Source organism: Ambystoma mexicanum, chromosome 2q (assembly GCF_040938575.1).
Source record: "Ambystoma mexicanum isolate Mex_15411 chromosome 2q, UKY_AmexF1_1, whole genome shotgun sequence".
Taxonomy (NCBI): Eukaryota; Metazoa; Chordata; class Amphibia; order Caudata; family Ambystomatidae; genus Ambystoma; species Ambystoma mexicanum.
The window spans coordinates 722378244-722450332 of NC_090924.1; positions in this window are offsets into that span (position 1 = coordinate 722378244).

Below are 72089 nucleotides of genomic sequence, written 5' to 3' on the forward strand. Positions count from 1 at the left end.
ATAGTGACCCCCAAACATAGACACCATACCTTGGGACTGACTCCTGTCTCCCAGGGCATGTAAAGTCACCCTTGGCTTTACTAGTCTTAAGTACTGGTAGGGGTAATTCGATTGCCCCTGGGTCTGCTTTCCAAGGGGGCACTGTCCCGTTCCCCCTTGTTGAGTTTCTGGCTGGTGGCAGTGTATACCACGCGAAATATTCCACCGGAATATTTCCTATGGGATTTTCCCATTGATTTTAAACGCACCACTTTTTGGTGCAATGTTAAAGATACCGCTGGGTTATTTATTTAATATTAATTCCCCGGTTGGGTCTTTTTGCCAGGATTCGGTTTTAAAATGGCATTTGTGTTCGCCTCCGAAACTCTAACCCAAGTTGAGCCCTTTGTTCCACTTTTTGGCAGGCTTGTGCACAGAAGCCTCCAAAAGTGGTGCCACTCTGTCTGGGGTCTACAGGATATGTGGGAGGGGGAATAGGCACACTGGACTGAGTTGCCTCGGCAACTCAAGTCGCACACTTGTGTGATTGGCCCAGTGGTGAGCCGCCCAGCTCACCACTTAGTATGTTTGGGTGAAAGCTAGGCAGTTGAATGGGGGGTTTCCTGCATAAAAGCAGGGCTTTGGGGACTGGAACTTCAGAAGTCGCCACAGGACCTATAGAATCCGAAGAGGGGAGAAGCTGAGCCATCTACAATGACGACACCACCGGTGGAGCCCTGCTGTACGACCTCACCACTTCCCCGACGACAGAGGAGATCTTCCAGGAGAGTCTTCTTCCCTTTGAACTGGTGGGACCAACCAGTTCACCTTTTTTCGCCTTCCTGGACATCTCGTGGACGAAACGCCCGTGCCAAGCACCCCGGCGGCAAGATAACCACACTTCACCACTACCGCAAATAAAAGGGTTGCACCTTTTAATCAGGAACTTTGCGGCTGGTTTCATCCCTGGCAGAGCAACGACCTCCAGCTTTCTTCCTCGTCGAGATCATCTCTTCCTCTGGTCGAAGCTACGACCTGCACCCGCTGCCAGGAACAACTGCCCCCGCTGGAACGTTCTCTCCATTTAAGGTACTGTGTCCTGCCTGGCCTCCCTTTCAATAGACTGTTCAAGGTGTCCCGTAAATCCTTGCCTTTCCTACTGGGTTGGCCCTCGACTTGCTTAACTGTACCTTTCTGAACTGATCCATCCTCTTTTGAAATTTTTCTGCAAAGACTTTGAGTGCATTTCCACTGTGTGACCTTGAGCACATTCTGCCTTGCTCTCTCCAAGAGTGGGCCTGGCCTATGCACTTTTGGCCCTACAGAAGACCCTGGCTTTCTTGACTTGCTGTGGTTTCTTAAAAGTTTTGGTACTGTATTATTTTCCGTAATCTGCCTTTCACTCCCTTTTTAAACAAATTATTGGAGTGCCATCTAAGGTTACGCGCTCACCTCTGTTTTGCAAATAAGCGGTGTCTTAACTTAGACTTGCCTAATAATTAACTAGGGAGGTGTATTTACTTATAGTGACTGTGTTTCAACTTACTTGACATATTAGTGCCAGTGTATTATTATAAAGTGTGTTTTAAATAAATCATTATATACTTTTATACCAAAGCTCTGGTCAGTGTTTGCTTGTGCTACTGTCTTTTTGTACCTAATGTGTATACTCTATATAGAGCCTAACTCTTCTTGAGAGAAGTCTGACAGCTCAGCCACATCTACCAGTCTGGGTGGTGCAGACTGCTACCAATTGGGTTTACTGCTTACTCCTGTAGTTTTAAACTTTTTGCAGTGGTCCCAAAGGGAACTGCACAGGTTTCTGCCTAACAGGGGCCAGCTAACCATGAACTGGAGGTCGGGCCATCCAAAACCATGGAACTGGAGCCGGGGCCAGCTGTAACCATTGAACACCTTGTAACCATGGAACTGGAGGCAGGGCCAACCAAAACCATGGAACTGGAGGCGGGGCCAGACAAAACCATGGAACTGGAGGCGGGGCCAGTCAATACCATGTAATTGGAGGCAGGGCCAGCCAAAACCATGGAAGTGGAGGCAGGGTGTTAGGGAGAATTCTCATTGATGGCTAATTTCCCTCACCTAGTGTGTCCCCCAGCAGCTTTGCTGGACTTCTGGAGTTTATCTTTTTTCACTTGGTAAGAGTGTGAGCTTTTCCCCCACTCTTACCTGTGTTTTGCCATGTGTATTTCTCTGTTTTTGTGATTGTGGACTCTGGAGTACTTGTCACACTCAATCACGGTCTATAGAGGAAGTGGTTTTACAAAACATAGTTTAATATGCACAAACATTTCATCTGGCTATTGAAGCAGTAAAGACAATTCTTCAGTGTATAAATGATTCTTTTCAACATCAAAAAAAGTGTCCATTAAATCATTTCTAAAAGTTAAAATACAGTACCAAGTGTATAAATCACAAACGAGTGAATACATAAGGCATTTTACATTAGATAATGCCTTTTCAGTGGATTGTTCTAGTGCTGTATCTGTACACCAGTGTATAAGTATTTTAATGGCCACTATAGTGCCAGCATATAGAAAAAAAACCCAAACACTTGTACTATTATCACACAATATTAAAGTACCACAGGCGCCTCACAAGAGGGGTCCTGTTTAACACCTAAAACCTATTATATAGACAACATACACAATATGATGTCAACTATGTATAAACACAGTCTATGTCAGCAATTTATTGCATAGATCTAAAAAACATGAGACCTGCTCATGCTAAATCAGGGTCGACCGGTTTCATAACCGTAACTTATTGTGGTCATCTTCATCAGGACTTTTAATTGAGAAGGTCTTGACTGCCTGTCTAGGGTCGCTGTCTTGCACCCCTCCGTGTGTGTTTCTATTCCTATAGATTATAGTTCAAAGGAAACAAAAAAAGGGGGATGGTCTTAATATGTGCCATTCAAACTTCTACGAGTCTATACTGCTATGCATATATTGCTTTTAAATTGTATTCAAGAATATCATTAGGCTTTCTTACTACTGGACAAATGATTGTGTCCAAGACATGTGCCTATTATTACATTTAACATCAAAGGGAGGGGGGGGAGGGGGGAGGGGGGGAAGGGGAAGGGGTAGGTGGGGGTTGGTTGTGTACAAACATGCACGGGAACATCTCCACATTCTAATCATTTGATTGTGAATGGAGGTGAGAAAAGGAGGGGGGGGCAGGGGGGGGGGCGCCCCGTGGTGAAATGACCTTATAGCCCATATCAATCTGTGCGTTAACTTACCGCACTTAGCTGAAGAGCGTCACTGCTCTTGGGTGTCTAGGGACTAAACGCTTCCTGACGTGGAAGTACTCGATGTCATGCTCTAAGGTTATAGAGTAGACTCATGTACACCCTATAAAAATACATGATGCTTTTATTTACAAAATTTCCACTCAAAAAACGGCCGTTTTTTTAAAAAAACGGCCGTTTTTTTAAAAAGACAATGCAAGACTTATAAAATGCTGTCTCTTACCTTGCTAGCTCTGTTGAGTGTCTGTATCAATGCTTTAATGCAACTGCACCAAAAATCGTGGGCTGGAAATTGCTTTTACACTCTGCACCTGCCAAGCTAGTACCTACATAGGAAAACAACGCTCTTCGGGCCATGGAAAACTCTATGCCCGGTCGGCCATTTTAGTGCAGGAAAAACGAAGAGGCCATATTGAGTCGGGCTTCAGAGATATATGTGTCCGAGGGCCTCCCAGTATAAGAGGTTCCTTCTAATGGCAATCGCTATGATTTTTACAAGTGAAACAAATGGATACAAGTCCATTGTTGTAAAACAATGAATTAATGTATTAATATATTACTATATGAATAAACATTTTTTTAGTAAAAATTTAACTTTTTGAATTTAAGCGCTCTCACCGCTGGTGGCATAAGGGGGGGGGGGAGAAAAAAGAAGGAGAGGCATCTGAATATGGCCCGTGATCTCTCTGCTCATATTTTCAATGTCCTAAAGTGGTGTCTAATGTACTATTTATTCATATTGGTACTGTATCTTTCAAAAGAAGTCCAGCATTGTGCAATCATATTATTTTCCTTCCCATAAATAAGACTGTTCAAACATGAAGACAAAAAGGAAAAAAAGCACTTTTTCAATTTCAATCTCAAGTATAAACACAAAACTCCAATAATCTACAGACTGCTGATACCTATTGATGGACACTGGCAATACATGTGATACATTGTTTTTTCATGACTAGCAGACACATTTATATTTTCTAAAACAGGATACCCAGGATACCCAGGCTCAATGACATAGTCAGACTCAACAGTGTGGCATGTTCCTAAATACAAATGTATGTTCAAAATATTATTTTCTACATCATACATTAATTGAGATCATGTCTCACAGGTTTCCTATATTTTTGACTTCCAGATAGTTATGGGTGCTGTCTACAAGGTGGATAGAACTAAATGCATTCAATCCTTAGTTTTGCCGTAATAAGGGCTCTGTGATGTATAATGCTTTTAGGTGGGAAGGACAGCTAGCTCATTCCACTGGATGAATTCATTGAGTCCTTTCTTATGGGTATTGAGCCTAAATATCCAGTTTTGCTCTCTCCTAAAGAGTATATTCTGGAAATTACCACCCCGTTTGGGAATATTGATTTTTTCAATTATTGTCCATTTAAATGATTCCGGGCTATGTCCTTTTGTGATAAAATGATTTACCATGGGCGCTGTCAACTTTTTAGTCCTTAGGCACGAGCGATGTTCAATCATGCGCTTCTTAATGGGTCTCATAGTCATCCCTACATATTTAAGATTGCAGGGGCATTTGATGAGGTAGATCACTCCCGCGGTGTTACAATTGGTAAGTTGTCGTTGTATCCAAGGAGTGCGGAGCCCCACATCTATTTCTTTTGTGCGCTCGGTTTGTGAGCACATTGAACAAGAGCCACATGGGGAGTGTCCTGTAGGAGCTGTACTTTGCCATATTGTTACAGGGTTGTTATCTCTTTTGTCTCTGAAGGTCTTAACTAACTTATCCCGGATATTACTCCTCCTTTTAATGGCAAATTTAGGCTCTTCCAGATGGTGTTGGCCTGTGTTCAAAATTGGCCATAGGTTCTTGATTTCCTTTTTTAGTCTGTTCAGCATAGGGGAGTAGCTCATGACTGCCATGATGTTATTTTTAGCCAGTGGTTTTGGATGTTGTTGAAGAGTGACACTCCTTGGAATGTTTCGGGCTCTCTTGTATGTAGAGTCAATAATCCTCTTGGGATACCCTCTATGGGCCAGTTGTTTTTTGAGGCCTTTTCCTTGTTCTTCATAGTCTGAAATCTGAGTACAGATTCTTCTATGTCGGAGAAATTGTCCAAATGGAAGGTTATCTTTTAATGCCTGTGGGTGATAGCTTGAGTAGGTCAAGAGTGAATTCCTGTCTGTGGCCTTCTTATATACTCTTGAGCATAGTTTGTCTTGTACCACCATAATATCAAGATCCAAAAAATGTATAGTGTTTTTATCAAATTCTATAGTGAACTTGAGAAACGGATTAAGTGAATTAAGCCACGTGTGAAATCTGTGTAGTTCCGCTTCTGTGCCTCTGAAGATCATAAACACGTCATCTATATACCTCTTCCATAGGATTATTTGATCCAAGTAGGGATTAGTGGGAGGATAGATGACATCACATTCAAAGGCATTAACAAAGAGATTAGCCAGGCTTGGCGCAAAAGTGGCCCCCATAGCAGTTCCAGAAATCTGCTGGTAAAAAGTTTCATTGCAGATGAAATAATTTCTGGTAAGAGCTATTTCAGCAAGTTGTATTATCAACCCTGGAGGAGTATTATGTAGGTCGATGCGAGATTCCAGTAGGCGTTGTACCATGGAAAGTGTAGCTTGTTGTGGTATTTTCGTATACAACGACTCTATGTCCATGGTAACTAGCCATTCTGTCTCTTGGTTGTAAGTAATGGAATCCAGGAGATGTAGCATTGCTGTAGAGTCCTTCACATATGCACGCATTTTTTGAACTTCGTCTTTGATGAAAAAGTCAACGAATTGAGAAAGAGGTTCTAGAACTGACTGGATGCCCGATACTATAGGTCTACCGGGAGGTGGAATTATTCCTTTGTGAATTTTTGGAGTAGCGTAAAAGGCTGGTATACGAGGGTGAGGCGGTGTAAGAAAAGCTGCTTCTTTTGCGCTTATATATCCCTCTGCTTCTGCTTCTTCAATTACGATGTTAATTTGACTTTGCAGTTGCTTGGTCGGATTGCTCGGAAGTATGCGATAACTAGTGCGATCTTGTAAGAGCGTCTGGACCATATTATCATAGTCAGCCTTATCCATCACAACAGTTGCTCCCCCTTTGTCCGCTGGCTTAATCACAATTGATTCATTATCTGCCAAGGTTTTTAATGCAGCTGTTTGTTGTTTTGTGCAGTTGGAGTGTATGAAAGGGATGTTTTCTTCTAATTCGCTAATTCTCTTGAGCAAAGCTTGCTCAAAGGTCGTAGATTCAACTGTGTTGGAAGAATGAGGGGGGTAAAATTGAGACGGTGGTTTCAAGCCGGTGGCGTCTTGTATGCCCGGCGTATTATCATCAAAAAATTGTTTTAACCTGATTTTTCTCATCAACTGACTGACTTCTATTCTTGTTTGAAAAGGATCATAGTATGCTGTTGGCACAAAAGACAAACCTTTTTGTAACACCTCATCCTCTGCTTTTGTGAGTATGTATGTAGATAAATTCACCACTAGCGAGTCATCGGTTGTTGGAGGCCTCTCCCTCTGCTGCGAGTGACTATCGTGGGGTGTCCTTGCCACCGCTGGTTGCCTCTGTTGCCTCCTCGTTGTCCTAAAAAAGGGGCATTAGTGGGAGCTCCCAAGGCCTGATTGGAGTTAAATCTTACTCTTGAGATGCCAGAACCATTGGATGATCCAGATGAAGAGCCTGATCTATTCCTGTTGTTTCCTCTCTGCATATTCTGAAATCTAAGTTGTGCTGCATCACGTCTAGCCTGTATTGCGTCATCTGAGAAGTAATCAACTCCCACATATGGATATATTTTTTCATGGGAAAAAGCTGCCAGGTCTTTTTTCAATTTGGTCAATTTTTTATTCAGATTCAGGTCTTTGAATTCTTTCAAAGATGTTTCTAACGTCAGTAATTTGGCATTATAAATGTCCAGTGAGATCTTGAGTTTCAAAGCGTCACTTTTATCGTTAAGTTCTTTCATCAGTTGTTCTGTGACTTTTTTGGCCGTATTGATTATAAGAATTAGCCAGTCTCTGGTACATTTGTTCGCTATATATGACCAATCTTTTCTGAATGCTATATTGTCCAAGAAAATCCTGGGTTCTATGTGTATTATAAGACCATTCGGGGCTGCGTGTGCTCTGAGATATTCAATCATCATAGCCCCATGTAGTTCTGTGCGGATGATTTTCTTTCTGATGATTTCCATTTCGTTCCATTCATCTGAATTAGGAATGACATGACTGGCTAGATCGGCACTCAATAGGGAAGGGTTAGATAAAATACCTTCAACTAGTTCTTCCGCATAGGCAAGGTAGTTGTTTTCAGCCATTCTTATGTATATGATTAGGGCTCAACCTAATAACTTGTCTGTCCAGTGACAGCAGAAAAAGACTACCAGTTTTGGTAGATAAATGGAGTGTTCCCCACATGTAGTACGGACAAACAAAGGACAATGAAGCAATTTCTTTTTATGCTTCCTACAATTATGGACTCCCAGGTGTGTATCACCTGGGTCCTAGGAATGAATCAATCAAACCCAACAACCCTGAGGTTGTGCGAAAAATACTAGAACACCAAGGGTTAATTTTACTTCTACCTTAATCAAGGTTAAATTTCAATTCTTACCGAGAATTACAAGATTATTGTCACACTCAATCACGGTCTATAGAGGAAGTGGTTTTACAAAACATAGTTTAATATGCACAAACATTTCATCTGGCTATTGAAGCAGTAAAGACAATTCTTCAGTGTATAAATGATTCTTTTCAACATCAAAAAAAGTGTCCATTAAATCATTTCTAAAAGTTAAAATACAGTACCAAGTGTATAAATCACAAACGAGTGAATACATAAGGCATTTTACATTAGATAATGCCTTTTCAGTGGATTGTTCTAGTGCTGTATCTGTACACCAGTGTATAAGTATTTTAATGGCCACTATAGTGCCAGCATATAGAAAAAAAACCCAAACACTTGTACTATTATCACACAATATTAAAGTACCACAGGCGCCTCACAAGAGGGGTCCTGTTTAACACCTAAAACCTATTATATAGACAACATACACAATATGATGTCAACTATGTATAACACAGTCTATGTCAGCAATTTATTGCATAGATCTAAAAAACATGAGACCTGCTCATGCTAAATCAGGGTCGACCGGTTTCATAACCGTAACTTATTGTGGTCATCTTCATCAGGACTTTTAATTGAGAAGGTCTTGACTGCCTGTCTAGGGTCGCTGTCTTGCACCCCTCCGTGTGTGTTTCTATTCCTATAGATTATAGTTCAAAGGAAACAAAAAAAGGGGGATGGTCTTAATATGTGCCATTCAAACTTCTACGAGTCTATACTGCTATGCATATATTGCTTTTAAATTGTATTCAAGAATATCATTAGGCTTTCTTACTACTGGACAAATGATTGTGTCCAAGACATGTGCCTATTATTACATTTAACATCAAAGGGAGGGGGGGGGAGGGGGGGGAAAGGGAAGGGGTAGGTGGGGGTTGGTTGTGTACAAACATGCACGGGAACATCTCCACATTCTAATCATTTGATTGTGAATGGAGGTGAGAAAAGGAGGGGGGGGGGCGCCCCGTGGTGAAATGACCTTATAGCCCATATCAATCTGTGCGTTAACTTACCGCACTTAGCTGAAGAGCGTCACTGCTCTTGGGTGTCTAGGGACTAAACGCTTCCTGACGTGGAAGTACTCGATGTCATGCTCTAAGGTTATAGAGTAGACTCATGTACACCCTATAAAAATACATGATGCTTTTATTTACAAAATTTCCACTCAAAAAATGGCCGTTTTTTTAAAAAAACGGCCGTTTTTTTAAAAAGACAATGCAAGACTTATAAAATGCTGTCTCTTACCTTGCTAGCTCTGTTGAGTGTCTGTATCAATGCTTTAATGCAACTGCACCAAAAATCGTGGGCTGGAAATTGCTTTTACACTCTGCACCTGCCAAGCTAGTACCTACATAGGAAAACAACGCTCTTCGGGCCATGGAAAACTCTATGCCCGGTCGGCCATTTTAGTGCAGGAAAAACGAAGAGGCCATATTGAGTCGGGCTTCAGAGATATATGTGTCCGAGGGCCTCCCAGTATAAGAGGTTCCTTCTAATGGCAATCGCTATGATTTTTACAAGTGAAACAAATGGATACAAGTCCATTGTTGTAAAACAATGAATTAATGTATTAATATATTACTATATGAATAAACATTTTTTTAGTAAAAATTTAACTTTTTGAATTTAAGCGCTCTCACCGCTGGTGGCATATCGTGCTGAAAAACTACTACATCAGCATGATGTTATATGCGCCGTTATTACTAAAGCAGGGGGGGGGAGAGGAAAGAAGGGGGGGGCGAGGGAAGGGAGGGGAAGGGGGGGGAAATGGGGGGGGGAGAAAAAAGAAGGAGAGGCATCTGAATATGGCCCGTGATCTCTCTGCTCATATTTTCAATGTCCTAAAGTGGTGTCTAATGTACTATTTATTCATATTGGTACTGTATCTTTCAAAAGAAGTCCAGCATTGTGCAATCATATTATTTTCCTTCCCATAAATAAGACTGTTCAAACATGAAGACAAAAAGGAAAAAAAGGAAAAAAAGCACTTTTTCAATTTCAATCTCAAGTATAAACACAAAACTCCAATAATCTACAGACTGCTGATACCTATTGATGGACACTGGCAATACATGTGATACATTGTTTTTTCATGACTAGCAGACACATTTATACTTTCTAAAACAGGATACCCAGGCTCAATGACATAGTCAGACTCAACAGTGTGGCATGTTCCTAAATACAAATGTATGTTCAAAATATTATTTTCTACATCATACATTAATTGAGATCATGTCTCACAGGTTTCCTATATTTTTGACTTCCAGATAGTTATGGGTGCTGTCTACAAGGTGGATAGAACTAAATGCATTCAATCCTTAGTTTTGCCGTAATAAGGGCTCTGTGATGTATAATGCTTTTAGGTGGGAAGGACAGCTAGCTCATTCCACTGGATGAATTCATTGAGTCCTTTCTTATGGGTATTGAGCCTAAATATCCAGTTTTGCTCTCTCCTAAAGAGTATATTCTGGAAATTACCACCCCGTTTGGGAATATTGATTTTTTCAATTATTGTCCATTTAAATGATTCCGGGCTATGTCCTTTTGTGATAAAATGATTTACCATGGGCGCTGTCAACTTTTTAGTCCTTAGGCACGAGCGATGTTCAATCATGCGCTTCTTAATGGGTCTCATAGTCATCTCTACATATTTAAGATTGCAGGGGCATTTGATGAGGTAGATCACTCCCGCGGTGTTACAATTGGTAAGTTGTCGTTGTATCCAAGGAGTGCGGAGCCCCACATCTATTTCTTTTGTGCGCTCGGTTTGTGAGCACATTGAACAAGAGCCACATGGGGAGTGTCCTGTAGGAGCTGTACTTTGCCATATTGTTACAGGGTTGTTATCTCTTTTGTCTCTGAAGGTCTTAACTAACTTATCCCGGATATTACTCCTCCTTTTAATGGCAAATTTAGGCTCTTCCAGATGGTGTTGGCCTGTGTTCAAAATTGGCCATAGGTTCTTGATTTCCTTTTTTAGTCTGTTCAGCATAGGGGAGTAGCTCATGACTGCCATGATGTTATTTTTAGCCAGTGGTTTTGGATGTTGTTGAAGAGTGACACTCCTTGGAATGTTTCGGGCTCTCTTGTATGTAGAGTCAATAATCCTCTTGGGATACCCTCTATGGGCCAGTTGTTTTTTGAGGCCTTTTCCTTGTTCTTCATAGTCTGAAATCTGAGTAAAGATTCTTCTATGTCGGAGAAATTGTCCGGAGTACACCACTTCAGTAGCCCCCTTCTTTCGTGTGTCACACAGCACCTTCAGTGCAGTGGCACAGGGTTGTCTTTGAGACTTCCCCCTTACTTCATTTCTGAGGCTGACTACAGTCCCCCAGAAAAGGGTAAAGTTATCATTAACTTTACTTAGTCAATCTACCACAGATCCAATACCCCCCATCTTCCATGGAGTACTGGAAAGGGTCACTTCGTATCTCTTTTTAGCTGTACCTCCTAGAGCATTGTTTGGCTCTTTTAAGATTTAGACATGGCTGGTAGCAGTGTATCTACCCTAACTTTTCTACCGCGATTATGTTAGATAGACGTGATATTGTTTTAGGCTATTATATTAGCCTCGATCATAAACCCACTTGACCAAATTGTCTTTCTTTTGGCTCCGGTTGGGTTTATTCGACATTTCTTTTTGTTAAAGTCCTTCTTGTGTTTTACTTTATGCGGCAAACTAGGTCCGCCTTCTTTGTTCACAGTCTTTTGGCAGGCTTCTGCCCAGAAGCCCTCCACCAGGTGCCTGGGTGTCTACGTGGGCTGAATGTGAGGGAGGGGTGCAGTCACCTCCTGCACAGGGTATCCTAGGAAACCCAAATCGCACTTTGCCATGATTGGCTGAGGTGAGTGTCCAGGCTGGACAACCCCCCTGCTGGGTGATTGACAGCCAGGTTGTGCGAATGGGGGTTTTGCGCATAAAAGGCAGGTCTCTTGGGCTAGAAGTCAGAGTCACCATTGGAACTACCAGGAACCGAAGAGAAGCAGAGAGAGCAACGACTGCTGCAACTATCCCGCCCCGGTGAAGCCCTGCTGCAGTCCTGAGCTATCTACGCTTCGTCGACCAGAGAAGATCCAGTCCGGAGTCTTCTTCCATTGAGCTTGGTGGTGATAACCAGCTCATCTTCTTCAGCCAGAGGTCACCTTTGTGGTCGAAATCCCTGCACACTGCTGTAGTGGTCCGGATAGCCACCTGAAGAACCTCGCCTGTTTTTAAGGAGCGCACTTTTTATTCATTGTCGCTGCTACCGGCCACATCCCTGTGTGGTGCAGACCCCCTTCAGACGTCCTCCTTCTGTCATGATCTCTGCTTCCAAAAGGTCAGGGTTTTCCCAACTCCCTTGGAAGCAGATCCATAACCCAGGTTCCGAGTGCCAACCAGTCCCAATTGGGACCTTTTGGACCCAGTCCTGGCGCCAGTGGCACCAGGCTCATAAATATGCCCAGTCCCAGCGCTGGAAGCGCCGGGCTCATAATGCTTGGGTGGACTTACCTGCAGCAGACCATGCTGCTTAGTTGCCTGCCAGTTGAGCCTCTGATCCTCTTCTATTTGGAACTACTTTTCCTGTTGGGTGGGGCAGGAGCCACTCCCTAGATTCAGAACACTGGAACTCTTCTGGAAAGCAGGAACTCTTTTCTTACCTAGGCGTGGCTGTGGAAGGAGACACCTAAGCACTACAGGAGGCTATTTAAACCACACCCGATGGATGAATCTTGCTTTGCGTTATTCTGCATCCTCTGCAGCAGAACGCTCATCGTGTCTTCTGCATCTGATCCTGGGCCTAAGGAAAAAGGCTTACCATCCTGAATCCAGTCTTCAGCAACACCTATAAAGACAAGAAAGAACAGGTTAGCATTACGGTCTTCAGTGACAGCTCTTCACTTACCTGGTCCATCGGCTGTCACCAACGCCTCGCGCTGCATTCCGGCATCTGAAAGACAAAGGCTTACCTACTCTTCGTGCGCTCCGGAGGTCTTCACCCTGCATTCCGGCATCTGAAAGACAAAAGCTTACCAACTCTTCGCACGCTCCGGAGGCCTTCGGCGCTGCATCCCGCATCCGAAAGACAAAACAAGGTGCGTTTAAAGACATTGGGGAACTTTAATACTCACGTGCCATTACTCCTTTCCACATCTAACCCAGTGGGCATTCCGGCACCCTGCAGCCGCTCCGAACTTGTACCTGCAAAATAAAAAGACAGTTAGAGCGCATCGTGAAGCAGGCAACAAGCGCTTACTTACGTGCTTCCAGGCGCTTCTATGCATCACACGGGCTCCATCTTCAACTCACTTGAGCCCGTCATCCGCCATCGCCGGAACCCTGCAAAACAAGAGACATCATTACTACAGACTTTAAAGACATTAGAATTACTCGAAACTTACCGTTCGTGCAGTAAACGACAGACAGCAGTCCTCTGAAGTCAAGAGGCCTGCTCCCCTTATCCAGTGAAGAAACTGGTTACAGCACCCTGCCCCGAGGCAGATGGAGAGCACGGCGTTCACTTACCTAAGGTGAGAGCGTTAACCTTTGGGGTTCTACAGGAGAAGAGAAAGGGAAGAAGAGAGAGACATTCAATAACCCAGTTCCTTAATCCCTTATTTTTTATCTGCAGCCATCTTACCCTTCGAGTCAGACATACAGTGCACAGAGGTCCAGCCCAAAGAGCCAGCCGTGTGTTACACATCACCTTTGAAGATACGGTATACGCCCAGTCAAGACCGGCGCCTCTACGGGAATCAGGTGAGCGTTACAGAACGCAAAGCCTACCACAAAACTCCCGTCCAGGCGCTATGGAAACCTCGGATACCGACCAGCTAGCCCAGTTACTTGGGGAACTAAGGGCAGAAGTGCATGCAGCCCGTCAGGAAATGAACGCTCTAAGAAGTGAACTGATTATTTCCAAGGAGCGAACAGATGATCTCGCTAGACAATTGCTACAGTCACAAGCCGGACAGACCCCGTTACCCGCATCTGGGGGAAATCTTCCTTCTACATCCTCTATGAATCCAGTGCAGATCAACCTACCTGGGAATGTACCTCTGGCTCCGCCCGAACGATTTTCTGGTGACCCAAAGAGGTTTGCAGTATTTATCAATCAGTGCCGGTTGCATTTCTTATGCCGGCCAGCAGCCTTTCCAACTGATCAAGCTAAAGTAGCTTTTGTGCTTTCGTACCTTAGTGGCAATGCGGCAGACTGGTCGATCCCTCTAGTAAATCAAGATGATCCGGTCCTCCATGATTTTCAAGCTTTTCAGCTCAGTATGGAAAAACTGTTCGCAAGACATTCACAGGGGCAGGCCTTGGACAATGAGCTTCTTTCGTTGCGACAAGGTAATCAAGACCTTTTGGCTTATATTGCGTCTTTCAACAGACTGATAGTGGAAACTCAATGGCCTGAGGACAAAAGGATTACGCTGTTTTATAGAGGTCTACGTGGAGAGCTCAAAGATGTGTTAGCCCAAGTAGTGAATCCCCCACAAGATTGTTCGGACTATATAGACTTAGTCGTTCAAATAGATCACAGACTGCAGAACAGGAAGGCCGATCGTTCCAAGTTTGATGCTCGAGTATTTTCCAAACCGCCAACTCCTTCCAAAGGAGTAGGCTCCGGGGAACCCATGCAAATAGGGGGTCTGAAAGGTCCTCTAACACAAAAGGAGCGGGAAAGGAGAAAACAGTTGCAATTATGCCTCTATTGCGGAAACTCAGGGCACTTTCTTCGAGACTGTCCGGTGAAACCTGCCAAGAAGGCAGTAGGAGCTGCAGTTACCAAAGTTACAAACTCTGAGCAGGGAAACGACCTCGCCCGACAAGAATAGAGGTCCTCTTGCCGAGCGTGAAAACCAGTTCCGTGACCTCGCATTTCGTGATACCTATGGTCCTCATTAGCCCTGATAATCCGGATCGATTACATGCAATTGAAGCTTACGTCGACAGCGGTGCCATCGGCAATTATGTGGATCATGAAATGGTTTTGAGGATGAATCTAACTCTTTGTCCCAAGGCTGTAAAGGACGTCATTACTACGGTGGATGGTACGGAGATAGCCTCCGGGCCAGTAACGCATACCACTCAAGAGGTGACGCTAGTAAGTCAAGATGGACACCATGAGAAGATCGTGTTCGATGTGATCAAGGCCCCTCAGTTTCAGATTATTCTAGGAATACCTTGGTTAGAGAAACACAATCCTCTGATCGATTGGCGAGCAAGAACGGTCCAGTTTCCAGAATGTGTCTCTACTTGTCACCCTCCACCTGGTGTTGCACTGGCAGCAATTTCTTCAGAGACTCCCCAGTTACCTCCCGAATACCTAGAATACCAAGATGTTTTCCGGAAGGATCAGGCTAACTCTCTACCTCCTCATAGGTCTTATGACTGCCAGATAGACCTGATACCTGGATCTACTCCTTCTTGTAGTAGAATTTATGCCCTCACCGAGCCTGAGAACCTTCACCTTCGACAATACCTGGATCAATACCTGGCAAATGGGTTTATTCGTCCTTCCAAGTCCCCTGCTTCTTCAGCTTTGTTCTTCATTCCAAAAAAGGAAGGAGACCTTAGAACTTGTATAGATTATTGCTCCCTGAACCAGATCACCGTTAAGAATAGATATCCGTTACCTTTGATCCCTGAACTCCTGGACCAAGTCAGAAAAGCATGCATATATACAAAGCTGGATCTTAGAGGAGCTTACCACTTGGTACGAGTAAAAGAGGGCGATGAATGGAAGACGGCCTTCCGCACCAAGTATGGGCTATTTGAATATCAGGTCATGCCCTTCGGACTTTGCAATGCCCCGGCCGCCTTTCAATATTTTATGAACGATGTCCTCAGAGAGCTCATAGATGTGTGTGTTGTTGTTTACATTGACGACATCCTCGTTTATTCTTCATCGGAATCTGAACATCAGAAACACGTGAAAATGGTCCTCGAAAGATTGCGTCAACACAAACTTTTCGCTAAGTTGGAAAAATGTGTTTTCAACGTGACTGAAGTTGAATTCTTGGGATTCATATTATCACCTGGCGGAGTGCGTATGGATTCAAAGAAGGTCGATGCATTTCTCAAATGGCCATCACCATCCTCCGTAAAAGGTGTGCAAAGCATGTTAGGCTTTGCTAACTTTTACCGCAGGTTTATCCCCGAATTCTCTCGAATAGTCCAGCCCATCACTGCCTTGTTAAAGAAAAACAAACGTTTTGAATGGTCTACCGAGGCGGAACAAGCTTTCCAGGATTTGAAGACTAAATTTATATCTGCACCAATCTTAAAGCGCCCTCGCCCCGAACTCCCCTACATCGTGGAAACTGATGCTTCAAGCCTTGCCATGGGGGCAGTTCTATCACAAAAGGACCCGGTAACCAATCAGTTGCATCCCGTGGCATTTTGGTCCCGCAAATTCTCGCCTCCTGAAATCAATTACACGATTACTGACAAGGAACTTCTGGCTATCAAGTCTGCCTTTAAGGCTTGGCGGCATTATCTGCTGGGGGCCCGACACACCGTTACTGTGATTACGGATCACCGAAACCTGCAATATTTGAAAACCGCAAAAGCCCAATCCTCTAGACAACTCCGTTGGGCATTATTCTTTGCCGAGTTTGACTTCATAATTACCTATAGACTTGGTACAAAGAACGGTAAAGCTGATGCCCTTTCTCGGATGGGAGTGGAAGAACACTTGATCAACCCTAAACCTGTACCAATCATTCCCGAACAAAGAATTCTGGGTGTAATCGCCACAGAATCCATAGAGGAAGTTAAGGATAAAGCCAGGCAACTTGTAACTCCAGCAGACATACAGAATTGGCATCTGCAGGGAAAGAACTTTGCAGTAAAGGACAACTTATTGTATTTCCAAGAACGATTATACCTACCCAGCACAGATTTACAGAAAAAAGTAATCTCTTGTTATCACGATTCTTTAATGGAAGGACATCCCGGTATGGCCAAGACCTCAGAAAAGATCAAGCGCTACTTCTGGTGGCCGTCTTGGAAAAAAGATATCAGAGACTTTATAATGTCCTGTGGAGTATGCGCCCAAAACAAGAGTCAAAAGGAAAGACCAGCAGGCCTCTTACGCCCTATTGACATCCCACCTCGCCCTTGGCATACGCTTTCTATGGACTTCATCACCGATCTACCTCCATGCTCCGGATACAATACGATTCTAGTAATCGTGGACTTATTCTCCAAAATGGCGCATTTCATTCCGCTCAAAGGCTTGCCAACAGCAGCAACTCTGGCCCGAGAATTTCTCGAAAACATCGTCCGACTGCACGGTTTTCCTTTGGTTCTAATTTCGGATCGAGGTAGTCAATTTATTTCTCATTTTTGGCGAAGTTGCTGTCGGTCGGCTCAAATTGATGTGACACTATCGACCAGTCACCACCCTCAGACCGACGGACAAACCGAGAGGACCAATCAAACTCTGGAACAGTATTTACGCTGCATGCTGCAACAAACTGAAAAAACTTGGAAAGACATCCTTTGGATAGCCGAATATGCCTACAATAACTCTGTCCATTCGGGAACTGGGAAAACCCCGTTTTTTCTTTTGTACGGCAGTCACCCTCGAACCTCGGAGTTGGATCCCCTCCAAGATCTTGAAACACCAGCAGTAGACTACCTGCATTCTACAATCACCCAAGCCTTTAAGGAAGCTGTTTCTCACCTTCAAAGGGCTAAAGAACAATACAAGAAAGGAGCAGATCAACATCGGAAGGAAGCCCCTCAATATCAAGTAGGGGATCAAGTCTGGTTATCCACCAAATATCTACCTCTAAAAGGGCCACGCACATTCAACCCAAGATACCTTGGTCCCTATTCCATCACTACCATAGTAAACCCAGTAGCGGTCAAGTTGGACTTGCCCCCGCACATGAAGATACATCCGGTCTTCCACGTCTCTCTATTAAAACCCGTGCAACCTCAAACCCGACTAACTAAATCTCCAAAACCTATCCTAGTTGATGGAGAACTCGAGTTTGAAGTCAAAAGCATTCTGGACTCCAAGATCTCCAAATCTAAACTATTTTACCTAATTGACTGGAAAGGCTACGGCCCCCAAGAGAGATCCTGGGAACCTGCTGAATATGTCCACGCTCCTCGCCTAATCAAAAGATTTCACCGAACATTTCCCGACAAGCCAAAACCCCCGGAGAAGCCCGGTTTGGGAGGGGCCTTGAGGGGGGGTACTGTCATGATCTCTGCTTCCAAAAGGTCAGGGTTTTCCCAACTCCCTTGGAAGCAGATCCATAACCCAGGTTCCGAGTGCCAACCAGTCCCAATTGGGACCTTTTGGACCCAGTCCTGGCGCCAGTGGCACCAGGCTCATAAATATGCCCAGTCCCAGCGCTGGAAGCGCCGGGCTCATAATGCTTGGGTGGACTTACCTGCAGCAGACCATGCTGCTTACTTGCCTGCCAGTTGAGCCTCTGATCCTCTTCTATTTGGAACTACTTTTCCTGTTGGGTGGGGCAGGAGCCACTCCCTAGATTCAGAACACTGGAACTCTTCTGGAAAGCAGGAACTCTTTTCTTACCTAGGCGTGGCTGTGGAAGGAGACACCTAAGCACTACAGGAGGCTATTTAAACCACACCCGATGAATGAATCTTGCTTTGCGTTATTCTGCATCCTCTGCAGCAGAACGCTCATCGTGTCTTCTGCATCTGATCCTGGGCCTAAGGAAAAAGGCTTACCATCCTGAATCCAGTCTTAAGCAGCACTTATAAAGACAAGAAAGAACAGGTTAGCATTACGGTCTTCAGTGACAGCTCTTCACTTACCTGGTCCATCGGCTGTCACCAACGCCTCGCGCTGCATTCCGGCATCTGAAAGACAAAGGCTTACCTACTCTTCGTGCGCTCCGGAGGTCTTCACCCTGCATTCCGGCATCTGAAAGACAAAAGCTTACCAACTCTTTGCACGCTCCGGAGGCCTTCGGCGCTGCATCCCGCATCCGAAAGACAAAACAAGGTGCGTTTAAAGACATTGGGGAACTTTAATACTCACGTGCCATTACTCCTTTCCACATCTAACCCAGTGGGTATTCCGGCACCCTGCAGCCGCTCCGAACTTGTACCTGCAAAATAAAAAGACAGTTAGAGCGCATCGTGAAGCAGGCAACAAGCGCTTACTTACGTGCTTCCAGGCGCTTCTATTCATCTCACGGGCTCCATCTTCAACTCACTTCAGCCCGTCATCCGCCATCGCCGGAACCCTGCAAAACAAGAGACATCATTACTAAAGACTTTAAAGACATTAGAATTACTCGAAACTTACCGTTCGTGCAGTAAACGACGGACAGCAGTCCTCTGAAGTCAAGAGGCCTGCTCCCCTTATCCAGTGAAGAAATTGGTTACAGCACCCTGCCCCGAGGAAGATGGCGAGCACAGCGTTCACTTACCTAAGGTGAGAGCATTAACCTTTGGGGTTCTACAGGAGAAGAGAAAGGGAAGAAGAGAGAGACATTCAATAACCCAGTTCCTTAATCCCATATTTTCTATCTGCAGACATCTTACCCTTCGAGTCAGACATACAGTGCACAGAGGTCCAGCCCAAAGAGCCAGCCGTGTGTTACACATCACCTTTGAAGATACGGTATACGCCCAGTCAAGACCGGCGCCTCTACGGGAATCAGGTGAGCGTTACACCTTCACCTCGAAGCTTCAGGAACCATGGGTCTGCAGGAAACCAACAGGAACAACTGCCAGGGCACTAGCTGCACCATTGGAATAAGGTACTGTATTCTGCTTGAGGAAACAGGGTGAACCCGTGTTCTTCATCTCCAAGGCTTGCCATTGTCTTCCCTCCTTCTTATAACTTTTGCTTCTGAACATTGACAATATCGAAATACTCTTGGCTACGTTGAATCGTGAACTGTCTGACTGTGTGATCTTCGGCAACAGGTCCCCGGTGTCACTTAACCCTGACTCTGGCCCTTTGACTCTTGAACTCCTGTCTCGTGGTGTTTTTCGATTCTGTCTGCCTAACCAAAATATTGCCTGTGATTTTTGCCTCCAACTCCCTCTGGGTATCTAAGGTGCTAAGTGTGTTTTTGCCCCGGTAGCATTTCATGTCACGGATGCACGTTTAGTTATTAGACCGAACTGTCAAAAAAGTGATCGCAATCGTATTCGCGGTAACATGTTTTGTTCGTAACTTTGTACAAATTGCACTTTGTTGCCTCTGGGCCTAATGGTTTGCGTGTTATAAATAAAACAAATACAAATACAAATACTGTCCATTCAAACACAGGGTACTTACATTGAGACTTATTGTACAAAGTGAATTGGTTAGCTGTAGTATATTTTTCGTGTGGTTTTAATCTAATAGAAGTGTTATGTTTACAACAAATGGTTTAAAAATAAATGTACTTATATTTTTCTACCTGAAACCTTGAGTCAGTGTTTGCTTGAGTCACAGTAATTGTGGTCCATTTGTGTAATCTCTGCTACTGCTCATATGCTCTTGAGATACGCCTGGCTGCTCTGCCACTGCTACCACTCTGACATAGTAGTACAGGCTTGTACCAAAGGTAAAACTTGTATTGCCACTTATGGTCTTAATTGTGTGTAGTGGTCCTTAAGGGCGCTGCACAGGATTCTGCCTAACACTGGTGTCCAGCAGTGAGGATTTGGAAGTAGAGTGATTACAGTTAGAGTGCTGCTATTGCTTGGGTTCAACTAACGACAAGGCTAACACCACTAATTCTATTTAACTAAGAAATCCTGTCAAACATGGAAAGCACTGAAGAGAGTCTTTTACTCTATACGGCTGAGGTTCTGAGAACCATGTGTAGGGATAAGAATCTCTCTGGTAAAGGAAAGAAATCTGAACTGGTTGCAAAGTTAATGGGAAAAAAAGTTTGGAGAGTGGGTCAGAAGGGCCTACCATTCCAGCAAAAGTGGATTTTGATGTTTCTGATTCTGAGAGTTTTACTGTAGAAGTAGATGAGTCCTTGTTAGGAAACCCTACAACTCCATTGCCTGCTCAGAATGCACAACCTCTGTCCATAGGGACCCCCACAGGACTTACACTTTCTCCTGAGTTTATTGCACTGGAGAAAATGAGACTTGAATTGGAAGTGAAACGTACTGATGCACAAACTGCCATGAAACATCAAGAGTTAAGGCTCAGAGAAATGGAGCTGAACCATGAACTAGAAATGAAGAAACTGTCTCTAGAAAATGCTTCTCTACCAGAGTCTTCTAGGTCTTCCAGCCCTAAGAGACCCCATATGCCAAAGGAAATGATTGGTATGTATGAGACTAAACTTGATGTTTTGGATTGATTAGCAATGTTTGAGTACAATCACGGGATCCAAGGTAGCTCAGGGAATAAGTTGATTCCTTGGCTTTTCTCTAGGCTCCACCCTGTTGCAAGTGATGCTGTAATGGAGTTGGGGGAGGAGGATAAACAGGATTATGAGTGTGTGAAGCTAGCATTAATAGCTAGATTTGGGAACACCCCTTCCCAGTATCTTAAGAGGTTTAGAACCCTCAAAAAGCATGATGGTACCCCTTGGGCTACCTGGGTGTGTGAATGTTTGAAAAACTTAGATGGTTGGGTTAAGGGTTACAAAGTGAACACTTATGAAGGTTTGAGGAATCTTGTAATGTTGGAGTCTATTTTTGAAGTCTGCTCACTCTCCTGACCTTAGATAGCACTTGGCTGATTCAAAGGAGATGGATCCTAAGAAACTAGCTAAGGCTGCTGACTTATGAGTTGCCAACAGGGCTACTCACAGGGATTCTGGGGCTACTCAGAAGAAGGAGGAGGGGAAGCAGCCAAAGAAAGACAACAAAGAGAATTCCAATAATTCCAATCCAAAAAAGGGCCACAAACATAACCAGGGTAAGCCCCAAGGTAAACCGAATCAGGCTAATGTACCATCTGGTTCCACACCAGATGGAGGTCAGAGCAAACCCCCATTCCAGAGAGAATTTGGGAAATGCTTTGTTTGTGGGTTACCTGGCCATGTGAAAGGAGATCCCAAGTGTAATGGTAAACCTTCAGAGATCAACACTGTCTCCTTAGCCTTCTCCCAGGTGGATGAAGTAGCGATAGCCAGTGGAAACTTTCAGCTGCTAGCTGATGAGGCCATGAGAGTCTCAGCTAGTGTTTCTTTAGTGTCCTTGGGTCTTTGGGAACAACAGAACGTAGATGTCTATAACTCAATCCCAGATAATACTAAAGAGTATTACAAAGATAGTGTTCTTGTGAATGGTCAGGAACCCCCTGCCACCAGAGACACTTGAGCCAGCACAACTGTGGTTGATTAATGTTTTTTCAAGGTAGAGGATGTTGCAAAGGTACCCAAACACCTAACCAGGTTAGCTGGAGGCCCTGTGCAAATGGTTCCCCAGTTACCAGCTCTCATCCAGTGTAATGACATAACTGTCAGAATACCTGTAAGTGTGCACAATAACATACCTGGGAGGGTCCTGTTGGGTGATGACCTTAAAACTCTTGGAGTTGTGTCCAGTACACCCAGGCCCCCAGCAGTAGGAAGCAGGAGCTCACTAGGCCTGCAAGGGAGAGAACCTTGAGAGGCTCTCCTAGGGACATGATAGAGGAAACTATCACCCCACGTCCACAGGACTTACTTACTGCTATTGCAGGTCAGAAAGAGACAAAGGGGAAGCCCAAGTCTGCCGGCAAGAAACCAGCAAGCACTCCTGTGCCCAGAAGGACATCTCCACAACTGTCCAAAGTCACCTCTGTAACTCCTCCACCAGCTCAGGCTGAGTGTGAGGTCCAACCCTGTGTGGTTCAACTAGATACTGAGGAATCAGATCTAGAAGAGGATCTTACCCTGGTGGGAGTTCTTGACCCTGTTGACCATCCTGAGCTGCAGTCTTTACTGGTAGAAGGTGGACCTAACAGGGAAAACTTAAGCAAAGGACAAAGAGAATGTCCTACCCTGGAAGGTCTTCGCCTACAGGCAGCTTCTCAGCTCAATGGGACTGAGCCTGGGAAGTATAGGTTACACTGGGAGGATGGCCTCTTCTACAGTGAACCAACTGAGTCAACCCCTGGAGATGACAAAAGACTTGTAGTACCTCTAGTGAACCGACTCCAGTTTCTGCAGTTAGTCCATGAGGTACCTTTGGCTAGTCACTTAAGTTTTAAGAAGACCAAGGAAAGGCTCTCTCTTCAGTTCTACTTGCCTAAGATGGGTACAGAAGTGGACAAATTCTGCCGAAGCTGCCACACTTGCCAAACCTCTGGTAAGAGTCGATCCAAAAATGTGGCACCCTTAGTGTCTCTCCCAGTGGTGGGAGTTCCTTTTGAGAGGGTTGGGATTGACATTGTTGGTCCTCTTGACCCTCCCACATCTTCAGGCAACAGGTTCATCCTGGTTGTAGTGGACCATGCCACTAGATTTCCTGAAGCCATACCTATGAGGACTGTTACGGCTCCAGCTGTGGCTAAGGCCCTACTTGGTATTTTTACCAGGGTAGGTTTTCCTAAGGAGGTGATATCTGACAGAGGATCAAATGTTATGTCCCACTACATGCAAACCATGTGGAAAACCTGTGGAGTCACCTACAAGTTCTCAACTGCCTACCATCCCCAAACCATTGGATTCGTAGAGAGGTTTAACAGAACTATGAAGAGCATGATAGGTGCTTTAGAAGAACCCCTTAGCAGAAAGTGGGACCTTCTAATGCCATGCCTTCTCTTTGCATATAGAGAAGTCCCTCAGGAGGGAGTAGGATTCAGTCCATTCAAACTTCTCTACGGCCATCCAGTCAGAGGTCCATTGACCCTGATTAAGGAGGGGTTGGAGAGTGGTCCTTCCCCCAAGCCAGTCAGAGTGACTCACTATGTGATAGGTCCCCGGAGGAGAATGTCACACATGATGGCAGAGGCAAGTGATAATTTGAGGGCTGGTCAAGCTCTGGTCAAACATTGGCATGACCAGAAGGATAACATGGTTGAGTTTACTCAAGACCAGCTTGTTCTCGTTATGGTCCCAACAAGGCAGAGGGCCTTGCAGGACAAATGGATAGGACCCTTCAAGGTTGTGGGTAAACTTGGAGAGGTGAACTTTCTGGTGGACTTAGGCAATCCTAATGAGGCTCCCAGAGTCTTTCACACCAACCGTTTAAAGGCTTATGTCTCAAGACCTGACACAGGAGCTTTTCTTCAAGCTTCAGCTCAGGAGGAGGAAGAGAGTGAACCTCTGCCTGACCTCCTCAGAGGCTTACCTTTAGATGAGCAAGTGGAAGTAGTTAATCTCTCTTCCAGTCTCTGACCAGCAGGATGAGTGCAAGTTACTGTTAAAAGAGTTTGTCTCCCTGTTCTCACTTTCACCAGGCTTGACCCCTTGGGGCAAGCATGACATACACACTGGTGACTGTTTGCCTGTCAAAAGCAGGGGGTACATAATGTCAGACAATGTCAGATTCCACATAAGGAATGAGGTCAACAATATGCTTGATCTCGGGGTTATAGAGCCCTCTACTAGCCCATGGTCTAGCCCAGTTGTGCTTGTACCAAAGGCAGGATCCAAAGAGTTGAGATTCTGCGTGGACTTTAGAGCTCTAAATGCAGTCACAAAGACTGATGCCCATCCTTTGCCTAGGACAGATGACCTGGTGGACAAACTTGGTGCAGCCAAGTACCTCAGCACATTTGACCTAACGTCAGTCTATTGGCAAATAGCCCTGACAGACCATGCCAAGGAGAAAACTGAATTCTCCACCCCAGCTGTTCTCTACCAATTCAAGGTAATGCCTTTTGGATTAAAGAATGCACCTGCTACATTTCAGAGGATGGTCAATCAAGTTCTGAATGGGATGGAGAAATTCTGCATGTCATACTTGGATGACATTGCAGTGTTCAGCTCTACATGGAAAGAACATGTTGAACACCTAGTTTATGTATTGCAGGCTCTTGAACAGGCCCATCTGACCATAAAGGCAAGAAAATGTCAAATTGGTCAGAGGTCTACCTTGGACATGAGGTAGGAGGAGGTGAAATAAGCCCATTGCCTAGCAAAGTACAGGCTGTACAAAACTGGGCCACCCCTACTACTCAAACCCATGCGAGAGCCTTCCTAGGTCTCACTGGGTATTATAGGAACTTTATAGAGAACTATGGTACCATAGCTTCTCCCTTGCATGTCATCTCCTCCCCCAAATTCCCTAAAAAGGGCAGGTGGAATGAGGAGTGCAATCAAGCCTTTGAAGGTCTAAAGAAAGCCCTTTGTCAAGCACCAGTCCTAAGAGCCCATGACTATCACCAACCCTTCATTGTACAGACTGATGCTTCTAATGTAGGTATAGGTCCCGTCCTTAGTCAACTAGATGAGAAAGGTATGGAGCACCCCATTTGTTTCATCAGCAGGAAGTTAAAGGATCCTGAGACAAGGTGGGCAACAATTGAAAGAGAATGCTTTGCTATTGTGTGGTCACTGAAGAGGTTTAGACCATACTTCTATGGATCTGCCTTCATTATTCAGACGGACCACCAACCCTTGAGATGGCTAATGCAAATGAAAGGGGAAAACCCAAAGTTACTCAGATGGTCAATTTGCCTGCAAGGATTTGATTTTTCCATTGAGCACAGAGCAGGAAGTCAGCACCAAAATGCTGATGGTCTCTCTAGGATGTTTATAACCGACTAAAGGTATGAGGTCCATACAGGAGTTGATTAAATCCTCCTGTCCCTTAGACTGGGGGGGGCGAGTGTTAGGGAGAATTCTCATTGATGGCTAATTTTTCTCACCTAGTGAGTCCCCAAGCAGCTTTTCTGGACTTCTGGAGTTTATTTTATTCCACTTGGTAAGAGTGTGAGCTTTTCCCCCACTCTTACCTGTGTTTTGCTGTGTGTATTTCTCTGTTTTTGTGATTGTGGACTCTGGAGTACGCCACTTCAGTAGCCCCCTTCTTTCGTGTGTCACACAGCACCTTCAGTGCAGTGGCACATGGTTGTCTTTGAGACTTCCCCCCGACTCCATTTCTGAGGCTGACTACAGTCCCCCAGAAAAGGGTAAAGTTACCATTAACTTTACTTAGTCAATCTACTTCAGATCCAGTACACCCCATCTTCCATAGAGTAATGGAAAGGGTCACTTTGTATCGCTTTTTAGCTGTACCTCCTAGAGCATTGTTTCGCTCTTTTAACATTTAGACTTGGCTGGTGGCAGTGGTATCTATCCTAACTTTTCTACCACGATTATGTTAGATAAACGTGGTATTGTTTTAGGCTATTAGATTAGCCTCGAACATAAACCCACTTGACCAAATTGTCTTTCTTTTGGCTCCAGTTGGGTTTATTCGCAATTTCTTGTCCTTCTTGTATTTTCCTTTGCGTGGCAAACTAGGTTTGCCTTCTTTGTTCACCATCTTTTGGCGGGCTTCTGCCCAGAAGCCCTCCACCAGGTGCCTGGGTGTCTAGGTGGGCTGAATGTGAGGAAGGGGTGTAGTCACCCCCTGCACAGGGTATCCTAGGAAACCCAAGTCACACTTTGCTATGATTGGCTGAGGTGGGTGACCAGGCTGGACAACCCCCCTGCTGGGTGATTGACAGCCAGGCTGTGTGAATGGGGGTTTTGCGCATAAAAGGCAGTTCTCTTGGGCTAGAAGTCAGAGTCGCCACTGGAACTACCAGGAACCGAAGAGAAGCGGAGAGAACGACGACTGCTACAACTATCCCATCCCGGTGAAGGCCTGCTGCAGTCCTGAGCTATCTACCCTTCGTCGACCAGAGAAGATCCAGTCCGGAGTCTTCTTTCCTTGTGCTTGGTAAGGATGACCAGCTGATCTTCTTCAGCCAGAGGTCACCTTCGTGGTCGAAATCACTGCACACTGCTGTAGTGGTCCGGACAGCCACCTGAGGAACCTCTCCTGTTTTTAAGGAGCGCACCTTTTAGTCATTGTCGCTGCTGCCGTCCTCATCCCTGTGTGGTGCAGACCCCCTTCAGACGTCCTCCTTCACCTCGAAGCTTCAGGAACCGTGGGTCTGCTGGAAACCAACAGGAACAACTGCAAGGGCACAAGCTGCACCATTGGAATAAGTTACTGTGTTCTGCTTGAGGAAACAGGGTGAACCCCTTTTCTTCATCTCCAAGGCTTGCCCTTGTCTTCCTTCCTTCTTATAACTTTTGCTTCCGAACAGAACATTGACAATGTCGAAGTACTCTTGGCTATGTTGATTTGTGAACTGTATTACTGTGTGATCTTCAGCAACAGGTCCGCGGTGTCACTTAACCCTGGCTCCGGCCCTTTGACTCTTGAACGCCTGTTAGTTGTAGTATATTTTCTGTGTGGTTTTAATCTAATAGAAGTGTTGTGTTTACAACAAATGGTTTAACAATAAATGTACTTATATTTTTCTACCTGAAACCTTGAGTCAGTGTTTGCTTGAGTCACAGTAATTGTGGTCCCTTTGTGGAATCTCTGCTACTGCTCATATGCTCTTGAGATAAGCCTGGCTGCTCCGCCACTGCTACCACTCTGACATAGTAGTACAGGCTTGTACCAAAGGTAAAACGTGTATTGCCACTTGTGGTATTAATTGTGTGTAGTGTTCCCTAAGGGCACTGCACAGGATTCTGCCTAACACGGAGCCAGCCAAAACCATGGAACTGTAGGCGGCGCCAGCCAAAACCATGGAACTGGAGACGGGGCCAGCCAAATCATGGAACTCGAGGCGGGGCGAGTGGTACCATGGAACTGGAGGCAGAGCCAGTCATATACACGGAACTGGAGGGGGGGGCAGCCGTAACCATGGAATTGGAGGCGAGGCCAGCCAAAACAATGGAAATGGAAGTGGGGCCAGCAGTACCCATGGAACTGGAGGTGGGGCGAGCTGTAACTGTGGAACTGGAGGCGGGGCCAGCCAAAACCATGGAACTGGAGGCGGAGCCAGCCGTAACCATGGAATTGGAGGTGGGCCATCTGTAACCATGGAACTGGAGGCGGGCCCAGCCGTAGCCATGGAACTGGAGGAGGGGCCAGCCCTAACCATGGTACTGGAGGTGGGGCCACCCAAAACCATGAAACTGAAGGCGGGGCCAGCTGTATCCATGCAACACCTTGTAACCATGGAACTGGAGGTGTGGCTAGCCAAAAGCATGGAATAGGAGGCGGGGCCATCTGTAACCATGGAACTGGAGGCGGAGCCAGCCATATCCATGGAACACCTTGTAACCATGGAATTGGAGGCGTGGCCAGCCAAAACCATAGAACTGGAGGCGGGGCCAGCCAAAACCACGGAACTGGAGGCAGTGCCGGCCAAAACCCTGGAACTGGAGGCGGGGCCAGCCAAAACCATGGAACTGGAGGCAGGGCCAGTCAAAACCATGTAACTGGAGGCGGAGCCAGCCAAAACCATGGAACTGCAGGCGGGGCCAGCCAAAACAATGGAACGGGAGGCGGGGCCAGCCAAAACCATGGAACTGGAGGCGGGGCAAGCCAAATCATGGAACTGGAGGCGGGGCCAGCCGTACCATGGAACTGGAGGCAGAGCCAGCCGTAACCATGAAACTGGAGGCGGGTCCAGCCAAAACAATGGAAATGGAGGCAGGGCCTGCAGTGACCATGGAATGGGAGTCGGGGCCAGCGGTAACCATGGAACTGAAGGTGGGGCCAGCCAAAACCATGCAACTGGAGGCGGGGCCAACAGGAACCATGGAACTGGAGGTGGGGCCAGCCAAATCAATGGAACTGGAGGCGGGGCCAGCAAAACCATGTAACTCGACACAGGGCCAGCCGTATCCATGGAACACCTTGTAACTATGGAACTGGAGGCAGCATCAGCCAGAACCATGGATCAGGAGGCGGGGCCAGCCGAAACCATTGAACTGGAGGCGGGGCCTGCCATAACCATGGAACACCTTGTAACCATGGAACTGGAGGCTGGGCCAGCCAAAACCATGGAACTGGAGTTGCGGCCAGCCAAAACCCTGGAACTGGAGGTGGGGCCAGCCAAAACCATGGACTAGAGGCGGGGCCAGCCGTATCCATAGAACACCTTGTAACCATGGAACTGGAGGAGTGGCCAGCCAAAACCATGGAATTGAAGCAGGGCCAGCCGTAACCATGGAACTGGAGGCGGGGCCAGCCGTAACCATGGAACAACTTGTAACCATGGAACTGGAGGCTGTGCCAGCCAAACCCATGGAACTGGAAGTGGGGCCAGCCAAAACCCTGGAACTGGAGGTGGGGCCAGCAGGGGCAGCCAAAACTGTGGGACTGGAGGTGGGGCCAGTCAATACCATGTAACTGGAGGTAGGGCCAGCCAAAACCATGGAAGTAGAGGCGGGGCCAGCCAAAACCATGGAACTGTAGGCGGTGACAGCCAAAACCATGGAACTGGAGGGGGGCCAGCCATATCCATGGAACTGGAGGCGGAGCCAGCTGTATCCATAGAACTGGAGGCGGGGCCAGCCGTAACCATGGAATTGGAGGCGGTTCCAGCCAAAACATTGGAAATGGAAGTGAGTCAGCAGTAACCATGAAACTGGAGGCTGGGCCAGCCATAACCATGGAACTGGAGGCAGGGCCAGCCAAAACCATGGAACTGGAGGCGGGCCAGCTGTAACCATGGAACTGGAGGCAGGCCAAGCCATAATTATAGAACTGGAGGCGGGGCCAGCCCTAACCATGCTAGTGGAGGTAGGGCCTGCCAAAACCATAAAATTGGAGGCGGTGCCAGCCGTATCGATGCAACACCTTGTAACCATGGAACTGGAGGCGTGGCCAGGCAAAACCATGGAACAGGAGGCGGGGCCAACTTTAACCATGGAACTGGAGGCGGAGCCAGCCATATCCATGGAACACCTTGTAACCATGGAACTGGAGGCGTGGCCAGCCAAAACCATAGAACTGGAGGCGAAGCCAGCCAAAACCACGGAACTGGAGGCGGTGCCAGCCAAAACCCTGGAACTGGAGGCGGGGCCAGCCAAAACCATGGAACTGGAGGCAGGGCCAGTCAAAACCATGTAACTGGAGGCGGAGCCAGCCAAAACCATGGAACTGCAGGCGGGGCCAGCCAAAACAATGGAACTGGAGGAGGGGCTAGCCAAAACCATGGAACTGGAGGCGGGGCAAGCCAAATCATGGAACTGGAGGTGGGGCCAGCCGTACCATGGAACTGGAGGCAGAGCCAGCCGTAACCATGAAACTGGAGGCGGGTCCAGCCAAAACAATGGAAATGGAGGCAGGGCCTGCAGTGACCATGGAATGGGAGTCGGGGCCAGCGGTAACCATGGAACTGAAGGTGGGGCCAGCCAAAACCATGCAACTGGAGGTGGGGCCAACAGGAACCATGGAACTGGAGGTGGGGCCAGCCAAATCAATGGAACTGGAGGCGGGGCCAGCAAAACCATGGAACTCGACGCAGGGCCAGCCGTATCCATGGAACACCTTGTAACTATGGAACTGGAGGCATGGCCAGCCAAAGCCATGGAACTGGAGGCGGCATCAGCCAGAACCATGGATCAGGAGGCGGGGCCAGCTGAAACCATGGAACTGGAGGCGGGGCCTGCCATAACCATGGAACACCTTGTAACCATGGAACTGGAGGCTGGGCCAGCCAAAACCATGGAACTGGAGTTGCGGCCAGCCAAAACCCTGGAACTGGAGGTGGGGCCAGCCAAAACCATGGACTGGAGGCGGGGCCAGCCGTATCCATAGAACACCTTGTAACCATGGAACTGGAGACGTGGCCAGCCAAAACCATGGAATTGAAGCAGGGCCAGCCGTAACCATGGAACTGGAGGCGGGGCTAGCTGTAACCATGGAACACCTTGTAACCATGGAACTGGAGGCTGTGCCAGCCAAACCCATGGAACTGGAAGTGGGGCCAGCCAAAACCCTGGAACTGGAGGTGGGGCCAGCAGGGGCAGCCAAAACTGTGGGACTGGAGGTGGGGCCAGTCAATACCATGTAACTGGAGGAAGGGCCAGCCAAAACCATGGAAGTAGAGGCGGGGCCAGCCAAAACCATGGAACTGTAGGCGGTGACAGCCAAAACCATGGAACTGGAGGGGGGCCAGCCATATCCATGGAACTGGAGGCAGAGCCAGCTGTATCCATAGAACTGGAGGCGGGGCCAGCCGTAACCATGGAATTGGAGGCGGTGCCAGCCAAAACAATGGAAATGGAAGTGGGTCAGCAGTAACCATGAAACTGGAGGCTGGGTCAGCCATAACCATGGAACTGGAGGCAGGGCCAGCCAAAACCATGGAACTGGAGGCAGAGCCAGCCATAACCATGGAACTGGAGGCGGGCCAGCTGTAACCATGGAACTGGAGGCTGGCCAAGCCATAATTATAGAACTGGAGGCGGGACCAGCCCTAACCATGCTATTGGAGGTGGGGCCAGCGAAAACCATGAAATTGGAGGCAGTGCCAGCCGTATCGATGCAACACCTTGTAACCATGGAACTGGAGGCGTGGCCAGGCAAAACCATGGAACAGGAGGCGGGTCCTGCCGTAACCATGGAACTGGAGGCAGGGCTAGCCAAACCATGAAACTGGAGGCGGGGCCATCCATAACCATGGAATTGGAGGCAGGGCCAGCCGTATCCATGGAAGACCTTGCAACCATGGAACTGCAGGCGTGGCCAGCCAAAACCATGGAACTAGAGGCGGGGCCAGCCATAACCCTGGAACTGGAGGCGGGCCAGCTGTAACCATGGAACTGAAGGCGTGCCCAGCCGTATCCATGGAACTGGAGGCGGGCCCAGCCGTAACCAGGGAACTGGAGGCGAGGCCAGCTGTAACCATGGAAATGGAGGCGGGCAAGCCAAAACTATGAAATTGGAGGCGGGGCCAGCCAAAACAATTTAACTGGAGGCAGGGCCAGCCGTATCCATGGAACACCTTGTAACCATGGAACTAGAGGCATGGCCAGCCAAACAATGGAACTGGAGGAGGGGCCAACCGTAACCATGGAACTGGAGGCGGGCCAGCCATATCCATGGAACACCTTGTATCCATGGAACTGGACGCTTGGTCAGCCAAAACCATGGAACTAGAGGTGGGGCCAGCCAAAAACATGCAACTGCAGGCAGAGCCAGCAGTAACCATGGAACTGGAGGCAGCGTCAGCCAAAACCAAGGAACTGGAGGCGGGGCCAGCCAAAACCATGGAAGTTGAGGCATGGCCAGCCAAAACCATGGAATTGGAGGCTGGGCCATCCATAACCATGGAATTGGAGGCAGGGCCAGCTGAAGAAATTGAACTGAAGGCGGGGCCAGCCAAACCATGGAACTGGAGGCGGGGCCAGCCATAACCATAGAACTGGAGGCGGGGCCAGCCAAAGAAATTGAATTGGAGGCAGGGCCAGCCAAACCATGGGACTGGAGGGGGGGCAGCCAAAACCATGGCACTGGAGGCGGGGCCAGCCAAACCATTGAACTGGAGGCGGGGCCATCTGTAACCATGGAACACATTGTAACCATGGAAATGGAGGCAGGGACAGCCAAAACCATGGATCTGAATGCAGGGCCAGCAGTATCCATGGAACTAGAGGCGGGACCAGCCAAAACCATGGAACTGGAGGCGGGTCCAGCCAAAACCATGAAATTTGGGGCAGGCCAGCCAAAACCATGGAACTGGAGGCAGGGCCAGCTGAAGAAATTGAACTGGAGGCGGGGCCAGCCAATCCATGGAACTGGAGGTCGGGCAAGCCAAAACCATGAAATTGGAGGTGGGGCCAGCCAAAACCATGGAACTGGAGGCAGGGCCAGCCATAACCATGGAACTGGAAGCACGGCCAGCCAAAACCATGGAATTGGAGTTGGGGCCAGCCATACCAGAGAACTGGAGGCGGGGCCAGCTGTAACAATGGAAAACACTGTAATCATGGAACTGGAGGCTGGACCAGCCAAAACCATGGAACTGGAGGTGGGGCCAGCCGTAACCATGGAACTGAAGGCGGGACCAGCCAAAACCATGGAACTGGAGGCGGGGCCAGCCAAAACCATGAAATTGGGGGCGGGCCAGCCAAAAGCATGGAACTGGAGGCAGGGCCAGCCGAAGAAATTGAACTGGAGGCGGGGCCAGCCAATCCATGGAACTGGAGGTGGGGCAAGTCAAAACCATGAAATTGGAGGCGGGGCCAGCCAAACCCATGGAACTGGAGGCAGGGCCAGCCGTAACCATGGTACTGGAAGCACGGCCAGCCAAAACCATGGAATTGGAGTTGGGGCCAGCCATACCAGAGAACTGGAGGCGGGGCCAGCTGTAACAATGGAAAACACTGTAATCATGGAACTGGAGGCTGGACCAGCCAAAACCATGGAACTGGAGGTGGGGCCAGCCGTAACCATGGAAGTGGAGGCGGGACCAGCCAAAGAAATTGAACTGGAGGCGGGGCCAGCCAAACCATGGAACTGGAGGCGGGGCCACCCCTAACCATGGAACACATTGTAACCATGAAACTGGAGGTGGGGCCAGCCAAAACCATGAAATTGGAGGCAGGGCCAGCCAAATCCATGGCACTGGAGGCAGGGCCAGCCGTAACCATGGAACTGGAGTCGGTCCAGCCATATCCATGGAACACCTTGTAACCATGGAACTAGAGGCATGGCCAGCCAAACAATGGAACTGGAGGAGGGGCCAACCGTAACCATGGAACTGGAGGCGGGCCAGCCATATCCATGGAACACCTTGTATCCATGGAACTGGACGCTTGGTCAGCCAAAACCATGGAACTAGAGGTGGGGCCAGCCAAAAACATGCAACTGCAGGCAGAGCCAGCAGTAACCATGGAACTGGAGGCATGGCCAGCCAAAACCATGGAACTGGAGGCAGCGTCAGCCAAAACCAAGGAACTGGAGGTGGGGCCAGCCAAAACCATGGAAGTTGAGGCATGGCCAGCCAAAACCATCGAACTGGTTTCGGGGCCAGCCGTATCCATGGAACACCTCGTAACCATGGAACTGGCAGCGTGGCCAGCCAAAACCATGGAACTGGAGGCTGGGCTATCCATAACCATGGAATTGGAGGCAGGGCCAGCTGAAGAAATTGAACTGAAGGCGGGGCCAGCCAAACCATGGAACTGGAGGCGGGGCCAGCCATAACCATAGAAATGGAGGCGGGGCCAGCCAAAGAAATCGAATTGGAGGCAGGGCCAGCCAAACTATGGGACTGGAGGCGGGGCAGCCAAACCATGGCACTGGAGGCGGGGCCAGCCAAACCATGGAACTGGAGGCGGGGCCATCTGTAACCATGGAACACATTGTAACCATGGAAATGGAGGCAGGGACAGCCAAAACCATGGATCTGAATGCAGGGCCAGCAGTATCCATGGAACTAGACGCGGGACCAGCCAAAACCATGGAACTGGAGGCGGGGCCAGCCAAAACCATGAAATTGGGGGCAGTCCAGCCAAAACCATGGAACTGTAGGCAGTGTTAGGGAGAATTCTCTGTTTAGGCTGAATTTCCCTACCTAGTGAGTCCCCCAGCAGCTTTGCTGGATTTCTGGGGTTTAATTTTTTTCTCCTGCCAAGAGTGAGACTCTTTTACCCTCACTCTTGGACATGTTGAAGTGTGTTTTCTTGGTTAAACCTTGTGTTGAATGGGCTATGGGGTCTTTTACTCCATAGGGCCTCATGTATTTTTGTGATGTGGGTCACACAGCACCCTCTGTGCCGTGACCCAGGGGTGTCCTAGGGACTCCCCAACATAGACTCCATACCCTGGGACTGACTACTGTCTCCCAGGGCATGTAAAGTCACCAAAGACTTTGCTAGTCTTGAATCCTGAACAGAACCAGTACAAACCATCATATTGTGGACGTACTGGCTGGGGCAATTCGATTGCCCCAGGGTCTGTAGTCGAGGGGGCACGTCTCCGTCCCCCCTGATCGAGTTTTGGCTGGTGGCAGTGGAAACTACTTTTTATATTCGACCGCGAATATTTCCCTATGGGATTTCCCATTGTTTTAGGCTAACACATTTAATTATTTATTTACGGTAGCCTTAAACATACCGCCGGTTTATATATTTATTTTTATAACTCCGGTTGGGACTTTTTGCCAAAACTTGATTCTAAAATGGCGTTGGTGTTCGCCTCTGTAACTCTGACCCAAAGTGGAGCCCTTTGTTCCACTTTTGGCGGGCTTCTCCACAGAAGCCCTCCAAAGTGGTGCCACTCTGTCTGGGGTACTTAGGAGGGGTGGAGGGGGATTTAGGCACCCTGGACTGAGTTACCTTAGTAACTCAAGTCGCACTCCGTCCTGATTGGCCCAAGTGGTGAGCCGCCCGGCTCACCACTTAGCATGTTTGAGTGACAGCTAGGCTGGGTGAATGGGGGTTTGCTGCATAAAAGCAGGGCTTTGGGGACTGGGACTTCAGAAGTCGCCACAGGACCAAGAATCCGACGAGGGAAGAGCTGAGCCGACCTGCTTCGACGACACCACCCGGTGGAGCCCTGCTGAACCGTCTCACCACTTTTTCCCGACGACCGAGGAGAACTCTTAACGGAGTGGCTCCTTCCCTTGACTGGTGGGGACAACCAGTTTTCGCCTTCTTTCCGTCCTTTAGAGGTATCTCGTGGCCGCCTTGCCTGTGCCAAGCACCCCGGCATCCGGAATACCACACTTTACCCCCATACCGCGAAAGTGGGTACCAACCCTTTAACCGGAGGACTCCGCGGCTGGTTTCTTCCCGGGCAGTGCTACGACCTTTCTCTTCTGCTCTTCAGCGAGATATTCTTCTCCCCTGACCGACGTCGAGCCTTGCTGTCACTGCCTGGAACAACTGCCCCCGCTGGAGGATCCTTTCCGCTTAAGGTACTGTGTTCCGCCTGGCTTCCCTTGCTACCGACTGTACGGGGTAGATTTAGTCCCCGGCTTTCGAACCTGGGAGTGCCTGGGACACTTTGGCTAAACTTTCTGAGCCACTCTAAACTCTTTTTGACTCTTTGCAAGACTTTGAATCGCTAACTAACAGTGTGATCTTGGGCACATTTTCGCTCCGGCTACTCTAAGAGTGGGCCCTGCCTAGTGACTTTTGCTCACCTGTGACTTTATTCTTCTTTAAGCCTATTGCAAGTGTTCTGGACCTTAGAGTGGTGTGTCTAACCTATTTCTGCTTTTTCTCTCCCTTTCTTGGAAACTACTAGAGTGTCATCTAACGTTAAGCACTCACCTCTGTTTTAATTAAGTGGTGTTAACCTAGAGTTGTCTAGATAGGAGAAAGGATTGAATTTACTTTCAGTATAACTGTGTTGAAGTGCTTTTACTATATTTTTGCTAGAGTGTTTTTAACTTATGTGTATTTTAAATAAATAACTATATACTTTTGAAACCAAGCTCTGGTCAGTGTTTGCTTGTGCTATTGTGTTTTGGTACATATTGTGTATACTTTACATACTGCCTAACTCTTCTTGAGAGAAGTCTGACTGCTCAGCCACAGCTACCAGGTAAATCTGGGTGGTACAGACTGCTACCAAAGGGGTTTACTGCTCTACCTGTAGTCTTAAATCTTTTGCAGTGTTCCCCAAGGGAACTGCACAGGTTTCTGCCTAACACTGGTGTACAGCGGTGGGATTTGTATTGAGTATACATTTTATTGTGCTTTAGATACCTTAGTGCAACTAACCACAAAGCTTAGCACTGAAAAAGTAAAACCTCTAACATGTCAGTTATAGAAAGCTATAGTCAAGAGTCCCTTGCAGCCAAAACTGCTGATTGTTTAAGAGTGCTCTGTAAACATAAGGATCTCCTGACTAAGGGCAAGAAAATGGAGCTGATTGAAAGATTGTTAGCTAACCAAAGTCTGGGTGATGGTTCAGAGGAACCTACCACTCCAGCAACTGTAGATGACAGTGTTGAAGTTAACATGGAGCAAAATGTTGATGTTTCTGAGGAAGAGTCAGAAGAGGAGGGTGAGGCTGTTGTAACTGTCCCCCCTAGGCCTCTGCCTGCTCTACCTGCTGTGCCTACTGGACCTTTACCAGGTCCCACATTTAGTCCTCAGTACTTTGAACTGGAGAAAATGAAGCTAGAATTGGAGTATAAGAAACTTAATGCTCAAACTGACAAAGAACTAAGGCTAAGGGAAATGGAGCTCAAGTATGACTTAGAAATGAAGAAATTATCTGTTGAGAATGTTTCTCTCTCTGGCTCCTCTAGAAGTTCCAGTCCTAAAAGACCCCGGATGCCTAAAGAATTGGTTGGTATGTATGAGCCTAAGTTGGATGTGTTGGATTGGTTGTCTCTGTTTGAATATAATCATGGGCTCCAGAACATCACAGGAAATGACTTACTCACCTGGTTGTTCTCTAGGCTTCCCCCTGTTGCAACTGATGTGGTAATGGAGATGGGGGAGGAGGATAGGAAGGACTATGAATGTGTGAAACTAGCTTTGATAGCTAGGTTTGGGAAGACCCCTTCCCAGTATCTTAAGAGGTTTAGGAGCCTCAAAAAGCATGATGGTACCCCTTGGGCTACCTGGGTGAATGAATGTTTGAAAAACTTAGAGGGATGGATTAAGGGTTATAAGGTGAACACTTATGAAGGTATGAAGAATTTGTTTATGTTGGAGACTATTTATGATGCCTGCTCTCCTGAGCTCAGACAACACTTGGCTGATTCCAGGGAATTAGATTCCCGGAAGCTAGCTAAGGCTGCTGACTTGTGGGTTGCCAACAGGGCCACTCACAAGGATTCTGGGGTAACTCAGAAGAAGGATGGGGAAAAACAGTCTAAGAAGGACTCCAAAGAGAATTCTAATACTACAAATTCCAAAGAGGGCCCCAAACAAAACTATAAGGGTAAGCCACAAGGGAAACCAAATCAGGCTAGTGTACCTTCTGGTCCCAGACCAGAAGGAGGTCAGAACAAGCCTCCATTCCAGCGAGCCTTTGGCTCATGCTTTGTTTGTAAGGCTACTGACCATGTGAAAGGAGATCCCAGATGTAAGGGTAAACCTTCAGGGGTCCAGCTTGCCTCCTTAGCCTTCGCTCCAGAAGAGGAAGTACCTATGGCAAGTGGAAACTTTCTATTACTAGCTGATGAACCCACTGGAGTCTCAGCTAGTGTTTCTTTAGTCTCTCTGGGGTTGTGGGAGCAACAGAATTTAGATGTCTATAACTCTATCCCAGATAATACTAAAGAGTATTATAAGGACAGTGTCCAGGTGAATGGTCAGGAGACTCCTGCCATTAGGGACACTGGAGCCAGCATAACTGTGGTGGATGAATCATTTTTCAAGGCAGAGGATGTTGCTAAGGCACCCAAATGCCTCACCAAGTTAGCTGGTGGGCCTGTGCAGATGTGTCCCCAGTTACCAGTTCTCATCCAATGTAATGATATGGCTGTAAAAATACCTGTCAGTGTACAATGTGAAGTGCCAGGTAGGGTTCTGTTGGGTAATGACCTCAAAGCTCTTGGAGTTGTATCTCATACCCCCAGACCTCCTAGCAAAAGGTTTCAGGAACTCACAAAACCTGCAAGGGAGAAAACCCTGAGAGGGTTATCTCAGGAGATGATGACAGAAATCACTCCTCTACCACTGGAGCAACTTACTGCAGTAACTACCAGATCAGGAGCAAAGGGGCAACCCAAGACTCCTAGGAAAAAGCCAGCAGCAAGCACTCCAGTGCTTCCAACAAGGACTTCCCCTAGGTTGTCCAAAGTTACACCTGTAACTCCCCCTCCAGCTGAGGCTGAGAGAGAGGTACAACCCTGTGTGGTTGAGCTAGACTCTGAGGAAGAGCTAGAGGGAGGCCCCAACCTTATTGGAGATTTGGACCCTGAGGACCATCCTGAGCTGCAGTCTTTACTGGCAGAAGGTGGGCCTAGCAGGGCAGCTTTTCGTAAGGGGCAAAGAGAATGTCCAACTCTGGAGGGTCTCCGCCACCAGGCAGCTTCTCAAGCTGATGGGCAAGAGCCTGGGAAGTATAGGTTGCACTGGGAAGATGGCCTCTTCTACAGTGAACCCACTGAGTCTGAACCTGGAGACTACAAACGCCTTGTAGTCCCACAAGAAAACAGACAACAGTTCTTACAACTAGCCCATGAGATACCTTTGGCTGGCCACTTGAGTTTCAAGAAGACCAAGGAAAGGCTCTCACTCTACTTTTATTGGCCAAAGATGGGGGCTGAAGTAGATAGATATTGTAAGAGCTGCCATACCTGCCAGACTTCTGGTAAGGTTGGTTCCAAGAATGTGGCACCTTTAGTGCCTCTCCCAGTTGTGGGAGTCCCATTTGAGAGGGTAGGGATTGACATTGTTGGTCCCCTTGATCCTCCAACCTCCTCAGGCAACAGGTTTATCCTTGTTGTAGTAGACCATGCTACTAGATACCCTGAGGCCATTCCTATGAGGACTGTTACAGCTCCGGCTGTGGCTAAGGCCCTCCTTGGTATTTTTACCAGGGTTGGGTTTCCTAAGGAGGTAATCTCTGACAGGGGGTCAAACTTTATGTCCCACTACATGAAGGCCATGTGGAAAACCTGTGGAGTTACCTACAAGTTCTCAACCGCCTACCACCCTCAGACAAACGGGTTGGTTGAAAGGTTTAACAGAACCATGAAGAGCATGATAGGTGCTTTGGAAGAACCCCTTAAGAAAAAGTGGGACCTTCTACTGCCATGCCTTCTCTTTGCTTATAGAGAAGTCCCTCAGGAGGGAGTAGGTTATTCTCCCTTTGAGCTTCTCTATGGCCATCCAGTCAGAGGTCCATTGGCCCTGATTAAGGAGGGGTTGGAAGGTGCTCCTCCCCTCAAGCCAGTCAGAGTGACTGACTATGTGATAGGTCTCCGGAGGAGAATGTCACACATGATGGCAGAAGCAAGTGACAACTTGAAAGCTGGTCAAGCCCTGGTCAAACATTGGCACGACCAGAAGGCTAACATGGTTGAGTTTACTCAAGACCAGCTAGTTCTAGTTATGCTCCCAACAAGGCAGAGGGCCTTGCAAGACAAATGGATGGGACCCTTCAAGGTTGTGGGAAAACTTGGAGAGGTCAACTATCTGGTGGATCTGGGCAGACCCAGGGAAGCTCCTAGAGTCTTCCACACCAACCGACTAAAAGCATACATCTCCAGACCTGATGTAGGAGCCTTGCTTCTAGCTTCAGCTGCAGAGGAGGAAGAGAGTGAATCTCTCCCTGATCTCCTCAGAGGTGTACCTTTAGATGAAAAAGTTGAAGGAGTCAATCTCTCTTCAGACCTGACACCTGAGCAACAAGAGGAGTGCAAATCTATGTTAAATCAGTTTGCCTCCCTGTTCTCACTGTCACCAGGCTTGACCCCTTGGGGCCAGCATGAGATACTCACTGGTGACTGTCTGCCAGTCAAAAGCAGAGGATACAGAATGTCAGAACATATCAGAGCCCACATCAAAGGAGAGGTCAAGAAGATGCTTGATCTCGGGGTAATAGAACCCTCTACTAGTCCATGGTCTAGCCCAGTTGTGTTAGTACCAAAGGCAGGATCCAAAGACTTGAGATTCTGTGTGGACTATAGAGCTCTAAATGCAGTCACCAAGACTGATGCCCACCCTTTGCCCAGGACAGATGAGTTGGTGGATAAACTTGGTGCAGCCAAGTACCTCAGCACATTTGACCTGACGTCAGGCTATTGGCAAATAGCCCTGACAGACCATGCCAAGGAGAAAACTGCATTTTCAACCCCAGTTGGCTTGTACCAGTTTAAGGTCATGCCTTTTGGACTGAAAAATGCACCTGCCACATTCCAAAGGATGGTGAACCAAGTTCTGGCTGGGATGGAAGATTTCTGCATGGCATACTTGGATGACATTGCAGTCTTCAGCCACTCCTGGGAAGAACATGTGAACCACCTAGGACATGTGTTGCAGGCTCTGAAACAGGCCCATTTGACAATCAAAGCCAGTAAGTGCCAGATTGGTCAAAGTAAAGTGGTCTACCTTGGACATGAGGTAGGAGGTGGAGAAATAAGGCCTTTGCCCAGCAAGATTGAAGCTGTGCAAAATTGGACAACACCAACTACTCAAACCCAAGTGAGAGCTTTTCTAGGCCTCACTGGGTATTACAGGAATTTCATTGAGAACTATGGGACCATAGCTTCTCCACTGAATGTAATCTCCTCTCCCAAATTCCCTAAGAAGGTAAAATGGAATGAGGAGTGCAATCAGGCCTTTGAAAAACTGAAGAGAGCTCTTTGCCAGGCTCCAGTATTGAGAGCTCCTGACTACCACCAACCTTTCATTGTACAAACTGATGCTTCCAATGTAGGTATAGGTGCAGTTCTAAGCCAACTGGATGAGAAGGGTAGGGAGCACCCCATTTGCTTCATCAGTAGGAAACTGAAGGATCCTGAGACAAGGTGGGCAACTATCGAAAGAGAATGCTTTGCTATTGTGTGGGCACTGAAGAAGTTTAGGCCATACTTGTATGGTTCTACTTTTGTTATTCAGACTGACCACCAACCCTTGAGATGGTTAATGCAAATGAAAGGGGAAAATCCAAAACTATTGAGATGGTCAATCTGCCTGCAAGGGTTTGATTTCACCATTGAGCACAGGTCAGGGTGTCACCATCAAAATGCTGATGGACTCTCTAGGATGTATATCATCGACTAGAGGTATGAGGTTCATCCAGGAGTGGATTAAATCCTCCTGTCCCTTAGTCTGGGGGGGGCGAGTGTTAGGGAGAATTCTCTGTTTAGGCTGAATTTCCCTACCTAGTGAGTCCCCCAGCAGCTTTGCTGGATTTCTGGGGTTTAATTTTTTTCTCCTGCCAAGAGTGAGACTCTTTTACCCTCACTCTTGGACATGTTGAAGTGTGTTTTCTTGGTTAAACCTTGTGTTGAATGGGCTATGGGGTCTTTTACTCCATAGGGCCTCATGTATTTTTGTGATGTGGGTCACACAGCACCCTCTGTGCCGTGACCCAGGGGTGTCCTAGGGACTCCCCAACATAGACTCCATACCCTGGGACTGACTACTGTCTCCCAGGGCATGTAAAGTCACCAAAGACTTTGCTAGTCTTGAATCCTGAACAGAACCAGTACAAACCATCATATTGTGGACGTACTGGCTGGGGCAATTCGATTGCCCCAGGGTCTGTAGTCGAGGGGGCACGTCTCCGTCCCCCCTGATCGAGTTTTGGCTGGTGGCAGTGGAAACTACTTTTTATATTCGACCGCGAATATTTCCCTATGGGATTTCCCATTGTTTTAGGCTAACACATTTAATTATTTATTTACGGTAGCCTTAAACATACCGCCGGTTTATATATTTATTTTTATAACTCCGGTTGGGACTTTTTGCCAAAACTTGATTCTAAAATGGCGTTGGTGTTCGCCTCTGTAACTCTGACCCAAAGTGGAGCCCTTTGTTCCACTTTTGGCGGGCTTCTCCACAGAAGCCCTCCAAAGTGGTGCCACTCTGTCTGGGGTACTTAGGAGGGGTGGAGGGGGATTTAGGCACCCTGGACTGAGTTACCTTGGTAACTCAAGTCGCACTCCGTCCTGATTGGCCCAAGTGGTGAGCCGCCCGGCTCACCACTTAGCATGTTTGAGTGACAGCTAGGCTGGGTGAATGGGGGTTTGCTGCATAAAAGCAGGGCTTTGGGGACTGGGACTTCAGAAGTCGCCACAGGACCAAGAATCCGACGAGGGAAGAGCTGAGCCGACCTGCTTCGACGACACCACCCGGTGGAGCCCTGCTGAACCGTCTCACCACTTTTTCCCGACGACCGAGGAGAACTCTTAACGGAGTGGCTCCTTCCCTTGACTGGTGGGGACAACCAGTTTTCGCCTTCTTTCCGTCCTTTAGAGGTATCTCGTGGCCGCCTTGCCTGTGCCAAGCACCCCGGCATCCGGAATACCACACTTTACCCCCATACCGCGAAAGTCGGTACCAACCCTTTAACCGGAGGACTCCGCGGCTGGTTTCTTCCCGGGCAGTGCTACGACCTTTCTCTTCTGCTCTTCAGCGAGATATTCTTCTCCCCTGACCGACGTCGAGCCTTGCTGTCACTGCCTGGAACAACTGCCCCCGCTGGAGGATCCTTTCCGCTTAAGGTACTGTGTTCCGCCTGGCTTCCTTTGCTACCGACTGTACGGGGTAGATTTAGTCCCCGGCTTTCGAACCTGGGAGTGCCTGGGACACTTTGGCTAAACTTTCTGAGCCACTCTAAACTCTTTTTGACTCTTTGCAAGACTTTGAATCGCTAACTAACAGTGTGATCTTGGGCACATTTTCGCTCCGGCTACTCTAAGAGTGGGCCCTGCCTAGTGACTTTTGCTCACCTGTGACTTTATTCTTCTTTAAGCCTATTGCAAGTGTTCTGGACCTTAGAGTGGTGTGTCTAACCTATTTCTGCTTTTTCTCTCCCTTTCTTGGAAACTACTAGAGTGTCATCTAACGTTAAGCACTCACCTCTGTTTTAATTAAGTGGTGTTAACCTAGAGTTGTCTAGATAGGAGAAAGGATTGAATTTACTTTCAGTATAACTGTGTTGAAGTGCTTTTACTATATTTTTGCTAGAGTGTTTTTAACTTATGTGTATTTTAAATAAATAACTATATACTTTTGAAACCAAGCTCTGGTCAGTGTTTGCTTGTGCTATTGTGTTTTGGTACATATTGTGTATACTTTACATACTGCCTAACTCTTCTTGAGAGAAGTCTGACTGCTCAGCCACAGCTACCAGGTAAATCTGGGTGGTACAGACTGCTACCAAAGGGGTTTACTGCTCTACCTGTAGTCTTAAATCTTTTGCAGTGTTCCCCAAGGGAACTGCACAGGTTTCTGCCTAACAGGCAGGGCCAGCCAAAACCATGGAATTAGAGTTGGGGCCAGCCATACCAGAGAACTGGAGGCGGGGCCAGCTGTAACAATGGAAAACACTGTAATCATGGAACTGGAGGCTGGACCAGCCAAAACCATGGAACTGGAGGTGGGGCCAGCCGTAACCATGGAAGTGGAGGAGGGACCAGCCAAAGAAATTGAACTGGAGGCGGGGCCAGCCAAACCATGGAACTGGAGGCGGGGCCAGCCCTAACCATGGAACACATTGTAACCATGAAACTGGAGGTGGGGCCAGCCAAAACCATGAAATTGGAGGCGGGGCCAGCCAAAACCATGGCACTGGAGGCAGGGCCAGCCGTAACCATGGAACTGGAGGCGGGGCCAGCTGAAGAAATTGAAATGGAGGCGGGCCAGCCAAAACCATTGATCCAGAACAGGACTGCAAGACTTGTCCTTGGCCTCAAGCCCAGGGACCGTATCTCTCCAGGACTGAATTCACTACACTGGCTCCCAGTGACTGCGAGGATCAAGTTCAAAACCCTCTGCATTGTCCACAAGACCGTCTGGAGCCTTGGGCCAAAATACCTTCAACTCTCTCTTCCTAAATATCTTCCTTCTCGAGCTCTTCGCTCATCCGCCTCCAACTCCCTCAGGGTCAGCCGCTTCTCCAAACAACGAGTTGGGGGCAGATCTCTTTCCACTGCAGGGGCCTCCCTCTGGAACAGCCTTCCTACCTCCCTGAAACTTGAGGAGAACCACCTCCGGTTCCGGAAGCACCTCAAAACCTTCCTCTTTGCCTCCTCTTTCTCTCCCCCTCTCCCCTGATAAATCTACTGAAACTGCACTGAATCTGCAACTGGGCCATTCACCGTTCTCGGCCCAGCCACTCTCCCCTGCACTGCCTCCACGGCAACCCTTGCACTACGGGACTGTGTCTGTATCCATACAGCCCCCCTTCCCAGCACTTGTCTGCACTTAACTCGCACTTGCCACCAGCTGGCCCTTGTTATTTATCCTGTATGCTGTATGCTAATAACCCTGTACTGCACTTTCCCCTCTCCCTTTCACCCATGCACTTTTCCCTTCCCCTCTACCCTTGCACTTGCGCGATCTGAATGACACCTGGCCTAGTAAGATCGTTGTCTGTCTCCCCTTGTTCCCCCCCTGCCTCGTCGCACCTTGAAACACTTGTGTATAGACGCGTTACAAATGCCTTATCATATCATATCATATCTTGATGCAGGGCCAGCCGTATTCATGGAACTGGACGCGGCACCAGCCGTGACCATGGAACACATTGTAATCATTGAACTGGAGGCGGGGCCTTCCAAAACCATGGAACTGGAGGCGGGGCCAGCCAAAACCATGGAAGTTGAGGCATGGCCAGCCAAAACCATCGAACTGGTTTCGGGGCCAGCCGTATCCATGGAACACCTGGTAACCATGGAACTGGTGGCGTGGCCAACCAAAACCATGGAACTGGAGGCAGGGCCAGCCAAAACCATGGAATTGGAGGCAGGGCCAGCTGAAGAAATTGAACTGAAGGCGGGGCCAGCCAAACCATGGAACTGGAGGCGGGGCCAGCCATAACCATAGAACTGGAGGCGGGGCCAGCCAAAGAAATTGTATTGGAGGCAGGGCCAGCCAAACCATGGGACTGGAGGGGGGCAGCCAAAACCATGGCACTGGAGGCGGGGCCATCTGTAACCATGGAACACATTGTAACCATGGAAATGGAGGCAGGGACAGCCAAAACCATGGATCTGAATGCAGGGCCAGCAGTATCCATGGAACTAGAGGCGGGACCAGCCAAAACCATGGAACTGGAGGCGGGGCCAGCCAAAACCATGAAATTGGGGGCGGGCCAGCCAAAACCATGGAACTGTAGGCAGGGCCAGCCAAAACCATGGAATTAGAGTTGGGGCCAGCCATACCAGAGAACTGGAGGCGGGGCCAGCTGTAACAATGGAAAACACTGTAATCATTGAACTGGAGGCGGGGCCAGCCAAACCATGGAACTGGAGGCGGGGCCAGCCCTAACCATGGAACACATTGTAACCATGAAACTGGAGGTGGGGCCAGCCAAAACCATGAAAGTGGAGGCGGGGCCAGCCAAAACCATGGCACTGGAGGCAGGGCCAGCCGTAACCCTGGAACTGGAGGCGGGGCCAGCTGAAGAAATTGAAATGGAGGCGGGCCAGCCAAAACCATTGATCCAGAACAGGACTGCAAGACTTGTCCTTGGCCTCAAGCCCAGGGACCGTATCTCTCCAGGACTGAAATCACTACACTGGCTCCCAGTGACTTCGAGGATCAAGTTCAAAACCCTCTGCATTGTCCACAAGGCCGTCTGGGGCCTTGGGCCAAAATACCTTCAACTCTCTCTTCCTAAATATCTTCCTTCTCGAGCTCTTCGCTCATCCGCCTCCAACTCCCTCAGGGTCAGCCGCTTCTCCAAACAACGAGTTGGGGGCAGATCTCTTTCCACTGCAGGGGCCTCCCTCTGGAACAGCCTTCCTACCTCCCTGAAACTTGAGGAGAACCACCTCCGGTTCCGGAAGCACCTCAAAACCTTCCTCTTTGCCTCCGCTTTCTCTCCCCCTCTCCCCTGATAATACTACTGAAACTGCACTGAATCTGCAACTGGGCCATTCACCGTTCTCGGCCCAGCCACTCTCCCCTGCACTGCCTCCACGGCAACCCTTGCACTACGGGACTGTGTCTGTATCCATACAGCCCCCCTTCCCAGCACTTGTCTGCACTTAACTCGCACTTGCCACCAGCTGGCCCTTGTTATTTATCCTGTATGCTGTATGCTAATAACCCTGTACTGCACTTTCCCCTCTCCCTTTCACCCATGCACTTTTCCCTTCCCCTCTACCCTTGCACTTGCGCGATCTGAATGACACCTGGCCTAGTAAGATCGTTGTCTGTCTCCCCTTGTTCCCCCCCTGCCTCGTCGCGCCTTGAAACACTTGTGTATAGGCGCGTTACAAATGCCTTATCATATCATATCATATCTTGATGCAGGGCCAGCCGTATTCATGGAACTGGACGCGGCACCAGCCGTGACCATGGAACACATTGTAATCATTGAACTGGAGGCGGGGCCTTCCAAAACCATGGAACTGGAGGCGGGGCCAGCCAAAACCATGAAATTGGGGGCGGGCCAGCCAAAACCATGGAACTGGAGGAAGGGCCAGCTGAAGAAATTGAACTGGAGGCGGGGCCAGCCAATCCATGGAACTGGAGGTGGGGCAAGCCAAAACCATGAAATTGGAGGCGCTGCCAGCCAAAACCATGGAACTGGAGGCAGGGCCAGCCGTAACCATGGAACTGGAAGCACGGCCAGCCAAAACCATGGAATTGGAGTTGGGGCCAGCCATATCAGAGAACTGGAGGCGGGGCCAGCTGTAACAATGGAAAACACTGTAATCATGGAACTGGAGGCTGGACCAGCCAAAACCATGGAACTGGAGGTGGGGCCAGCCGTAACCATGGAAGTGGAGGCGGGACCAGCCAAAGAAATTGAACTGGAGGCGGGGCCAGCCAAACCATGGAACTGGAGGCGGGGCCAGCCCTAACCATGGAACACATTGTAACCATGAAACTGGAGGTGGGGCCAGCCAAAACCATGAAATTGGAGGTGGGGCCAGCCAAAACCATGGCACTGGAGGCAGGGCCAGCCGTCACCATGGAACTGGAGGTGGGGCCAGCTGAAGAAATTGAAATGGAGGTGGGCCAGCCGTAACCATGGATCTGGATGCAGGGCCAGCCGTATTCATGGAACTGGAGGCGGCACCACCCGTGACCATGGAACACATTGTAATCATTGAACTGGAGGCGGGGCCTTCCAAAACCATGGATCTGGAGGCAGGGCCAGTAGTGACCATGGAACACCTTGAAACCATGGAATTGGAGGCGGGACCAGCCAAAACCATGAAATTGGAGGCGGGGCCAGCCAAAACCATGGAAGTTGAGGCATGGCCAGCCAAAACCATCGAACTGGTTTCGGGGCCAGCCGTATCCATGGAACACCTGGTAACCATGGAACTGGCAGCGTGGCCAGCCAAAACCATGGAACTGGAGGCAGGGCCAGCCAAAACCATGCAACCGGAGGTGGGGCCATCCATAACCATGGAATTGGAGGCAGGGCCAGCTGAAGAAATTGAACTGAAGGTGGGGCCAGCCAAAGAAATTGAATTGGGGGCAGGGCCAGCCAAACCATGGAACTGGAGGGGGGGGGCAGCCAAAACCATGGCACTGGAGGCGGGGCCAGTCAAACCATGGAACAGGAGGCGGGGCCATCTGTAACCTTAGAACACATTGTAACCATGGAAATGGAGGCAGGGACAGCCAAAACCATGGATCTGGATGCAGGGCCAGCAGTATCCATGGAACTGGAGGCGGGACCAGCCAAAACCATGGAACTGGAGGCGGGGCCAGCTAAAACCATGAAATTGGGGGCGGTCCAGCCAAAACCATGGAACTGGAGGAAGGGCCAGCCGAAGAAATTGAACTGGAGGCGGAGCCAGCCAATCCATGGAACTGGAGGTGGGGCAAGCCACAACCATGAAATTGGAGGCGGGGCCAGCCAAAACCATGGAACTGGAGGCAGGGCCAGCCGTAACCATGGAACTGGAAGCACGGCCAGCCAAAACCATGGAATTGGAGTTGGGGCCAGCCATACCAGAGAACTGGAGGCGGGGCCAGCTGTAACAATGGAAAACACTGTAATCATGGAACTGGAGGCTGGACCAGCCAAAACCATGGAACTGGAGGTGGGGCCAGCCGTAACCATGGAAGTGGAGGCGGGACCAGCCAAAGAAATTGAACTGGAGGCGGGGCCAGCCAAACCATGGAACTAGAGGCAGGGCCAGCCCTAACCATGGAACACATTGTAACCATGAAACTGGAGGTGGGGCCAGCCAAAACCATGAAATTGGAGGTGGGGCCAGCCAAAACCATGGCACTGGAGGCAGGGCCAGCCGTAACCATGGAACTGGAGGCGGGGCCAGCTGAAGAAATTGAAATGGAGGCGGGCCAGACAAAACCATGGATCTTGATGCAGGGCCCGCCGTATTCATGGAACTGGAGGCGGCACCAGCCGTGACCATGGAACACATTGTAATCATTGAACTGGAGGCGGGGCCTTCCAAAACCATGGATCTGGAGGCGGGGCCAGCGGTGACCATGGAACACCTTGAAACCATGGAATTGGAGGCGGGACCAGCCAAAACCATGAAATTGGAGGCGGGGTCAGCCAAAACTATGGAACTGGAGGAGGCGCCAGCAGTAACCATGAAACTGGAGTCGAGGCCAGCCGAAGAAATTGAACGGGAGGCGGAGCTAGCCAAACCATGGATCTGGAGGCGGGGCCAGCCTTAACCATGGAACTGGAGGCAGGACCAGCCAAAACCATGGAACTGGAGGCCCGGCCAACCAAAACTATGGAACTGGAGGAGGCGCCAGCCGTAACCATGGAACTGGAGTCGAGGCCAGCCGAAGAAATCGAACGGGAGGCAGAGCTAGCCAAACCATGGAACTGGAGGTGGGACCAGCCGTAACCATGGAACACATTGTAACCATGGCAATGGAGGTGGGGCCAGCCAAAACCATGGATCTGGAGGAGGGGCTAGCCGTAACCATGGAACACATTGTAACCATGGAAATGGAGGCAGAGCCAGCCAAAACCATTGATCTGGAGGCAGGGCCAGCCGTAACAATAGACATGGAGGCGGGCCATCCAAAACCATGAAATTGGAGGCGGGGCCAGCCAAAACCATGGAACTGGAGGTAGGGCTAGCCAATACCATGGAACTGGAGGTGGGTCAGCCAAAACCATGGAAATGGAGGCGGGCCAGCAGACCCAAAATCATGGAACTGGAGGCGGGCCAGCCATAACCATGGAACTGGAGGCGGGTCAGCCGTATCCATGGAACTGGAGGTGGGGCCAGCCAAAACCATGGAACTGGAGGCAGGGCCAGCCTTGAACATGGAACACCTTGTAACCATGAAACTGGAGGCGGGGACAACAAAACCATGGAACTGGAGGCAGGGCCAGCTGTAACCATGGAACACATTGTCACCATGGAAATGGAGGCGGGGCCAGCAAAAACCATGGATCTTGAGGCGGGCCAGCCGTAACCATGGAACTGAAGGCGGGACCAGCCAAAACCATGGAACTGGAGGCGGGGCCAGCCAAAACCATGAAATTGGGGGCGGGCCAGCCAAAACCATGGAACTGGAGGCAGGGCCACCCGAAGAAATTGAACTAGAGTTGGGGCCAGCCAATCCATGGAACTGGAGGTGGGGCAAGCCAAAACCATGAAATTGGAGGCGGGGCCAGCCAAAACCATGGAACTGTAGGCAGGGCCAGCCGTAACCATGGAACTGGAGGCGGGGCCAGCCAAAACCATGAAATTGGTGGCAGGCCAGCCAATACCATGAACCTGGAGGCGGGGCCAGCCAAAACCATAGAACTGGAGGAAGGGCCAGCCGTAACCATGGAATTGGAGGCGGGGCCAGCAGTAACCATGGAACTGGAGGCAGGTCCAGCTGTAACCATGGAACACATTTTAACCATGAAAATGGAGGCGGGACCAGCTGTAACCATGGAACTTATTATAACCATGAAAATGGAGGCGGAGCCAGCCAAAACCATGGAACTGGAGGTGGGACCAGCCAAAACCATGGAACTGGAGGCAGGGCCAGCCTTGAACATGGAACACCTTGTAACCATGAAACTGGAGGCGGGGACAACAAAACCATGGAACTGGAGGCAGGGCCAGCTGTAACCATGGAACACATTGTCACCATGGAAATGGAGGCGGGGCCAGCCAAAACCATGGATCTTGAGGCGGGCCAGCCATAACCATGGAACTGAAGGCGGGACCAGCCAAAACCATGGAACTGGAGGCGGGGCCAGCCAAAACCATGAAATTGGGGGCGAGCCAGCCAAAACCATGGAATTGGAGGCAGGGCCACCCGAAGAAATTGAACTGGAGTCGGGGCCAGCCAATCCATGGAACTGGGGGTGGGGCAAGCCAAAACCATGAAATTGGAGGCGGGGCCAGCCAAAACCATGGAACTGTAGGCAGGGCCAGCCGTAACCATGGAACTGGAGGCGGGGCCAGCCAAAACCATGAAATTGGTGGCAGGCCAGCCAATACCATGAACCTGGAGGCGGGGCCAGCCAAAACCATGGAACTGGAGGCGGGACCAGCCGTAACCATGGAATTGGAGGCGGGGTCAGCAGTAACCATGGAACTGGAGGCAGGGCCAGCTGTAACCATGGAACACATTGTCACCATGGAAATGGAGGCGGGGCCAGCCAAAACCATGGATCTGGATGCAGAGCCAGCAGTATCCATGGAACTGGAGGCGGGACCAGCCAAAACCATGGAACTGGAGGCGGGGCCAGCCAAAACCATGAAATTGGGGGCGGTCCAGCCAAAACCATGGAACTGGAGGAAGGGCCAGCCGAAGAAATTGAACTGGAGGTGGGGCCAGCCAATCCAAGGAACTGGAGGTGGGGCAAGCCACAACCATGAAATTGGAGGCGGGGCCAGCCAAAACCATGGAACTGGAGGCAGGGCCAGCCGTAACCATGGAACTGGAAGCACGGCCAGCCAAAACCATGGAATTGGAGTTGGGGCCAGCCATACCAGAGAACTGGAGGCGGGGCCAGCTGTAACAATGGAAAACACTGTAATCATGGAACTGGAGGCTGGACCAGCCAAAACCATGGAACTGGAGGTGGGGCCAGCCGTAACCATGGAAGTGGAGGCGGGACCAGCCAAAGAAATTGAACTGGAGGCAGGGTCAGCCAAACCATGGAACTGGAGGCAGGGACAGCCCTAACCATGGAACACATAGTAACCATGAAACTGGAGGTGGGGCCAGCCAAAACCATGAAATTGGAGGTGGGGCCAGCCAAAACCATGGCACTGGAGGCAGGGCCAGCCGTAACCATGGAACTGGAGGCGGGGCCAGCTGAAGAAATTGAAATGGAGGCGGGCCAGACAAAACCATGGATCTTGATGCAGGGCCCGCGGTATTCATGGAACTGGAGGCGGCACCAGCCGTGACCATGGAACACATTGTAATCATTGAACTGGAGGCGGGGCCTTCCAAAACCATGGATCTGGAGGCGGGGCCAGCGGTTACCATGGAACACCTTGAAACCATGGAATTGGAGGCGGGACCAGCCAAAACCATGAAATTGGAGGCGGGGTCAGCCAAAACTATGGAACTGGAGGATGCGCCAGCCGTAACCATGAAACTGGAGTCGAGGCCAGCCGAAGAAATTGAACGGGAGGCGGAGCTAGCCAAACCATGGATCTGGAGGCGGGGCCAGCCTTAACCACGGAACTGGAGGCAGGACCAGCCAAAACCATGGAACTGGAGGCCGGGCCAACCAAAACTATGGAACTGGAGGAGGCGCTAGCCGTAACCATGGAACTGGAGTCGAGGCCAGCCGAAGAAATTGAACGGGAGGCGGAGCAAGCCAAACCATGGAACTGGAGGTGGGACCAGCCGTAACCATGGAACACATTGTAACCATGGAAATGGAGGTGGGGCCAGCCAAAACCATGGATCTGGAGGAGGGGCAAGCCGTAACCATGGAACACATTGTAACCATGGAAATGGAGGCAGAGCCAGCCAAAACCATTGATCTGGAGGCAGGGCCAGCCGTAACAATAGACATGGAGGCGGGCCATCCAAAACCATGAAATTGGAGGCGGGGCCAGCCAAAAAAATGGAACTGGAGGTAGGGCTAGCCAATACCATGGAACTGGAGGTGGGTCAGCCAAAACCATGGAAATGGAGGCGGGCCAGCAGACCCAAAATCATGGAACTGGAGGCGGGCCAGCCATAACCATGGAACTGGAGGCGGGTCAGCCGTATCCATGGAACTGGAGGTGGGGCCAGCCAAAACCATGGAACTGGAGGCAGGGCCAGCCTTGAACATGGAACACCTTGTAACCATGAAACTGGAGGCGGGGACAACAAAACCATGGAACTGGAGGCAGGGCCAGCTGTAACCATGGAACACATTGTCACCATGGAAATGGAGGCGGGGCCAGCCAAAACCATGGATCTTGAGGCGGGCCAGCCGTAACCATGGAACTGAAGGCGGGACCAGCCAAAACCATGGAACTGGAGGCGGGGCCAGCCAAAACCATGAAATTGGGGGCGGGCCAGCCAAAACCATGGAACTGGAGGCAGGGCCACCCGAAGAAATTGAACTGGAGTCGGGGCCAGCCAATCCATGGAACTGGAGGTGGGGCAAGCCAAAACCATGAAATTGGAGGCGGGGCCAGCCAAAGCCATGGAACTGTAGGCAGGGCCAGCCGTAACCATGGAACTGGAGGCGGGGCCAGCCAAAACCATGAAATTGGTGGCAGGCCAGCCAATACCATGAACCTGGAGGCGGGGCCAGCCAAAACCATAGAACTGGAGGAAGGGCCAGCCGTAACCATGGAATTGGAGGCGGGGCCAGCAGTAACCATGGAACTGGAGGCAGGTCCAGCTGTAACCATGGAACACATTTTAACCATGAAAATGGAGGCGGGACCAGCTGTAACCATGGAACTTATTATAACCATGAAAATGGAGGCGGAGCCAGCCAAATCCATGGAACTGGAGGTGGGGCCAGCCAAAACCATGGAACTGGAGGCAGGGCCAGCCTTGAACATGGAACACCTTGTAACCATGAAACAGGAGGCGGGGACAACAAAACCATGGAACTGGAGGCAGGGCCAGCTGTAACCATGGAACACATTGTCACCATGGAAATGGAGGCGGGGCCAGCCAAAACCATGGATCTTGAGGCGGGCCAGCCGTAACCATGGAACTGAAGGCGGGACCAGCCAAAACCATGGAACTGGAGGCGGGGCCAGCCAAAACCATGAAATTGGGGGCGCGCCAGCCAAAACCATGGAACTGGAGGCAGGGCCACCCGAAGAAATTGAACTGGAGTCGGAGCTGGCCAATCCATGGAACTGGGGGCGGGGCAAGCCAAAACCATGAAATTGGAGGCGGGGCCAGCCAAAACCATGGAACTGTAGGCAGGGCCAGCCGTAACCATGGAACTGAAGGCGGGGCCAGTTAAAACCATGAAATTGGTGGCAGGCCAGCCAATACCATGAACCTGGAGGCGGGGCCAGCCAAAACCATAGAACTGGAGGAAGGGCCAGCCGTAACCATGGAATTGGAGGCGGGGTCAGCAGTAACCATGGAACTTATTTTAACCATGAAAATGGAGGCGGAGCCAGCCAAGACCATGGATCTGGAGGCGGGGCTAGCCAAAACCATGAAATTGGATGCGGGGCCAGCCAAAACCAATGAATTGGAGGCAGGGCTAGCCAAAATTATGGAACTGGAGGCTGGGCTAGCTGTAACCATGGAACTTGAGGAGGGACCATCCAAAACCATCGAACTGGAAGTTGGCTAGCCGTACCATGGAACTGGAGGCGGGGCCAGCTGTAACCATGGAACTGGACGCGGGATCAGACAAAACCATAGAACTGGAGGCGGGGCCAGCCAAAACCATGGAACTGGAGTCGGTGCCAGCCAAACCATGGAACTGGAGGCAGGGCCAGCTGGAACCATGGAACACATTTTAAACATGAAAATGGAGGCAGGGCCAGCTGTAACCATGGAACACATTTTAACCATGAAAATGGAGGCGGGCCAGCCAAAACCATGGAACTGGAGGCGGGGCCAACCAAAACTATGGAACTGGAGGAGGCGCCAGCCGTAACCATGGAACTGGTTTCGAGGCCAGCCGAAGAAATTGAACGGTAGGCGGAGCTAGCCAAACCATGGAACGGGAGGCGGGGCCAGCCAAAACCAAGGAACTGGAGGTGGGCCAGCCATAACCATGGAACTGGCGGCAGACAACCGTAACCATGGAACTGGAGGTGGGGCCAGCCAAAACCATGGATCTGGAGGCGGGGCCAGCCGTAACCATGAAACACCTTGTAACCATGGAACTGGTCGTGGGGCCAGCCAAAACCATGAAATATGAGGCGGTGGCAGCCAAAACCATGGAAGTGGAGGCGTGGCCAGTCAAAACCATGGACTGGATGCAGGGCCAGCCAAAATCATGGAATTGGAGGCGGTGCCAGCCAAAACCATGGAACTGGAGGTGGGCCAGCCGAAACCATGAAAATGGAGGCGGAACAGAGGAGCCAAAACCATGGAACTGGAGGGGAGCCAGCCGTAACCATGGAACTGGAGGCGGGTCAGCCGTATCCTTGGAACTGGAGGTGGGGCCAGCCAAAACCATGGAACTGGAGGGAGGGCCAACCAAACCATGGAACTGGAGGCAGGGCCATCCAAAACCATCGATCTTGAGGCGGGCCAGCCGTATCCATGGAACTGGAGGCAGGACCAACCAAAACCATGGAACTGGAGGCACGGCCAGCCAAAACCATGGAACTGGAGTTGGGGCCAGCCAAACCAGAGAACTGGAGGCGGGGCCAGCTGTAACAATGGAAAACATTGTAACCATGGAAATGGAGGCGAGGCCAGCCAAAACCATGGATCTTGAGGCGGGGCCAGCCGTATCCATGGAACTGGAGGCAGGACCAGCCAAAACCATGGAACTGGAGGCACGGCCAGCCAAAACCATGGAACTGGAGTTGGGGCCAGCCAAACCAGAGAACTGGAGGCGGGGCCAGCTGTAACATGGAACACATTGTAACCATGGAAATGGAGGCAGGACCAGCCAAAACCATGGATCTGGATGTGGGGCCAGCTGTAACCGTGGAACTTGAGGCGGGACCAGCCAAAACCATGGAACTGGAGGCGGGGGCAGCCAAAACCATGAAACTGGAGGTGTGGCCAGCCAAACCATGGAACTGGAGGCGGGACCAGCCTTAACCATGGAACACATTGTAACCATGGAACTGGAGGTGGGCCAGCCAAAACCATGAAATTGGAGGCAGGGCCAGCCAAAACCATTGAACTGGAGGCAGGCCAGCCGTAACCATGGAACTTGAGGCGGGGGCAGCCAAAGCCATGAAATTGGAGGCGGGGCCAGCCAAAACCATAGAACTGGAGGTGGGGCAAGCCAAAACCTTGAAATTAAAGGCAGGGCCAGCCAAAACCATGGAACTGGAGGGAGGGCCAGCCAAAACCATGAAATTAGATGCAGGGGCAGCCTTAACCATCAAATTGGAGGTGGGGCCAGCCAACAATGAAACTCGAGGCGGGGCCAGCCAAAACCATGGAACTGGAGGCAGAGCCAGCCGTAAGCATGGAACTGGAGGCTGGGCAAGCCAAAACCATGAAATTGGAGGCAGGGCCAGCCAAAATCATGAAATTGGAGGTGGGGCCAGCCAAAACCATGGAACTGGAGGTGGGGCCAGCCAAAACCATGGATCTGGAGGCGGGGCCAGCTGTAAACATGGAACTGGAGCCGGGGCCAGCCAAAACCATGAAATTGGAGGCAGGGCCAGCCAAAACCATGGACCTATAGGCAAGGCTAGCCAAAACTATGGAACTGGAGGCGAGGCCAGCCGTAACAATGGAACTGGAGGCGGGGCCATCCAAAACCGTTGAACTGGAGGTGGGCCAGCCATAACCATGGAACTGGAGGCAGACAGCCGTAACCATGGAACTGGAGGCAGGGCCAGCCAAAACCATGGAACTGGAAGCAGGCCAGCCGTAACCATGGAACTGGAGGCGGGGCCAGCCAAAACCACGGAACTGGAGGTGGGGCCAGCCGAAACCATGGACTGGGGGCGGAGCCAGCCAAACCATGGAACTGGAGGCGGGGCCAGCCAAAACCATGGAACTGGAGTCAGGGCCTCTGTAAATATTGAACTGGAGGCGGGGTCAGCTGAAAAAATTGAACTGGGAGCGGGGCCAGCCAAAACCATGGTTCTGGAAGCGGGGCCAGCCGTAACCATGGAACAACTTCTAACCATTGAACTGGAGGCAGGACCAGCCGAAACCATGAAATTGGAGGCGTGGCCAGCCAAAACCATGGAAGTGGAGGCATGGCCAGCCAAAACCATTGACTGGAGGCAGGGCCAGCCTTAACCATGGAACTGGAGGCGGGGCCAGCCAAAACCATGAAATTGGAGGCAGGGCCAGCCAAAACCATGGAAATGGAGGCAGGGCTAGCCAAAACTATGGAACTGGAGGCAGGGCCAACTGTAAACATGGAACTGGAGGCGGGGCCAGCCAAAACCATGGAACTGGAGGAGAGCCAGCCGTAACCATGGAACTGGAGGCGGAACCAGACAAAACCATGGAACTGGAGGCGGGGTCAGCCAAGACCATGCAACTGGAGTCGGGGTCAGGCAAAGCAATGAACTGGAGGCAAGACCAGCTGTATCCAAGTAGCACATTTTAACCATGAAAATGGAGGCGGGCCAGCTGTAACCATGGAACACATGTTAACCATGAAAATGGAGGTGGGGCCAGCCAAAACCATGGATCTGGAGGCGGGGACAGCTGTAACCATGGAACTGGAGGCGGGAACAGCCAAAATCATGGAACTGGTGGCGTGGCCAGCCAGAACTATGGAACTGGAGGAGTCGCCAGCCGTAACCATGGAACTGGAGGCGGGGCCAGCCGAAGAAATTGAACTGGAGGCAGAGCCAGCCAAACCATGGAACTGGAGGCGGTACCAGCCATAACCATGGAATACATTGTAACCATTGAACTGGAGGCGGAGCCAGCCAAAACCATGGATCTGGAGGCGGGGCCAGACGTAACCATGAAACACCTTGTAACCATGGAACTGGTTGCGGGGCCTGCCAAAACCCTGAAATTGAAGGCGTGGCCAGTCAAAACCATGGACTGGAGGCAGGGCCAGCCGTAACTATGGAACTGAAGGCGGGCCAGCGAAAACCATGAATTTGGAGGCAGGGCCAGCCAAAACCATGGAACTGGAGGCAGGGCTAGCCAAAACCATGGAACTCGAGGTGGGCCAGCCGAAACCATGGAACTGGAGGTGGGTCAGCCGTATCCATGGAACTGGAGACGGGGCCAGCCAAACCATGGAACTGGAGGCAGGGCCAGTTGTAACCATGGAACAAATTGTAACCATAGAAATGGAGGCAGGGCCAGCCCAAACCATGGTTCGAGAGGCGGGGCCAGCCATAACCTTGGAACTGGAGTTGGGAAAAGCCAAAACCATGGAACTAGAGGCGGGGCCAGCCAAAACCATGGAACTGGAGTTGGGGCCAGCCAAACCAGAGGTCTGGAGGCGGGGCCAGCTGTAACAATGGAACACATTGTAACCATTGAAATGGAGGCGGGGCCAGCCAAAACCATGGATCTGGAGGTGGGGCCAACCGTAACCATGGAACTGGAGGCGGGACCAGCCAAAACCATGCAACTGGAGGCAGGGGCAGCCAAAACCATGGAACCAGTGGTGGACCAGCCATAAACATGGAACTGGAGGCAGACAGCCGTAACCATGGAACTGGAGGCAGGGCCAGCCAAAACCATGGAACTGGAGGCAGGCCAGCCGTACCCATGGAACTGGAGGCGGGGCCAGCCAAATCCATGGAACTGAAGGTGGGGCCAGCCGAAACCATGGACTGGAGGCGGGGCCAGCCAAAACCATGCAATTGGAGGTGGGGCCAGCCAAAACCATGGAACTGGAGGTGGGGCCAGCCAAAACCATGTATCTGGAGGCGGGACCAGCTGTAACCATGGAACTGGAGCCGGGGCCAGCCAAAAAACATGAAATTGGAGGCAGGGCCAGCCAAAACCATGGAACTGTAGGCACGGCTAGCCAAAACTATGGAACTGGAGGCGAGGCCAGCCGTAACCATGGAACTGGAGGCGGGGCCAGCCAAAACCATGGAACTGGAGGTGGGCCAGCCATAACCATGGAACTGGAGGCAGACAGCCGTAACCATGGAACTGGAGGCAGGGTCAGCCAAAACCATGGAACTGGAGGCAGGCAAGCCGTAACCATGGAACTGGAGGTGGGGCCAGCCAAAACCATGGAACTGGAGGTTGGGCCAGCTGAAAACATGGACTGGAGGCGGGGCCAGCCAAACCATGGAACTGGAGGCGAGGCCAACCAAAACCATGGAACTGGAGTCAGAGCCTCCGTAAATATTGAACTGGAGGCGGGGTCAGCTGAAAAAATTGAACTGGAAGCGGGGCCAGCCAAAACCATGGTTCTGGAGGCGGGGCCAGCAGTAACCATGGAACACCTTGTAACCATGGAACTGGAGACAGGACCAGCCGAAACCATGAAATTGGAGGCGTGGCCAGCCAAAACCATGGAAGTGGAGGCATGGCCAGCCAAAACCATGGACTGGAGGCAGGGCCGGCCTTAACCATGGAACTGGAGGCGGGGCCAGCCAAAACCATGAAATTGGAGGCAGGGCCAGCCAAACCATGAAACTGGAGGCAGGGCTAGCCAAAACTATGGAACTGGAGGCAGGGCCAACTGTAAAAATGGAACTGGAGGCAGGACCAGCCAAAACCATGGAACTGGAGGAGGGCCAGCCGTAACCATGGAACTGGAGGCGGGCCCAGACAAAACCATGGAACTGGAGGCGGGGCCATCCAAAACCATGGAACTGGAGTCGGGGTCAGCCAAACCAATGAACTGGAGGCAGGGCCAGCTGTAACCAAGGAGCACATTTTAACCATGAAAATGGAGGCAGGCCAGCTCTAAACATGGAACACATTTTAACCATGAAAATGCAGGTGGGGCCAGCCAAAACCATGGATCTGGCGGCAGGCCAGCCGTAACCATTGAACTGGAGGTGGGAACAGCCAAAACCATGGAACTGGAGGCGGGGCCAGCCAAAACTATGGAACTGGAGGAGTCGCCAGCCGTAACCATGGAACTGGAGGCGGGGCCAGCCGAAGAAATTGAACTGGAGGCAGAGCTAGCCAAACCATGGAACTGGAGGAAGTACCAGCCATAACCATGGAATACATTGTAACCATGGAACTGGAGTTGGGGCCAGCCAAAACCATGGATATGGAGGCAGGGCCAGCCGTAACCATGAAACACCTTGTAACCATGGAACTGGTTGCGGGGCCAGCCAAAACCATGAAATTGGAGGCGGGGCCAGTCACAACCATGGAAGTGGAGGCGTGGCCAGTAAAAACCATGGACTGGAGGCAGGGCCAGCCGTAACTATGGAACTGAATGTGGGCCAGCCAAAACCATGAATTTGGAGGCAGGGCCAGTCAAAACCATGGAACTGGAGGCAGGGCTAGCCAAAACCATGGAACTGGAGGTGGGCCAGCCGAAACCATGGAACTGGACGCAGGTCAGCCGTATCCATGGAACTGGAGGCGGGGCCAGTCAAAACGCTGGAACTGGAGGCGGGGCCAGCCAAACCATGGAACTGGAGGCAGGGCCAGCTGTAACCATGGAACACATTGTAACCATAGAAATGGAGGCGGGGCCAGCAAAACCATGGATCTAGAGGCGGGGCCAGCCATAACCTTGGAACTGGAGGTGGGAAAAGCCAAAACCATGGACAGTATATAGAGTATACAAGATAGGTACCCAAAATACAGTAGCACAAGCAAACACTGACCAGAGCTTTGGTAACAAAGTATATAATTATTTATTATTATATTTATTTAAAGACACACTTAGAAACACTCCAGCATTATTACTGTAAGCAAGTTCAAAAACACAGTCACTATTAATATATATACATCCCTTATTCCTTATTAGACAAGTCTTAGTTAACACCACTTCTTTGCAGACAGAGGTGAGCGCTTAACTAAAGATGGCAACCCAATAAGTTTATGAAAAAGGGAGGGAAAAAGCAGAAATTAGGAAAAGCACACAACACAATACTTTAGAAGCACCCAGCAAGGCAGGAAGGCAAAGTTTACTTGTGAACAAAAAGTTCAGAGGCCAGGCTCCCTCTTGGAGAGAGTAGACACCACTGTGCCAGAGATCACAAAGTTTAAAATTCTTGGAAAAGTCTTGCAGGGAGTTCAGGAAGGATTTAAGTCAGCTTTAGAAAAGTTCAGTTAGCCAGCATAGGGCCAACCCAAGTGGTAAGTTGAGGCTTTAAGAGTCACCCCACACAGACCGTTGCGAGGGAGGCCAGGCGGACACAGTACCTTAAAAGTGGAAAGGATCTTCCAGTGGAGGCAGTTGTTCCTGGCAGTGGGTGCAAGTCACGGCATCGTCCAGAGGAAGAAAAGATCTCGACGTGGAGGAAAGCTGAAGGTCGTTGCACTGCCAGGGAAGAAACCAGCCGTGGAGTTCTCCGGTTAAAAGGTACTACCCTTTTATTTGCGGCAGTGGTAAAACGTGGTATCCCGGTTGCAGGGGTGCTTGGCACAGGCAAGGCGGCCACGAGATGATCCAGGAAGGCGAAAAGACGGCAAAACTGGTTATCCCCACCAGTGAAAAGAAGAAGACTCTCCGGAATGAAGATATCCTATGTCGTTGGAAGAAGTGGTGAGACGGTTCAGCAGGGCTCCACCGGTGGTGTCGTCGTTGCAGGTCGGCTCAGCTTCTCCCTCTTCAGATTCTTTGGTCCTGTGGCGACGTCTGAAGTCCCAGTCCCCAAAGCCCTGCTTTTATGCAGAAAAACTCAGCCTAGCTGTCACTCAAACATGCTAAGTGATGAGCCGGGCGGCTCACCACTGGACCAATCACACAAGAGTGCGACTTGAGTTGCCAAGGCAACTCAGTCCAGGGTGCCTAAACCCCCTCCCACACCCCCTGTGGTACCCAGACAGAGTGGCACCACTTTTGGAGGCTTCTGTGGAGAAGCAGGCCAAAAAGTGGAACAAAGGGCTTGACTTGGGTTGGAATCACAGAAGCGAACACAAACACCATTTTGGAACTGATTTTCGGCAAAAAATACCAACCGGTGAATTTATATTATTTAATAAACCAGCGGTATGTTCGAGGTTATTTTAAAAAGTGGTAGCCTCGAACAATGGGAAAATCCCATAGGAATATTTTCGCGGTCGAATATAAAAAGTAGTATCCACTGCCACCAGCCAAAACTCAGTCGGAGCGGACTGGACAGTGCCCCCTCGAGCAACAGACCCAGGGACAATTGAATTGCCCCAACCAGTACGTCCACAATATGATGGTTTGTACTGGTTCTGTTCACAATTTAGGACTAGTAAAGCCAATGGTGACTTTACATGCCCTGGGAGACAGTAGTCAGTCCCAGGGTATGGAGTCTATGTTTGGGGGTCGCTACGACACCCCTGGGTTACTGCACGGAGGGTGCTGTGTAACCCACATACCAAAAACACATGAAGCCTTATGGAGTAAAAGACCCCATAGCCCATTTAACACATACAAAGTCAAAGGAACGCCTCAAATCATGTCTCCAAGAGTGGGAGTAAAAATAGTCTCACTCTTAGCAGGAGAAATAAATAAACCCCAAAAATCCAGCAAAGCTGCTGGGGGACTCACTAGGTTTGGGAAATTAGCCTTAACAGAGAATTCTCCCTAACACTCACCCACCCAGACTAAGGGACAGGAGGATTTAATCCACTCCTGGATGAATCTCATACCTCTAGTCAATGACATACATCCCAGAGAGACCATCAGCATTTTGGTGGTGACACCCTGACCTGTGCTCAATGGTGAAATCAAACCCTTGCAGGCAGATTGACCATCTCAATAGTTTTGGGTTTTCCCCCTTCATTTGCACTAACCATCTCAAGGGTTGGTGGTCAGTCTGAATGACAAAAGTAGAACCATACAAGTTTGGCCTAAACTTCTTCAGTGCCCACACAATAGCAAAACACTCTCTTTCTATTGTTGCCCACCTTGTCTCAGGATCCTTCATCTTTCTGCTGATGAAGCAAGTGGGGTGCTCCCTACCTTTCTCATCCAGTTGGCTAAGGACTGCACCCATACCTACATTAGAAGCATCTGTCTGCACAATGAAAGTTTGGTGATAGTCAGGAGCTCTCAATACTGTTGCTTGTCAAAGAGCTTTCTTCAGGTTTTCAAAGGCCTGATTGCATTCCTCATTCCATTTGATCTTCTTAGGGAATTTTGTAGAGGAGATTACATTCAGTGGATAAGCTATGGTCCCATCGTTCTCTATGAAATTCCTGTAATACTCAGTGAGGCCTAGGAAGGCTCTCACCTGGGTTTGAGTAGTAGGTGTTGTCCAATTTTGCAGAGCTTCAATCTTACTGAACAAAGACCTTATTTATTCACCTCCTACCTCATGCCCAAGGTAGACTACCTTACTCTGACCAATTTGGCATTTACTTGCCTTTATGGTCAGATTGGCTTGTCCAAGAGCCTGCAAAACATGTCCTAGGTGGTTAACATGCTCTTCCTAGGATTGGATGAATACAGCAATGTCATCCAAGTATGCCATGCAGAAATCCTCCATCCCAGCCAGAGCCTGATTTACCATCATTTGGAACGTAGCAGGTGCATTTTTCAATCCAAAGGCATAACCTTAAATTGGTATAAGCCAACTGGGGTAGAAAATGCAGTTTTCTCCTTGGCATGGTCTTTCAGGGCTATTTGCCAATAGCCTGACGTAAGGTCAAATGTGCTGAGGAACTTGGCTGAACCAAGTCTATCCACCAACTCATCTGTCCTTGACAAAGGGTGCGCATCAGTCTTGGTGACTGCATTAAGAGCTCTATAATCCACACAGAATCTCAATTCTTTGGATCCTGCCTTTGGTATTAACACTACTGGGCTAGGCCATGGACTAGTATAGGGCTCTATTACCCCGAGATCAAGTATCTTCTTGACCTCCCCTTTGATGTGGGTCCTTACATCTTCTGACATTCTATATCCTCTGCTTTTGACTGGCAGACAGTCACCAGTGAGTATATCATGCTGTCCCCAAGGGGTCAAGACTGGTGAAAGTGAGAACAGAGAGGCAAACTGATTTAACATAGCTTTGCACTCATCTTGTTGCTCAGGTGTCAGATTTGAAGAGAGATTTACTCCTTCAATCTTTTGGTCCAAGGGTAAGCCTCTGAGGAGATCAGGGAGAGCTTCACTCTCTTCTTCTTCTTCTGTTGAAGCTAGAAGCAAGGCTCCTACTTCAGGCCTGGAGACATACGCCTTTAGTCAGTTGGTGTGGAAGACTATGGGAGCCTCCTTGGGATTGCCCAAGTCCACCAGATAGTTCACCTCTCCAAGTTTACCCACAACCTTGAAGGGTCCCATCCATTTATCTTGCAAGGCCCTCTGCCTTGTTGGGGTCATAACTAGAACTAGCTGGTCTTGAGTGAACTCACCCATGTTAGCCTTTTGGTCATGCCAATGCTTGACCAAAGCTTGTCCAGCTTTTAGGTTATCACTAGCTTCTGCCATCATTTGTGACAGTCTCCTCCAGAGACCTATCACATAGTCAGTCACTCTGACTGGCTTCGGGGAAGGAGCACTCTCCAACCCCTCCTTAATCAGGGCCAATGGACCTCTGACTGGATGGCCATAAAGAAGTTCAGAGGGGGAATAACCTACTCCCTCCTGAGGGACTTCTCTATAAGCAAAGAGAAGGCATGGCAATAGAAGGTCCCACTTTATTTTAAGGGGATCTTCTAAAGCACCTATCATGCTCTTCATGGTTCTGTTGAACCTTTCTACCAAACCGTTTGTCTGAGGGTGGTAGAGAATTTATAAGTAACTCCACAGGATTTCCACATGGCTTTCATGTAGTGGGACATACAATTTGACCCCCTGTCAGAGATTACTTCCTTAGGAAACCCAACCCTGGTAAAAATACCGAGGAGGGCCTTAGCCACAGCCTGATCTGTAACAGTCCTCATAGGAATTGCCTCGGGGTACCTAATAGCATGGTCTACTACAACAAGGATAAACCTGTTACCTGAGGAGTTTGGGGGATCAAGGGGACCAACAATGTCAATCCCTACCCTCTCAAATGGGACTCCCACAACTGGGAGAGGCACTAAAGGTGCCACATTCTTGGAACCAACCTTACCAGAAGTCTGGCAGGTGTGGCAGCTGTTGCAAAACTTATCTACCTCAGCCCCCATCTTTGGCCAATAAAAGTAGAGTGAGAGACGTTCCTTGGTCTTCTTGAAACTCAAGTGACCAGCCAAAGGAATCTCATGGGCTAGTTGCAAGAGCTGTTGTCTGTTTTCTTGAGGTATTACAAGCCGGTTGTAGTCTCCAGGTGCAGACTCATTCGGTTCACTGTAGAAGAGGCCATCTTCCCAGTGCAACCTATACTTCCCAGGCTCTTGCCCATCAGCCTGAGAAGCTGCCTGTTGGCGAAGACCTTCCAGAGTTGGACGTTCTCTCTGTCCCTTACTGAAGTCTGCCCTGTTGGGTCCACCTTCTGCCAGTAAAAACTGCCACTCAGGATGGTCAACAGGATCCAGATCTCCAATGAGTTCTTGGCCTTCCACTAGCTCTTCTTCAGAATCTTGGTCAACCACAAAGGGTTGTACCTCCCTCTCAGCCTCAGCTGGAGGTGGAGTTACAGGTGTGACTTTGGACAACCTAGGGGAAGTCCTTGTTGGAAGCACTGGAGTGCTTGCTGCTGGCTGTTTCCTGGAAGTCTTGGGTTTCCCCTTTGCTTCTTTTGGTTCAGAGATAGCAAGTTGTAACTCCAATGGAGTAGGAGTGATATCTTTCTTCATCATCTCCTGGGGAGTACCTCTCATGGTTCTCTCCCTTGCAGGTCTGATGAGCTCCTGTAACCTTTTACTAGGAGGTCTGGGGTATGTGACACAACTCCAAGAGTTTTCAGGTCATTACCCAACAGAACCCTTCCTGGTACCTCACTTTGTATGCTGACAGGTATCTTCACAGTCATGTCATTACACTGGATGAGAACTGGTAACTGGGGAAGCATCTGCACAGGCCCTCCAGCTAACTTGGTGAGGCGTGTGGGTGCCTTAGCAACATCCTCTGCCTGAAAAAATGATTTATCCACCACAGTTATGCTGGCCCCAGTGTCCCTAATGGCAGGAGTCTCCTGACCATTCACCTGGACACTGTCCTTATAATACTCTTTAGTATTATCTGGGATAGAATTATACACATCTAAATTCTGTTGTTGCCACAACCCCAGATACACTAAAGAAACACTAGCTGAGACCCCAATGGGTTCATCAGCTAGTAATAGAAAGTTTCCACTTGCCATTTGTACTTCCTCCTCTGGAGCGAAGGCTAAGGAGACAAGCTGGACCCCTGAAGTTTTACCCTTACATCTGGGACCTCCTTTCACATGGTCAGGTGAGCTACAAACATAGCATTTACCAAATGCTTTTTGGAATGTCTTGCTCTGACCTCCTTCTGGTTTACCACCAGAAGGTACACTACCCTGATTTGGTTTCCCTTGTGGCTTACCCTTATTGTTTTGTTTGGGGCCTTCTTTGGGATTGGAATTATTAGAATTCTCTTTGGAGTCCTTATTTGGCTGTTTCCCTTCATCCTTTTCCTGAGTTACCCCAGAGTCCTTATGAGTAGCCCTGTTGGCAACCCACAAGTCAGCAGCCTTAGCTAGCATGGAACAAGATGCAGGGCCAGCCATAATCATGCTTTTTGAGGGTCCTAAACCTCTTAAGGTACTCCCAAATCTAGCTATCAAAGCTAGCTTCACACATTCATAGTCCTTCCTATCCTCCTCCCCCAGCTCCTTTACCACATTAGTTGCAACAGGGGGGAGCCTAGAGAACAACCAGGAAAGTAACTCATTTCCTGTAATGTTCTGAAGCCCATGATTATACTCAAACAAACTCAACCAATCCAACACAATCAACTTAGGCTCATACATACCCACAAGCTCTTTAGGCATCCGGGTTCTTTTGGGACTGGAACTCCTAGAGGATCCGGAGAGAGAAGCATTTTCCACAGACAATCTTTTCATCTCTAACTCATGCTTGAACTCCATTTCCCTGATCCTTAGTTCTTGATTCAGTTCTTGGTGTCTTTGTTCTGCTTGAGTATTAAGTTTCTTAAACTCCAGTTCTAGTTTCATTTTATCTAGTTCCAGATATTGTGGACTAAGTGTGGGACCTGGTAAAGATCCAGTAGGTTCAGCTGGCAGGGCAGGTAGAGGCCTAGGGGGGACAACTACATCATCCTCACCCTCCTCTTCTGCTTCTGACTCAAGATGATTATCAATACTAGCATCAATATCAATATCATTGTTGTTATCTACATTTGCTGGAGTGGTAGGTTCCTCTGAACCACCATCCTGACTTTGGTTTGCTAACAACCTTTCTATTAGCTCCATTTTCTTGCCTTTAGTCAGGAGATTCTTATGCTTACAGAGAACTCTTAAACAATCAGCAGTTTTTGTAGCAAGGGACTCTTGACTATAACTTTCCATAGTTGACAGGTTTAGAAATTATCTTTTTAGGGCTAATATTTGTGGTTAGTTGCACTAAGGTATCTATAAGCACACTAAAATGTATACTCAATACAAATCCCACCGCTGTAAACCAGTGTTAGGCAGAAACCTGTGCAGTTCCCTTAGAGACCACTGCAAAAGGCTTAAGACTACAGGTGTTGGTAGTAAACCCAATTGGTAGCAGTCTGAAGCAGCCAGACTTCTCTCAAGAAGAGTTAGACAGTATATAGAGTATACAAGATAGGTACCCAAAACACAGTAGCACAAGCAAACACTGACCAGAGCTTTGGTAACAAAGTATATCATTATTTATTTAAAGACACACTTTGAAACACTCCAGCACTATTATTATAAGCAAGTTCAAAAACACAGCCACTCTTAATATATATACATCCCTTATTCCTTATTAGACAAGTCTTATTTAACACCACTTATTTCCAGACAGAGGTGAGCGCTTAACTAAAGATGGCACTCCAATAAGTTTAAGAAAAAGGGAGGGAAAAACCAGAAATTAGGAAAAGCACACAACACAATACTTTAGAAGCACCCAGCAAAGCAGGAACTCAAAGTCTACTTGTGAACAAAAAGTTCAGAGGCCAGGCTCCCTCTTGGAGAGAGTAGACACCACTGTGCCAGAGATCACAAAATTTAAAAGGCTTGGAAAAGTCTTGCAGGGAGTTGAGGAAGGATTTAAGTCAGCTTTAGAAATGTTCAGTTAGCCAGCGTAGGGCCAACCCAAGTGGTAAGTTGAGGCTTTAAGAGTCACCCCACACAGACCGTTGCGAGGGAGGCCAGGCGGACACAGTACCTTAAAAGTGGAAAGGATCCTCCAGCGGGGGCAGTTGTTCCTGGCAGTGCGTGCAAGTCACGGCGTCCTCCAGGGGAAGAGAAGATCTTGACGTGGAGGAAAGCTGAAGATCGTTGCACTGCCAGGGAAGAAACCAGCCGCGGAGTTCTCCGCTTAAAAGGTACTACCCTTTTATTTGCGGTAGTGGTAAAACGTGGTATCCCAGTTGCCGGGGTGCTTGGCACAAGCAAGGCAGCCACAAGATGATCCGGGAAGGAGAAAAGACAGGCAAAACTGGTTATCCCCACTAGTCAAAGGAAGAAGACTCTCCGGAATGAAGATCTCCTCTGTCGTTGGAAGAAGTGGTGAGACGGTTCAGCAGGGCTCCACCGGTGGTGTCGTCGTTGCAGGTTGGCTCAGCTTCTCCCTCTTCGTATTCTTTGGTCTTTGGTCCAAAGTCCCAGTCCCCAAAGCCCTGATTTTATGCAGAAAACCCCCATTCACTCAGCCTAGCTGTCACTCAAACATGCTAAGTGGTCCACACAAAAGTGCGACTTGAGTTGCTGAGGAAACTCAGTCCAGGGTGCCTAAACCCCCTCCCACACCCCCTGTGTTACCCAGGCAGAGTGGCACCACTTTGGAGGCTTCTGTGGAGAAGCCCGCCAAAAAGTGGAACAAAGGGCTCGACTTGGGTTGGAGTCACAGAAGCGAACACAAACGCCATTTTGGAACCGAGTTTCGGAAAAAAATACCAACCGGTGATTTTATATTAATTTAATAAACCGGCGGTATGTTCAAAGCTATTTTAAAAAGTGGTAGCCTCGAACAATGGGAAAATTGTTGGGGGTCGCTACAACACCCCTGGGTTACTGCACGGAGGGTGCTGTGTAACCCACATACCAAAAACACATGAAGCCCTATGGAGTAAAAGACCCCATAGCCCATTCAACACATGCAAAGTCAAAGGAACACCTCAGATCATGTCTAAGAGTGGGAGTAAAAAGTGCCTCACTCTTAGCAGGAGAAAAAAATAAACCCCAAAAATCCAGCAAAGCTGCTGGGGGACTCACTAGGTTTGGGAAATTAGCCTTAACAGAGAATTCTCCCTAACACCATGGAATTGGATGCAGGGCCAGGAGTAACCATGGTACTAGAGGCAGGGCCAGCCAAAACCATGGAAGTGGAGGCAGGGCCAGCCAAAACCAGGGAACCGGAGGCGGGGCCAGTCGTGACCATGGAACTGAAGGCGGGCCAGCTGTATCCATGGAACACCTTGTAAACCTGGAACTGGAGGCGGGCCAGCAAATCTATGGAACTGGAGGCAGGGCCAGCCGTAACCATGGAACACCATGGAACTGGTGGTGGGGCCAGCCAAAACCTTGAAATTAGAGGTGGGGCCAGCCAAAACCATGGAAGTGGAGGCGTGGGCTGCCAAAACCATGGAACTGGAGGCAAGGCCATCCGTAACCATGGAACTAGAGCCAGGGCCAGCCAAAACCATGAAATTGGAGGCGGGGCCAGCCTAAACCATCAAATTGGATGTGGGGCCAGCCAAAACCAGGGCCAGCCAAAACCATGGAACTGGAGGCGTGGCCAGCCGTAACCATGGAACTGGTGTTGGGGCTAGCCAAAACCATGAAATTGGAGGCAGGGCCAGCCAAAACCATGAAATTGGAGGTGGGGCCAGCCAAAACCATGGAACTGGAGATGGGGCCAGCCAAAACCATGGATCTAAGGCGGGGCAAGCCGTAACCATGGAACACCTTTTTAACCATGGAACTGGAGGGGGGCAGCCAAACCATGAAATTGGAGGCGTGGCCAGCCAAAACCATGGAAGTGGAGGCGTGGCCAGCCAACACCATGGATCTTGAGGCGGGGCCAGCCGTAACCATGGAACACCTTGTAACCATGGAACTGGAGGGGGGCCAGCCAAAACCATGAAATTGGAGGTGGGGCCAGCCAAAACCATGGAACTGGAAGCAGGGCTAGCCAAAACTATGCAACTGGAGGCAGGGCCAGCCGTAACCATGGAACTGGAGGCGGGGCCAGCCAAAACCATGTAACTGGAGGTGGGCCAGCCGTACCCATGAAACTGGAGACAGGCCAGCGGCAACCATGGAACTAGAGGTGTGGCCAGCCAAAACCATGTAACTGGAGGCGGGCCAGCAGTAACAATGGAACTGCAGGCGGGGCCAGCCAAAACCATGGATCTGGAGGCGGGTCCAGCTGCAACCATGGAACTGCAGGTGGGGCCAGCCAAAACCATGGAACTGGAGGCGGGACCAGCCAAACCAAGGCACTGGAGGCAGGGCCAGCTGTAACCATGGAACTGGAGGCGGGACCTGCCAAAACCATGGAACTGGAGGCGGGGCCAGCCAAAACCATGGGGCTAGCCAAAACCATCAAATTGGAGGCGGGCCAGCCGTAACCACGGAACTGGAGGCGGGACAGCCGTAACCATGTAACTGGAGGCGGGGCCAGCCAAAACCAAGGAACTGGAGGCGTGGCCAGCCAAAACCATGAAATTGGAGGCAGTGCCTGCCAAATCCATGCAATTGGAGGCGGGGCCAGACAAAACCATGGAACTGGACACAGGGCCAGCCGTAACCATGGAACTGGAGGCGGGGCCAGCCAAAAGCATGAAATTGGAGGCGGGGTCAGCCAAAACCATGGAAGTGGAGGCAGGGCCAGCCAAAAATATGGAACTGGAGGCGGGGCAAGTCGTGACCATGGAACTGGAGCCGGGACCAGCTGTAACCATGGAACACCTTGTAACCATGAAACTGGAGGCAGGACCAGCCAAAACCATGGCACTGGAGGCGGGCCAGCCATAACCATGTAATGCATTGTAACCATGGAACTGGAGGCGGGGCCAGCCATAACCATGGAACATCTTGTAACCATGGAACTGGAGGCCGGGCCAGCCAAAGCCATGAAATTAGAGGTGGGGCCAGCCAAAACCATGGAAGTGGGGGCATGGCCAGCCAAAACCAAGGAACTGGAGGCAGGGCTAGCTGTAACCATGGAACTGGATGCAGGGCCAGCCATAACCATGAAATTGGAGGCGGGGCATCAAAACCAAATCCTATCTAAGAGACACAACCTTGGTGATCAACAAACTAGCTACAGTAGAATGGCAAGAAGATTACGTATTATCTACTTGGGATGTGAGATCCCTTTATACATCTATCAGGCATGACACTGCCATAGAAACCATGACTACACTTTCTCCAAGGAAACAGCATCTAATTTTCAATCGGTGAGCATGCCCAAAGAAATGCTATTATTAACATTACAAAACAATGTTTTCTTATTTAATGGAGATTTCTACAAGCAGACCAGAGGGGTGGCGATGGGGATCAAGTATGTCCCGGCCCTTGCCAACCTAAAAATGGTGATGTATGAGGACAAACACATCTATTCAGATGAGTCTTATGAATCAAATGTGGTACTATGGACGCGCTACATAGACAACATTTTGCTTATTTGGAAAGGGAAGGAAGAAGAACTAGACAACTTTAGGAAAAGAGCTAACCAGAAAATGATGAGGATCGAATTTACTGGCAATTCAAGCACGAATGAGATCAACTTTTTAGACCTGAACATTTATGTTTCACAAAATTCTCTCAAAACAAAAACATTCAGCTGTCATCATAATCCAGTGATCAGGAACATACCGAATGGTGAATTCATCAGAGCCCGCAGGAACTGCACTGAACAAGAAGCTTTTGAAAATTAATGCAAACTACTCACTGGCAGATTGACGGTGAGAGGATACGGAAAGAAGACCATAGCGAAAGCACAGGAGAAAGCGATAAAACTCAATAGGGAGAGCACCTTAACCTCCAATAAAACTGAGTCAGCTGAAAAAGGAAAAATCAGCTTTATTACCACTTACTGTGCTGACAATGTGATTTTCAGGAGAATTCCAAAGAAAAACTGGCACTTACTACAATTAGATCCGCATGTGAAGAAGTACATTGAAGACGGTCCATCCATGATCTATAAGCGTGCGAAAACAATCAAGAACATTTTGAGTCCCTCTTTCCTTCCAGAGTTGAAGAATGTTAATCCAACAACATGGCTTCCAACACTACCCACAGGGTTTTGAAAATGTGGCACATGTTCAATGTGTAAACATGCATCAAACAATACATCGACCTTCAAAGACAAACATGGAATAACACACAAAATTGAGTACCACATTAATTGTAAGACAAAATATGTTGTTTATGCTATAATCTGCCATTGTGTGGAGATTTACATAGGAAGTACCATCCGGGAATTAAGAACAAGAATACGAGAATATCTATCAACTATCTGAAGTCAAGATATTGATCTACCATTAGCCCAACACTGGCAGAGGAACCATCAGCTGAATGACAAAAAATTGCTGAGATTTGTTGGTCTAAAAAAAAGTGACACTAGGCC